This window comes from Peromyscus maniculatus, chromosome 9 (assembly GCF_049852395.1).
Source record: "Peromyscus maniculatus bairdii isolate BWxNUB_F1_BW_parent chromosome 9, HU_Pman_BW_mat_3.1, whole genome shotgun sequence".
Taxonomy (NCBI): Eukaryota; Metazoa; Chordata; class Mammalia; order Rodentia; family Cricetidae; genus Peromyscus; species Peromyscus maniculatus.
Window position 1 is genome coordinate 93,330,845 of NC_134860.1, and position 72,089 is coordinate 93,402,933.

Consider the following 72,089-nt stretch of genomic DNA (forward strand, 5'->3'; position numbering starts at 1 on the left):
TGTCTGTACAATTGGACTTACAAAGAAACAAACAAAAAACTTTGGAGAGTTAATCTCTCCAAATTGAATATCCAGTGATATTCATAAAATCAGAAAGAAAGGCAGGCTAGGGAATGAGCCTGATAGCAGCCCTTACTGTTCTAACATTTTTCACTTCTAAAAGTGATTCCATGCCCTCTATCCTTTCCCTGCTCCTAAAAAGCCAACTGTAAAATAACAAGCAAAAAAACAAAAACAAAAAAAGCCAAACAACAAACAAAAACAAAAATCAGAATCTCAATCCTCTTTCATAAGAAGGAAGAAATGCTGACATGTGTTGCTTACTTTTTTTCTGTTTTGTTTTGTGTTGTTCTACAGTAATGCTCTTGCATTTACATTGCTTGTATAATTTCTTAAAACCTTCTTACAGTTTCATGCTTTCCTATCTTATTTTCCCTGTCTCTCTTTTTTTCTCCAAACCTCTTCAGTGTATTATGTAATAGTTGGTCTTTAACCTTGAGTAACACTGTAGTAAGCTTTTTTTTTTTTTTTTTTTTTTTTTTTTGGTCAGACAATCTTTGGATTGCCAGCCCCCAAGTAAAAACACACACATTCAATTATGAAAGCCTAGCCTTAGCTTAGGCTTTTTCTAACCAGACCTTATAACTTAATTAACCTGTTTCCATTAATCTATTTTCTATCATGTGACTCAATTACCTTTCCTCCATCTTGGACCTCCTGATTCCTCTATATGTCTCACTGGTGACTTCACCCTCTCTTCTTCCCAGAGTTATCTCTCTGCCCAGAAGTACCACCTAGACTTCCTGCCTCACTATGGGCCATTCATCTTTTTATTACACCGATCACCACAGAACATCTTTACACAGTATGCAAGTATCCACCAACATTTCCCCCTTTTTGTCTAAATGAAAAGAAAAAGTTTTAAATATAACAGTAAAACTATATATAATAAGAACAATTTTCGGGCCCCCAGCTCCCAGCCTGCCCCCGACAACTTCCCTTCTGGACCAGAGGTGAGTGCCTGGGTCCAGCCCGGACCCCATCCCTGGCCACCAGCCACCCCGGGAGGACCTGCCCAGCTTGGCGCCAGGTTCTGGCCACCGGGCAGCTCCCCTTCTAGCCCCACCGGGAGGGATCCCCATTTCCAAGCCCCCGGCAGCCCCTGCAGTCTCCGCGCCCTGCCCCCACGCCCATCTGCCCAAGACCCCACCCACTTCCTGAGACTTAGAGACCGGCCCCCAGCTCCCAGCCTGTCCCCGACTGCCATTCTGGACCAGAGCTTGCCCCTGACTTCCCTTCTGGACCAAAGAGTTGGACAAGAGAACTCCCTTTTGGACAAGAGAGAGAGTCTTCCTGAGTCTGTCAGCTCTTTGTGAAACAAGTCCACTGATAAGACCAAGAAGGAATCACAAGGAGATGGGCAGACGTCAAAGCAGAAGTACATACAGCAAAATGAAGAGCAATACAGCATCACCAGAACCTAGCTCACCTCCAACATCTAGACCTGAACACCAAAAATTGGAAGAAGCAGGAGAAAGTAGCCTTATGAGTAACTTCATGAAGAAGGTAGAGGCTTGTGTAGAGGAAAAGACAAGAAAATTGGAAGAACGCTGTAAACAACTAGAGGAAAGGGCAAACAAATTAGAAGAAAACAATAAAGCCCTCCAAGAAATCAATAAAGTCCTGGAAGAAAACATTAAAATCCTGGAAGAAAACAATAAAGCACTGAAAGAAAATCATGAAAAAGCAATGAAACAAACAAAGGAAACAGTCCAAGATCTGAAAAGGGAAATTGAAAAAATGAAAAAGACACAAACAGAGGGAATGCTGGAAATAGAAAACCTGAGTAAAAGATCAGGAACTTCGGATGCAAGTATAACCAACAGAATGCAAGAGATGGAAGAGAGGATTTCTGGCATTGAAGATACAGTAGAAGAAATAGTTCCATCAGTCGAAGGAAACACTAAAGCCAACAAAGTCATGAACCAAAATGTCCAAGAAATCTGGGACACCATAAAAAGACCAAACTTACGAATTATAGGGATAGAAGAAGGTGAAGAATACCAACTCAAAGGCACAGAAAATATATTCAACAAAATTATAGAAGAAAACTTTCCCAACTTAAAGAAGGAAATGCCTATGAAGATACAAGAAGCCTATAGAACACCAAACAGACTAGACCCCCAAAAAAAGTCCCCTCGACACATAATAATTAAACAACTAAATGTACAGAATAAAGAAAGAATATTAATAGCAGCCAAGGAAAAAGGCCAAGTGACCTATAAAGGTAAACCCATCAGAATAACACCCGATTTCTCAATGGAGACTTTGAAAGCCAGAAGGACCTGGACAGATGTAATGCAGACACTAAGAGACCATGGATGTCAGCCCAGACTAATATACCCAGCAAAACTTTCAATCATCATAGATGGAAGGAACAAGACATTCGAAGACAAAGCCAGATTTAAACAATACCTATCCACAAACCCAGCCCTACAGAAAGCACTAGAAGGAAAATTCCAACCGAGGGAAGTCAGATACACACTTGAAAACACAGGCAATAGATAAAGCCACATCAGTAAACCCCAAAGAAGAGAAGTACACACACACTACCACCAAAAATAACAGAGATGAAGAATCACTGGTCATTAATATCCCTTAATATCAACGGACTTAATTCACCTATAAAAAGACATAGACTTACAGAATGGATACGAAAGCAGGACCCATCTTTCTGCTGCATACAAGAAACACATCTCAAATTCAAAGATAGACACTACCTAAGAATAAAAGGCTGGGAAAAGACTTTTCAATCAAATGGTCTTAAGAAACAAGCAGGGGTAGCCATCCTGATATCCAACAAAATAGACTTCAAACTAAAATCAATCAAAAGAGATCAAGAAGGACATTACATCCTCGTCACAGGAAAGATCGACCAAGATGAAGTTTCAATTCTGAACATATATGCCCCAAACACAAGGGCACCCACATATGTAAAAGAAACATTACTAAAGCTTAAACCACATATAAAACCCCACACATTAATAGTGGGAGATCTCAACACCCCACTTTCACCACTGGACAGATCTCCCAAATCGAAACTTAACAGAGAAATAAAGGACTTAACCGATGTCATGACCCAATTGGACCTAATAGATATCTACAGAACATTCCATCCTAACAAGAAAGAATATACTTTCTTCTCAGCACCCCATGGAACTTTCTCTAAAATCGACCACATACTTGGCCACAAAGCAAATCTCAACAGATACAAAACAATCAGAATAACCTCCTGTGTTCTATCAGATCACCATGGTTTAAAGCTAGATTTCAACAACAACAAAAACTACAGAAAACCTACAACCTCATGGAAACTGAATAATGCTCAACTGAATCACCAATGGGTTAAGGAAGAAATAAAGAAAGAAATTAAAGACTTCCTAGAGATCAATGAAAATGAAGACACCACATACCCAAACTTATGGGACACTATGAAAGCAGTGTTAAGAGGGGAATTCATAGCACTAAATGCCCACATAAAGAAGTTGGAGAAATCGCACACTAGTGAATTAACAGCACATCTGAAAGCTCTAGAACAAGAAGAAGCAAAGACTCCCAGGAAGAATAGACGCCAGGAAATTATCAAAGTGAGAGGTGAAATTAATAAATTAGAAACTAAGAGAATAATACAAAAAATTAATGAAACAAAGAGTTGGTTCTTTGAGAAAATCAACAAGATAGACAAGCCCTTATCCAAACTAACCAAAAGACAGAGAGAGAGAATCCAAATCAACAAAATCAGAAATGAAAAGGGGGACATAACAACAGACATTGAGGAAATCCAGAGAATTATAAGGTCATATTTCAAAAACCTCTACTCCACAAAACTGGAAAACCTAAAAGAAATGGACATTTTTCTGGATAGATACCACATACCTAAGTTTAATCAAGACCAGATAAACTATTTAAATAGTCCAATAACCCCTAAGGAAATAGAAACAGTCATTAAAGGTCTCCCAACCAAAAAAAGCCCAGGACCAGATGGTTTCAGCGCAGAATTCTACCAGATCTTCAAAGAAGAGTTAATACCAATACTCTCTAAATTGTTCCACATAATAGAAACAGAAGGAACATTACCAAACTCCTTCTATGAGGCTACAATTACCCTGATTCCTAAACCAAACAAGGATGCAACAAAGAAAGAGAACTACAGACCGATCTCCCTCATGAACATTGATGCAAAAATACTCAATAAAATACTGGCAAACAGACTCCAAGAACACATCAGAACAATTATCCACCATGATCAAGTAGGCTTCATCCCAGGGATGCAAGGGTGGTTCAACATACGAAAGTCCATCAATGTAATACACCATATAAACAAACTCAAAGAAAAAAACCACATGATCATCTCACTAGATGCAGAAAAGGAATTTGACAAAATCCAACACCCCTTCATGATAAAAGTCTTGGAGCGATCAGGAATACAGGGAACATACCTAAACATAATAAAGGCAATATATAGCAAACCAACAGCCAACATCAAATTAAATGGAGAGAAACTCAAAGCAATTCCACTAAAATCAGGAACGAGACAAGGCTGTCCACTCTCCCCATACTTATTCAATATAGTACTTGAAGTTCTAGCCAGAGCAATAAGACAACATAAGGAGATTAAGGGGATTCAAATTGGAAAGGAAGAAGTCAAGCTTTCCCTATTTGCAGACGACATGATAGTATACTTGAGTGACCCCAAAGATTCCACCCAGGAATTGATAAAGCTTATAAACACCTTCAGCAACATAGCAGGATACAAAATCAACTCAAAAAAATCAGTAGCCCTCCTATATACAATGGACAAAGAAGCTGAGAAGGCAATTAGAGATACATCACCCTTTACAATAGCCAAAAATGACATAAAATACCTTGGGGTAACACTAACCAAGCAAGTGAAGGACCTATATGACAAGAACTTTAAGTCCCTGAAAAAAGAAATTGAAGAAGATCTCAGAAAATGGAAAGATCTTCCATGCTCATGGATAGGCAGGGTTAACATAGTAAAAATGGCAATCTTACCAAAAGCAATTTACAGATTCAATGCAATCCCCATCAAAATACCAACACAATTCTTCACAGATCTGGAAAGAACAATACTCAACTTCATATGGAAAAACAAAAAACCCAGGATAGCTAAAAGAAACCTGTACAATAAAACAACTTCTGGAGGCATCACAATCCCCGACTTCAAGCTCTACTATAGAGCTACAGTAATAAAAACAGCCTGGTATTGGCATAAAAACCGACATGTGGACCAATGGAATCGAATTGAAGACCCTGACATTAACCCACACACCTATGGACATATAATTTTTGACAAAGAAGCCAAAAGTGTACAATGGAAAAAAGAAAGCATCTTCAACAAATGGTGCTGGCATAACTGGATATCAGCGTGTAGAAGGCTGCAAATAGATCCATATCTGTCACCGTGCACAAAACTTAAGTCCAAGTGGATCAAAGACCTCAACATAAATCCAGCTACTCTGAACCTGCTAGAAGAAAAAATAGGAAACAGTCTTGAACGCCTTGGCATAGGAGATCACTTCCTAAATATAACACCAGTAGCGCAGACACTGAGACAAACAATCAATCAATGGGACCTCTTGAAACTGAGAAGCTTTTGTAGAGCAAAGGATACGGTCAACAAGGCAAAGCGACAGCTTACAGAATGGGAAAAGATCTTCACCAACCCCACATCTGACAGAGGACTGATATCCAGAATATATAAGGAACTCAAGAAATTAGACATCAAAAGGACCAACAGTCCAATTGAGAAATGGGCTTTAGAACTAAACAGAGAATTCTCAACAGAGGAATCCCAAATGGCTGAAAGACATTTAAGGAATTGCTCAACTTCCCTAATCATCAGGGAAATGCAAATCAAGACAACTCTGAGATACCACCTTACGCCTGTCAGAGTGGCTAAGATCAAAAACACTGAAGACACTTTATGCTGGAGAGGATGTGGAACTAGGGGAACTCTCCTCCACTGCTGGTGGGAATGCAAGCTTGTACAACCACTTTGGAAATCAATATGGCGCTTTCTTAGAAAATTGGGAATCAATCTCCCCCAAGATCCAGCTATACCACTCCTGGGCATATACCCAAGAAATGCTCAATCATACCACAAGAGCACTTGCTCAGCTATGTTCATATCAGCATTGTTTGTAATAGCCAAAACCTGGAAACAACCTAGATGCCCTTCAACTGAAGAATGGATAAATAAATTGTGGCACATATACACAATGGAATACTACTCAGCAGAGAAAAACAACGACATCACACGGTTTGCAGGCAAATGGATGGATCTAGAAAAAATCATCCTGAGTGAGGTAACCCAGACTCAGAAAGACAAATATGGTATGTACTCACTCATAGGAAGATGCTAGATGTGGAACAAGGATGACTAGACTGCTACTCACATCACCAGTGAGGCTACCTGGAAAACGGGACCCCAAAAAAAGACACGGAGAAATGGACAAGATCTACATGAATAGCCTGGTCATGAGTGGGAACAATGAAGGGCGACAGTCGAGGGAAAGAGTGGGAGATCCTAGCTGGATCAAGAAAAGAGAGGGAGAACAAGGAATAGGAGACCATGGTAAATGAAGACCACATGAGAAGGTGAGAAGGGGAGGAAGCAGAGAGCTAGGGAGGCCCACGGAGATCCACAAAGATACCCCCTCAAAAGACTGCTGGCAATGGTCGCGAGACGGCAGGAACTGACCTACTCTGGTGATGGGATGGCCAGACACCCAAATAGTGGTGCCATAAACCCCATCCAAGGACTGAGGAATCTGAAGGCAGACATCCACGCCTGGTCCCCTGGTGGAGCACTGGGAGTCTAATTAGTGAGTAAGAAGAGGATTTATATGACCGAGAATTGTTGAAGCCAAGGTTGGATAAAGCACCGGGACAAATAACCAAATGAATGGAAGCACAGGATCTATGAACCAAAGGCTGAGGGGCCCCCAACTGGATCAGGCCACCTGAACGGGTGAGACAGTCATTTGGCTTGATCTGTTTGGGAGGCAGCTGTGCATCGGTGCCAGGTCCTGGGCTCGTTGCATGAGTTGGCTGTTTGAATCCTGGGACTTATGCAGGGACACTTGGCTCGGTCTGGGAGGGGGGAATGGACCTGCCTGGACTGAGTCTACCAGGTCAACCCCGGTCCTCGGGGGAGACCTTGATCTGGAGGAGGTGGGAATGGGGGGTGGGCTGGGGGGAGGGGTGGGCGAGAGGGGGAGAACAGGGGATTCTGTGGCTATTATGTTGAACTGAATGGTGTTATAAAATAATAATAATAATAATAAAAAAACCAAAAAAAAAAGAACAATTTTCAGGTAAATTTACATTTACAATGTCCAGTCTATTTGCATTTGGCAAATTCAGAGAACGTTCTGTCTTATCTATCCTATTTTTGTGAGTGCCATGTTTGTTTTTTTAACTAAATCACTTTTTATCATAACTTGTATTATCATCCTAAAATATCATTTTGACCTTAAAACTTTTTCTGGGTAAACAACTTAAACTTTTACATTTTTTAAACCTTATAAACGTTATATCTCTTTTGTGAGTTTTTTTTTTCTGAATTTGATAACAAGGAAATCTGTAACTATAACTATCTTAATTTTAACCCCAACAAAGACCCAAGAAGGAAAAGTAAAAATACTAATTATGTAAACAGGAAGAGCAGAGCAAATAATTTCCAGAACTATAGAAATGACAGAGACAGCTAGCTGACTGCCTGGACAGTCATCCATGGTTCATCATGAACATTTTGGAACATCCAGCTTTGTCTACAGGTCTAGAATATCTGACAGACTTTCTGTGAAGTAAGAATTTTGAAGGACTGACCTACCTTGTCTTGGCAAATTTCAGCACTTGCTTTCCTTTGTGTCTTGCTTGTCCAATTTAGACAGCATATTGTTTGCAATCTAGGCAAGAACAATTTTTTTTTCCAAATGGCTAGTTTTGCCACATTGAAAGCAAACTACCTATGGATGTTCTTAGATGCCTGTCATCCTATTTTGAAATAAATTCATGCTGCCAAGAGCAGACATGTCTCACTGTCATGGCAAGCCTTGTTATTAAAACATCTTAAATACCATATTCTGTAGGTATTTGAAGTGTTTGAAAATCATCTGACTATCTAAAATATTTATCTGTATGACTTTGAAAACATACCTTCATGACTACAAGTTTGATGGTTATATATGACTACTAACCTACATTTCTTAACCTAAATTGTTTGTAATAATAGCCTTTAAGGACTAGAATTTCACATTATATTTTTAAATGAGCTGCATAGGTACAATAACTTAAACAAGAGTAGAAACACATACACATGCACACACATACACATATATGAAATAAAAATAACCTTAAATTTTTATCAATACAAAAAATACTTTAGAAAAATATATACAGTATAACAAAAAAACCTTAAATTTATAACAATATACAAAACATCTTAAATAAGAGTAGAAACACATATACAGCATAACAAAAACAACCTTAAATTTGTATCATTATAGAAATCCATACCAAAGTAAAATATTTAAGACTAGTAGTTGCTCTTTTAGTTTAAAAGTACATCCAATAATCTACTTTTTTTTTTATCATTCTTATACCCACCCATTTTCTTTTCAGAAAGAGATCCCTAAATCTAACTCTTTTGCTTAATTTTTCCCTGACCAGTAACAACTTGCAACTAACCCCCTAAATGATGACAAAATTCCATAATCCACTGAACTACCAAAAGCCACCCAATGTGGGCATTGTGCTTTCTAGACTGCTTCCTCTTCTATGGGGGCAATGGCATCTTTAGGAGATCCTGAGATTGACTAAATTGGGAGGATGGTCAAGTCCTAGGACAGCTAGCTATATTATTTTTGTTTAGTCTTTATGTGATGTGAAAGTGTAGAGCTTATCTGAAGTCCCGTCTAAAGTAGTCTGTTAGATTGCACCATCTCGGCTAACTGTCTTGAAATTGTCCTGAGCAATTTGTAGTCCAAAGATGATCTTTGGTTGGAATTATCTTTGTGGGGACCCATCATCTTTTTGGAGAATTTAAAGGTCTTTGTTAGGAATGGTAAGGGTTCACTGCAGAACATTTAAACATTTTAATTATCAAATGCAGCAGATTTCAGAGAGGTTAAAGGACCACAATTTATTAAGTATATCCAGGATAGAGAAACTTAGTTTATATATACCTGCTATACCTGCTTCAGACTCAAGTCTAAATCATGTACAAGAAGCTAGATGAAGCCTATTTCTAGAGTTAGTTAGTACTCTATGACTATTAATATCATGGCACAAAGTTTATATATTTTATATATATATATTATATATATAATATATATATTATATATATATAATATATATATATATAAAATCCTATAAATTTAGAGATAATATTCATACCTTAAGAAAAGTTTTAGAGAGTCAAAATAAATGAAAATAATTATGAGATTAGTGGCAATAGAAGAGTCCCTTAATTTTGCTTTTCTACTGTCCTGTATGAAGTGGCTTTTATGACATGAAGCACAGATTTTAGATTTTCTTGCAGCAAACATGCTTATATTTAGAAAACGAAAGAGTCATGTTCTAACTCAAAAACTAGCTTTAATTTTTAATTGAATTGGGACTACAAAAGGATCATTTGCCTTATATATCTGTAGAGAAAAACAGAAACAAACATTTGGGAAAATTTATGAAATTTTATCCTGTTGGAACTGTGGTGTTAGGCTTGTAAAATTTTCTCTGGATGATTTGGCCTTCCTCTTCAGATATGTCATTTTTCCAGTGGTCTTCAGATTCCTTAGTTATCACTCTAAGGTCAATACATCCTTAAAATCCCCAAGCTGATTTAATTCAGCAGGTTTTGTTTTCCTACTATCCAATGTTTCTTTGCAGCTGCCATTCCTTTCTAATTAGCATTAAAATTTTTACAGTTCATAAAGCATTGTGTAATCCATCTCTGGGGGTCTTTTTTACTCCTTTTTGTTTAATAAACGTATTTTTAACAGTGTTATTAGATCTTTCTATAACTGCTTGTTCTATAGGATTTAGTGGTGTACTTGTAATATGCTTTATGTTGTAATATGTAAGAAACTTAAATTTTATTAGAGACAATATAAGCAAGAGCATCGTCAGTCCTGATTTGTACAGGTATCCCCATGACGGTCATAACCTCTAGCAAATGTGTCATTTCACAATCATCCTTTCAATAACTCAAAGCAGTTGCCCATTGCAGCCCCAAATATATGTCTGTGGTATGGTGCACATACTTTAATTTCTCAAACTGTGTAAAATAAAACACATCCATTTGATAAATTTCATTTTTTTGAGTACCCTTTGGATTACTTCCTGTAGGTAGTAGAGTTTAATTATACCAAGAACAAGTAGAATATTTCCTTATAATTTCTTCAACTTGTTGCCAAGTGATTAAAAAATCTTTCTTCCAAATTTTGCTATTAATATGGTATTTCTTAGGAAATTCTGGGGTGTCTAGGACATTTGCTTTAAATAGATAATCAGTTTCATCATCACCATGTGTTAGAGGGTCTCATAGGCCTGTATGAGATCTTGTATGTGTTATATACAAGGGATGATTTTTATTTCTGATTATTTATTGTAATTGAATAAATGACAATGTTAATTCTGAGTAATCTAGAATAAGTTCATCAGTTTCCATATGTAAAACAACTCTTTCTGCATATTGAGAATCAGTAACTATAGTAAGAGGGTCAGGAAAATCTAATAATACCATAAAAATAGCATATAATTGTGACTTTTGAACAGAATCATAAGGCCTTCATTCCACTTTACTTAAATTTCCTCACTTAAAACCTGCCTTTCCTGATTTATTGCAACTGTATGAAAGGTAGGAAATCCAGAAATTAGTGTTCCTCATACAAAGTGAGAAAAGATCCAATTTGTTCTTTCTGTAACCTGAAGTCTCTTTCTTTTGGGATATTGTTGCAAATCTCTCCCAAGAAATTACTGCAAGCTCTTTGGCAATGTTCATTTTCTGTGCATAATGTGGCATTTATGGAATTAGTAAAAAGGTACCACAGTTTTTATTGGGACTATTACTGCTAGTTGGTGGACTCTCAATCTTCCTTTCAAAATCAATTCGAAACACTTTTCTATATAAATATTTTATTTAATTTTTTAATTTTGTTTGTGTGGTAAAAACATCCACTCTAAGACATTATCTTCTCTCTGCATAAGATTCCCAATGGGAGAATGAATCAAAGGTAAAATTACCAAAATACAGTTAAACTCTGGATCTAAATAATACACATATCCATCATTTTCTCCTTAAGCTAATTCTTTCTTAGCCTCAGATGATAATTTTCTTGGACAATTTAAGACCTTATCACCTTGTAAGATTTTAAGTAAATTACTTAGTTCTTGAGTAGTTAATCTGATTGTGGACCGTCACCAGTTAATATCTCCCAGCAAATTTTGAAAATCATTATGAGTTTATAATTTATCTCTCCTGATTTGTACTTTCTGGGGTTGAATTTTCTATAAATCTATCTTGTATCCAAGGTTAATAATAGAATTTCCTCTTTGTATATTTTTCAGGAGCAATTTAAAATCGCAACAAGTTAAAATTTTCTTTACTTTGTCAAACATTGTTTCTAAGTTATCTGCATCTGAATTATCCAGGAAGACATGTAATAAGCTTTCTTGTCCTACTGTCTTTGGATCACCAGACCCTCAAATAACAACATGGAGACTTTTATTAATTGCAAAAGCTTGTCCTTTGCTTAGCCTTTTTTATAACTTGCTCTGATAACTTAATTACCCTGTTTCTATTAACATATGTTCTATTACATGACTTCATTATCTTTCTTCCATCTTGCACCTCCTGTTTCCTCTCTATTCCACAATGGCTACTCTGCCTTTCTTCTTCCCAGAGTTCTTTCTCTTTCTAGAAGTCCTGCCTATATGCCCTACCTAGCTATTGGCCATTCAGTTTTGTATTACAGCAATCACAGCAACACATCTTCACACTGTGTACACATATCACACAACATAATCTTTTTTAAAAAAATTCTGGTTTATTCCTTTAGTGTTTGAGCTCCCTTCCCTTCTTTTCAGGGTGTAGATACCATTTTTTCCAACATTTCAATGTAAGTATGAATGTAATATTATTTTCTTACTTACCTGCTCTGGGATGTTCTGTATGGCAAATGTGTTGCTCTGATTGGTCAATAAATAAAACACTGATTGTCCAGTGGCTAGGCAGGAAGTATAGGTGGGACTAACAGAGAGGAGAAAAAGAAAGAACAAGAAGGCAGAAGGAGTCACTGCCAGACGCCTCCAGGACAAGCAGCATGTGGAGATGCCGGTAAGCCACGAGTCATATGGTAAGGTATAGATTTATGGAAATGGATTAATTTAAGCTATAAGAACAGTTACCAAGAAGCCTGCCATGGCCATACAGTTTGTAAGCAATATAAATCTCTGTGTTTACTTGGTTGGGTCTGAGTGGCTGTGGGACTGGCGGGTGACAAAGATTTGTCCTGACTGTGGGCAAGACAGGAAAACTCTAGCTACACTTACATGTATACCTTTATAAATATTTACATATACATGAAAGTTATGTCACAGAATGACATGTTGCTTTTTGTCAATATTATGGAAAAGTGTAAAAGTATAAATCAAAAGCATAAGTACACTAATATGTTTTATTTATTTTATTTTCAATGCATAAACATAGATTCATCAGGTGATTTTTTTCACATAATTTTAAACACAAGTCAATAATGATTCAAAAACAGAGGAAGGTGAGTATGAGATATTCAACATATATTTTAATGAAAGCAAAAACCTAAACAATATTAAATTCTGAAGACAAAAATGGCTGAGAACAAGTATTTCAAGAAGGTTAATGGCAATACCAATGTCCATTTCTGTTTTCTTCACTGTTGATCATATACGTCTCTTTTAACTTCCAAGTGAAATAAATATCTTTGCCAATATCTGACTGAGGAAGAAGTCATTTAGTGGTCAAAACCAAAACAATATATAATTTGTATCTTCCCTTGTGCTGACAGTAACACGGAACTGCATACTCATTTCTTTACAACTCTGTCTCAAACTATTTTATTAAATTGTGTCATTGAAACTCCAAGAGTGACATTCCTCCTGCTTTCTACATTATAATCAAGAATTTCATCTGTAGCTATGGCTATATAATTTTTTTGGAATTTCTATGTCCAATTTACAAATAGAAGAAATCTGCTTGAGTGCTTTCTTGAAGTAGCTTCTGTCAGAATTGACAGCTTATTTTGCTAATTGTGGCTGCCAGCTTTCCTGCAGTACAAATGTTCACCTCCACATAACATTAAATGGACCATTAGTAAAATTCCCAAGAAGCAGAGTTTTGGTGAGTGTGCTGTATTCATTCTGTCACAAAAATGCAGTAGGATTAAACTGTCACAAAGATTATTTTTAGCTGAGTAATTTGGTAGAAAGAAAATAGTTTGCTTTAAAACACACACACACACACACACACACACACACACACGCACAAATGATGTACTGGGTGATATAAAAAGTATGAAAATGTCGTAAGGAAGAGTTACAGTATTCAAAGCTGTGATACATTGCCTGTCTAAAACACCGGATGGTCTCATTAAGAGCTGAATGGCCAATAGTGAGGCAGGAGAAAGGATAGGCAGAGCTGGCAGGCAGAGATAACATATAGAAGAAGAAATCTGAGAGAAAATTCTAGGAACAAGAAAAGGAGGATGACATCCGGGTCCAGCCACCATAAACTACCTGATTATCTACATTGGCTGTATTGTTGCTCCTTCACATATCATGTGCAACACTATCCAACAGGAAACTAACAGCATATAATCACAGACATATATACAATTTAACTTGAAAATTCAAATTAAATGTCAGGGTATATATTAAAATACAATTATTTAGAGTGTTAGTTGTTTAGTATACTGTTATTCAGTGAAAGAAAAATATGGATGTTTTGATTCAGTAGAATTATCACTAAATTTTCAGTCTCCATCACATAAGAAATCTGCAAAGTTGAACAAATTAATTCATCATTAGGATTTTATTTTGTCTAGAGATACTTGGATACTTTAAGCATACAAGTGGAAAAAAGGAAACAGACTTAAAAAAAAAAACCCTTGTACTTTAATACCCTTTGTTCACAATGATATGTATATATTAGAAAGTATAAATTTGTAACATGTCAGTTAATTTTTTTAAAGACAAATATGCTGTGGGAATATTGAAAAAGTAAGATAAATTATTCCAAAATGTTGGTTTATATTTGAAACACTATATCAGGTTTAGAAGAAATTAATATTATTTGTTGTGAATATTTTTAAAATTTACACGGTAAACTTTTAGGTGCCATAAAAAAAAGCTACAAGCCCTACAGTACTGGCACACGCCTTTAATCTCAATATTCCAGAGGCAGAGGCAGGAAGATCTCTGTGAGTTTGAAGCCAGTCTGGTAACAGAGTGAGTTCCAGGACAGCTGAAACTGTTACACAGAGAAACAGAGAAACCATATCTGGAAAAAAAAAACAAAAAGAGAGAGAGAGAGAGGGAGGGAGGAAGGGAGGGAGGGAGGGAGAGAGAAAGAGAGAGAGAGAGAGAGAGAGAGAGAGAGAGAGAGAGAGAGAGAGAGAGAGCGAGCGCTGCAGTTTGGGGATAATGTGTACCTACAGATTTTTTGCTTGTTTTTTTTAATTAACTAGTGAATTGTAATTAATTAATCTATTCAGATGTATTCAAATGACTGTAAGTTTGATAAAAAAAGTGAGCTCTTATTTTAAAAAGTTACTAAAACTAATAACTTATGTAACTAGTTAATTGTAGAATATTATTTTAAGCTTGTTACATTTGTTTATGCTGTAGAACATTTGTTTAATGATACATAGATGTATTGCATTCTTTTATGTTGCATTTGTTTACCTCTGTGAAGCTGTGATATTTTGCCTGTCTAAAACACCTGATGGTCTAATAAAGAGCTGAATGGCCAATAGTGAGGCAGGAGAAAGGATAGGCAGGCCACCTAGCTGTACAAAAAGCCACGGAGTAAGAAGTAAAGAAAAGGTATACAAGAATAGAGAAAGGAAAAAGGCCAGAGGCAAAAGATAGATGAGGATAATTTAAGTTAAGTTAAAATAAGTTGTTAAGAAGCAAGCCAAGCTAAGGCCAGGCATTCATAAGTAAGAATAAGACTTGGTGCATGATTTATTTGGGAGCTGAGTGGCACACACACACACACACACACACACACACACACACACACACACACACACAAGAACAAAGAGCCAAAGAGGAAAGAGAGAGAGAGAGAGAGAGAGAGAGAGAGAGAGAGAAGCAACAGTTATGATGATATTTTCTTTTCCATTGGTGTTTCTAATTTCACCAGTTTTCATAGACTGGAGTCTCAAGTGTTTCTATATGAGTGTATAAAATCAAAGATGAGTTTTAGTTACTATTAAAGAAATGAGGAAAGTTAAAACCACATGGAATTACACATGTTATTTTCTGCATTTCTTGGATTGACATACAAAATAATAATCCTTGTCTTAACTATAATTATAATTCTCTACAATTTTTCTGTATGATGAATTCTTAAAAATAAATTATTATTATGCAAAATGTCTCTGTGTAAATATAATTTCTATTACACTATACCTATGTCATTAGGTATTTATGCAGCAATTGTAAGAATCATACCAATTAAAACTGAAATAAATAAAAAGAATTGCGTTAAAAGTTTAAGTAGTTACAAATTGACTTTTGACTTGGCAAGTATATAAAACACAATATTTAACCACAATGACACATTGGTTTAACATTGGATTTATCATTTTCATATTCAAATGACTTCTCCTGTCTAACATAATAAGAAAGTATATAATTATTTTTTAACACTGTACAAATGTGTGCATGATTACAAGTAAGGTTGAGTTGTGCTGGTGTGTCTCTAAGTCTTGATTATTTAATCAAATCAAAATATATCTCAACCACACCACCTGAAACATTTAAAATATAAATGAAGGAATAATTTTAAAATATACAAAATCCAGAAAACTATGTTTATCCCTCTTAAAAATATAAATTATTAGGCTGAAAGAAAATTGCCTAAAACTAGAATTAAAGACATATGCAACAGAATAAAATAGTAGGATTTATAACCATAGACTTATTTGTTTTTTAATATGCAAAAATGCAATGAATGTTTGGATTCATGAAAGATATTATAAGGAAATTGTCTTGAAATGGAGATAGTTAAAATATAATGCATTGTGGAAAATAGACTTTATAATACACAATTTAAAGATCTGAAGTTTCAGATAGGATATAGAGACACACAATGCAAATACACATTTATAAACTTTGTGATATTAGGCATCTGATATTTATGACGTCATATTTATTGTAAAGAATGTATATAAGCTAATTATATAATGTAAATAAGCAAAAATATTTTAATATGGAAAAGTCTTAAGAATAATATTATGGAATATTAAAATATATTGTAAAATATTTTATTTTCATTTATTTCATGAATGTAATTTTTACCTAATAATTGTTCTTATATATGTAGTTTTACTGTGTTAGAATTAAACCCTTTCCTTTTTATTAAGACAAAAAGGGGAAATGTTGTAAATCTTTTTGTACATTGTGAAGATGTGTTTTTGACAAGGTGACTTCTCATTAGTTTAATCAAAAGCTAAATGACCATTATTAGCTAGGCAGGAAGTGTAGGGGGGAGAGCCAGCCACAGAATACACTGTGAAGAAGAAAGGCAGAGTTGCGAGCCATCTGAGGAGGGAGCAAGATATGGAGGAGGACAGGTTAATGCTACAAGTCACACTTGGCAACATGTAGATTAATAGAAATGGGTTAATTTAAGTTATAAGACCTCATTAGAAACAAGCCTAAGATGTTGGCTGAGCTTTTATAATTAATAATAACTGGATGGCAGAACAGAAAAGACTCACTATAGTGCCCACCAATAGACTCAGGAGTCAGATGTTGGGGAGAAAACCAGATAGCTCAGAGGGGCTAAGAATTGACCAGCTGATGTTCCTTTTGGTCTGAGACCAGCAAGAGAAGATATCTCCATTCATCCCAAACCAAGAAAAACTACAAATCTCTATGTCCCTCCATAATCTTTCCTGTGCATTTCTCTTCTTGGGTCCTCTGTATTCTCTATGGCTACTTCCTGTCAACCAGTCATGGATTCCACAGCCAATCCAAGGCTGATTTTACTAACACAATCTTGGGTTTCACCATGCTATCTAATATCCTGCACCATGTCTTTATCTGGTTTTTGTATCACAATGATGTTAGCTTAGTGGCTCAAGGATCTCATTTCTGTGAGTGTTTGGTAGTTCTCTGTTACATCTATTTGAGCCAAAATGTCAGGAAATAACAATGTTTATTCATTTCTTTTGTCTAATTAATGTAATTGGGAAAATGAAGGGCTAAAGTCACTCATTATTATAATTATCATGAGGAAGGCTCCATTATCATTTTTGACTAGATTGGACTTCATGTCTGTTTTGTGATATATTAATAATAACATTTGCTTGTTTCTTGGTTTTGTTTAATTGAGAATCCTTTTCCTATTCTTTGATGCTTGTCTTTGATGGAAATATGTTTTTCTTGGAGGCAGTAAAACTAAGGGTTTTGTTTGCTAATCCATTTTTCTAGTCTTCTATATTTACTTTTCTGAACTATATATATTGATACACTGAATTATTATTCATCAATATAAAATGTTGTGAATAAAGTAAATCAGTGATTAATAAATGGGGCCCAAACATATAAACCAAAATAACTTCTGTACCCAATAAGAGATAACACCATTTACATTATCTGGAAAAAATAAGGCTTTACAAACAGCTTGTTTAAAAATATATATATAAATGGCTGAAGAAGAGAGGGAGAAAAAAGAAGCTTCTTAGGAAAGCTAAGAGATGAAAGACAATGTGTAACTCAGCCATAAAAACCAATATACAGAAAGGATAATTATTAAGAAGTGGACTTGAAATAGAGGCCAGGAACCACAGAACTGATACATTCCCCTATAGTCAAGTGTGACTAAAATGAAGAATCTATTTATAAATTCTATCTTCCAATCTATTTACCTATATGTGTATGTGTTTGTAAGTTTTTCCTATGTGCATGAGTTTGCATGTGTGTTTGTTTGTATGTGCGGTGTGGGTGAATATGAATAGACAAATACTGATATGATTTTATATCAGAAAATAAAAACTATTGCATAAATTTAGAAAAAAACCTGTGACATGTTGGACAAAATAATACACTGTGTTATACACTCAACTTCTGGGCCCAAATAGGAGTAGTAGTAATAATGACCATGTGTATCTCAGGTCATAAAAAGGTATCAGTAAAAATGACCAAAATTTAGTTGCTAGCAGGGTGAGATTCTCCTTTTTTAAAGGAAGTGACCATTGACAGACAGTTCACATTCCAGAGCTGTCCCCAATCTCAAACTTAGTTAACAAAATCTAGACAAAGCAAGAAATGGGAAAAAGTGATCACAGTCTCTATAATGTTATTTGAGCATATTCAAATTATGTAATTAAGAAAATATATGTGTATGCATATAAATATATGTATGCAACAACAATTAATAAAAAGCAGGTCATGATTTTGAAAGAGAATAAGGAGTACATGGGAGGATTTGGAAGGCAAAAGTGAAAGAGAGAAATGGTATAATTATATTATAATCTCTAAAAATAAAAACAATAATTTAAAAATGCTAAAAATATTATCTCAACAATGGGTTGGGAGTAGAGAAAGACTTTAGAGAGGTATAAACAGAAGAGTTGGGATGATTATGTTTAAAATACTGTTTGTAATTCTCACATGATTAATAAAACTATTAAAAACAAGCAAATAATTGTAAAATTTATAAATATTGTCATCATGAAATACATTTTAAGTATAAAACATAGGATTTGGATATTAATAGCCAAATAAGCAGTAATATGTTACCAGTATACAGTGTGAAGTTTGAAATTAGCTTTAAGAAGAAACAGGAATGATCATCTTCATGATATTAATCATACTTACCCATGATAGGAAGATTATTTCATCTTCTGTTTTTTTCTTCAGTGTCTTCCATGTCTTAATGTTTTGTTATGTAAGTCTTTCACATTTTTTTAGGAGTTATTCCAAGATGTTTTACTTTTTACTCTTTGAGTTTGTTGTAAAGGCATTGTACCCATGGTTTCTTTCACAATATGTGTGTCATTTGTATTTTGGAAGGTTACTAGTTTTTTGTTTGCTTGTTTTTTTTTCTGTGTGTGTGTGTGTGTGTGTGTGTGTTATTTTGTATCTTGCTACTTTGTGAAAGGATTTATTAGCTGTAGCAGTTTTCTGATGGAATCCTTTGTGTTTTTTATGTGTACAATTATACCATATACAAATAAAGATACTTATATCAACCACAGTCCAGGCCCTGACCCATATTCAGGAATTGGATGCCAATATACAAAGGACTCTATGATTTTGTGCACTTTATTTGTGTTTTTGAAATTTGTATTTTTCTAGTTTTTGTCTTCTTGAGACACAGAGAGACAGAATATGAAGTTGTGTATGTAAGGAGAATCTAGGTGAGAATCTTGAGGGTAATGAAACTATATGATCAAAATCTATGAAAATAATTATAAATATTTAAAAAAAAAACAGGAAGAAAGAATTGGATGTTCAGAAGAGGAGGAGGGAGAAAAGGGAGTAAAAGAAGTTACAGGACAAAAAGAAAGAGAGAGGATACAGATGAAGAAGGTGTATGAGGAAGAGGAAGAGAGATGAAGGTGAAGGAAGAAGAAAGGGAAAGAGGATGGGGAGACAGTGAAGGAAATACAGGAGCAAGGTGGAAAAGGAGCTGAAAAAGAGAAGGAAAACAAGAAATAAAAACAAAGGTAGAGAGGAGACCCTGTGGGATGATCTTTCTGTATGCTATGAATATGTGTTGCTACCACTGGTTAATAAAGAAGTTTCTTTGGCCTGTGGCAAGAAAGGTTGTAGCTAGATGGGAAATCCAAGCAAAGACACAGGGAGAAGAAAGGCAAAGTCAAAGAGAGGTTTTGTGAGCCACAGGGGAGAAAGGTATAATAAAAAACAGGCAAATCCACAAGACATGTGGAGATACACAGATTAATAGAAATGGATTATTTTAAGATCTAATAGCTAGATAGCAACAAGCATGACCTTAGACCAAATAGTTTGCAGTTAATACTAAGCCTCTGAATGATTATTTTAGAAGTTTCTGTGGGGCTGGGTGGGACACAGAAAAGCTTCCAGTACAAGGAGAAGACAGAATTGGAAAACTATCTCTATTTTTAATTTTTTTTTTCATTTTTCTTTATTAAGAAATTTTCTACTCACTCCACATAGCACCCATATATCCCACTTCCTCTCTCCTCCAACCCCCAGCCTTCTTTCTCAAGCCACCCAGCATCCCCACATCCCCCAAATCAAGGTCTCCCACGGGGAGTCAGCAGAGCCCAGCTCACTGAGCCTAGGCAGGTCCAAGCCTTTTCCCACTGCACCAAGGCTGTGCAAGGCATCACACCATAGGCACCGGATTCCCAGAAGCCTGCCCATGCACCAGGGTCAGATCCCAATCCCCTTGCATGCCCCCCAAACAGTTTGAGGCAAACAACCATCCTCCGTGTCCAGAGGGCCTAGACCAGTCCCATGGGGGCTCCACAGCCACCAGTTCACAGTTCATGGGCGTCCACTAGTGTGGCCAGTCATCTCTGCATGTCCTCTCATCATGATCGGGACATCCCCCACCTGCAGAATCCCTCCTCTCTCTCATCAATTGGATTCCTGGAGCTCAGCCTGGTGCCTTGCTGTGGATCTCTGCATCAGCCTCCATCAGTCACTGGGCAAAGGCTCTATGATGACAGCTAGGTTATTTGCTAGACCAGTCATCAGAGTAGACAGGTCCAGGCACCCTCTGGACCACTGCCAGGAGACCAAAATTCAAGTCCAAGTGTATCAAAGACCTCAAGATAAATTCAGTTAAACTGAACTTGGAGGAGAAAGTAGGAAGTAGTCTGGAACACATTGGCACATGAGACCACTTCCTAAATGTAACACCAGTAGCACAGACACTGAGAGCAACAATTAATAAATAGGACCTCCTAAAACTGAGAAGCTTTTGTAGAGCAAAGGACACGATCAATAAGACAAAACGACAGCCTAGAGAATGTGAAAAGATCTTCACCAACCCCACATCTGACAGAGGACTGATCTCCAAAATATGCTAAGAACTCAAAAAGCTAGACTTCAAAATATTGAACAATCCAATTAAAAAATGGGCTACAGAGCTTAACAGAGAATTCTCAACAGAAGAATGTCAAATGGCTGAAAGACATTGATGAAATTGTTCAATATCCTTAGTCATCAGGAAAATGCAAATCAAAACAACTCTGAGATACCATCTTACACCTGTCAGAATGGCTAAGATAAAAAACACTGAAGATAGCTTATGTTGGAGAGGATATGGATCAAGGGGAACACTCCTACACTGTTGGTGGAAATGCAAACTTATGCAGCCACTCTGGAAATCAGTATGGCAGTTTCTCAGAAAATTAGGAATCAATCTTTCTCAAGACCCATCTATACCACTCTTGGGCATATACCCAAAGAATGCTCAATCATACCACAAGGATACATGCTCATCTATGTTCATAGCAGCATTATTCATAACAGCAAGGACCTGAAAACAACCTTGATGTCCCTCAACTGAAGACTGGATAAAGAAAATGTGGTACATATACACAATCAAGTACTATTCAACAGTAAAAATCAATGATATCATGAAATTTTCAGGCAAATGGATGGGACTAGAAAATATCATCCTAAGTGAGGTAACCCAGACTCAGAAGGACAAACATAGTATGTGCTCACTCATAAGTGGATAATAGATGTGAGGTAAGGGATGGCCATACTGCAACCCACAGCTCCAGAGAGGCTAGCTAACAGGGAAAAACCCTAGGAGGGACACATGGATGATCCTGCAAAGGAGAATTGGATGTGATCTACATGAGCAGACTGGGTGTGTGTGGGGGTGGGGGAGTGGGAGAGGGCGAGGAGTGGAGGATGAAAGCATAGGGAAATGGGAGGGTCGAGCTGGAACAGGGACAGAGTGGGAGGGCAGAGAGGGAGATACCATAATAGATGAGGACATCATGGCAATAGGAAGAGGCAGAAGAGGGGAAGCTCTCAGCAATCCACAAGAAATTTTTTTTTTATTCATTTTACATTCCAACCTCAGCTCCCCCTCCCATCCCTTCTCCCACTTACCTGGTGCCTCCCTGCTCCATCCCACCCCTATCCACTCACCCCAAATGGTAAGGCCTTCTATGCAGAGTCAACAAATCCTGGTACATTCACTTGAGGCAGGACCAAGCCCTTCCCTGCTGCATCAAGGCTGAGCAAGGCATCCCATCATAGGGAATTGGCTCCAAAAGCCAGCTCATGCACCAGGGATAGATCCTGATCCCTTCCAAGGGCTTCTCCAACAGGTCAACTTACACAACTGTCTCCCACATTCAAAGGGCCTAGTTTTGTCCCTTGCAGGCTCACAACTGTCAATCTAGAGCTAGTGAGTTCCCACAAGCTTGGTTCAGTTATCTCTATAGATTTCCCCATCATGATACTGACCCTCCTTGCTCATATAATCTCTCTTTCTTCTCTTCAACTGGACTCCCGGAGCTTGGCCTGGTGCTTGGCTGTGGATCTCTGCATCTGCTTCCATCATTTACTAGATCCTCAGAAGGGGAAATAGATGAGATTGCCTAGGTAAACTAGGGGCATTGCGGGGAGGAGATAGAGAATGAGAGTATGAGGGAACGGGATGGTGGTGTAGGGACAGAGCAGGAGATCAATAAAAGAGATATCTTGATAGAGGGAGCCATTATGGGGTTAGGAAGAAACCAGGTGCTAGGGAAATTCCCAGGAATGCACAAGGATGATCCCAGCTAGTACTCCTAGCAGTAGTGGTGAGAGTGCCTGAACTTGCCTTCCCCTGTAATCAGATTGGAAAATTACCTCTTACAGGATATCCCAAGAAAATGTCTTCCCTGGGTTGAGATGATAATTGAGGTGTTTATAAAATGTGGACATGCACATGTACCTCACAAATTATCCCTTTGCTAGAGGTTTAGTCAAACCTGATGTCTCCTTTATGATGCAAAGATCGGAGAGACAACAATAAAAGGAAAATCAGCAGGGGCTACCGAGTTCTTAAGTGAATCTCATCCTAGTTCTAATTCTCCTTAACAAATATGACAACTTTCAAAAGCACCCATTCAGAACAATAAATGGGAAACTGAAAGAGGTAAACCACAGAGGACATTTCGTTCATGTACCTTACAGTGTTACATATGTTCTCACTGTAGAAACATCACAACTGCTCAGTTTACTTTGCAGGTGTAGAAGAAAAACCACTTAGGAGAGCATTGCTGCTTGCTTGAAACCAAAGCTGGTTTCTAAGGAAAAATTTCCTTCCTCACATTTTTGGTTCTCTCTCTCTCTCTCTCTCTCTCTCTCTCTCTCTCTCTCTCTCTCTCTCTCTCTCTCTCTCTCCAATAATAACATTTTAGGTGTTTCATCATTGTACCACAATCAATAACTGTCCAAAACAAAGCTTTATGAAATAAGGTATCCACAGCTGAAATTTTGAAAACTGATGTTTTGCTGAGAGTTACACAGCTCTACTCCTGAGCAATGCTTAGATGTGCCAAAGAAATATCTGAATGGAGTCTGATTCCTTAGTTGTGGCTAACATTGAGTTGCTTCACAACCAAGAAAGGACCACTAAAGTAGAGTTGTTAAGTGCAAACAGCCCAAAACAGGGCGACATTTTCTCTAGAAAAGTAAATTCCCTGATTCTTTTCACTGCAATAGTCCATAATATAAAAAAGTGTTAAAACCCTAAGACATAAATACTGACACAGAGATCATGCACACTATGATACCTGATAAGGGCATGTAAGAGAGAATCAAATAATGCTTGCTTAATAGATGCCTACATACAAACAAATACTTAGAACAAATAATAAACTAAGGATGAAATACTCATAATTATCCTCATCTCTCACTATTGATAGGGTCATGGCCTGTATTAGAATGGTCATCCACTACTACTCTATTTTCTTGTGTTTCAGTTAACACCTTAGTGTGCTTCTTTGTGTGAAAAGATGATGCAAATCTTCATTCTAAAAGAACTGCACTACTCTAATCATGACTTAATTGGGCTTTTTCATTTTCTTTTTTGCACTGTGGCCTCAATCACAGGATCACATTGATAAAACTTGCCGTTACAGAACCACACTTACCCAAATATACTATTCCTTAACTCCACTATCGACTTCCCTTTGGTTATCTGGACTGGAGAATCCTGGTATTTCAAGGATTAAAATTTACTAAACTCAGATTACATGTTGCCTCCTGATTAACTTTCTTCAATCCTGATAGTGCAGTGTATCTAGTGTAGTAACTGATTTTAAAGAGGAGTATTATGGATAATGGAAGACATTGTCAGACCAATGAATTCCATGAATATGATCCCATTGTGGTACTGATTGGACTTGCAATGTCTTGTCTAAACAATTCTGCCTGTATTGTCATAACTATAGAAATATGACTCATTTTCTGGATTCCAGTAGCTTCTTCCAAGATGATCTCATCTTTAGTCAGTGAACAAAGTACTCATAATTAAATTTATCTTGGTTATTAATATGAAGTTTATTCTTAAGGCTCAGTAACATGCTGTGGGATGGTCTGTATGTCAAATCTGTTGCTCTGATTGGTCAATAAATAAAACACTGATTGGCCAGTGGCCAGGAAGGAAGTAGGTAGGACAAGGAGAGAGGAGAATACTGGGAAGCAGAAGGCTAAGGCAGAGACACTGCCAGCTGCAGCCATGACCAGCAGCATGTGAAGACGCCAGTAAGCCACCAGCCACGTGGCAAGGTATAGATTTATGGAAATGAATTAATTTAAGCTATAAGAACAGTTAGCAAGAAGCCTGCCACGGCCATACAGTTTGTATGCAATATAAGTCTCTGTGTTTACTTGGTTGGGTCTGAGTGGCTGTGGGACTGGCGGGTGACAAAGATTTGTCCTGACTGTGGGCCAGGCAGGAAAACTCTAGCTACAGTAACATGCACTTTCACTCTCAAATGCTTAGTATACAATCTAAAAGTATCAACAACTACAATTTAGCACACAATTTTGCTTTTTGGTGATCAGGAATCTATATGATGACAGGGTAATTTCTTTCTTGAAGAAGCACCTAATATTTCTGTGGTTGCAAATCTTTAATGAATGCATTAAAACCTCAGACAAAACCACTATTTATGGGTTTAAATTGAATATGTGGATCAGTGAGCGAGCATTAAAAAAAGTAACTTAAAGATTATGCATATACATATTAGAATGTGAATTAGCTGTAGAACAGCAACCATAGTATATTGTGGTGAATTAATTGTCCTGTTATCTTTATAACTATCATAAAAATAATTAGTCAAACATCATTTATAATGCAATTTTTAGGAGTATATGATAAGGTTCCATGTACATGATACTGGTTTGGTGCATAAAATAAACATATGTTTTCATTCTCTCACATTCATTTCATGAAGATTTCCCAAAATAAATACTCAAGATACAGAAATATACAAATACCATTGTGTTCCAAACAAGTGCTTCTGTGTAAAATAATGAATACAACCAAAAGTGTTTGCTTCTGTGGTTTAGAACACTTGAATGAGAAGAAACTGCTACATTTGTAGTTAAATAGCTATGAAGAGATTTTTGTCTTTAATGATTTTAATAGATATATTAGATGAAATGATTAATCATATGGACAATAAGTATCTATAACCAAAGGTCCACCTCATTTGATAAAGAGAAATTGTTTATAATTATATATGATTATTTATTTAAATATTCAATATTTTAAAAATTGGCAACATTATCAGGAAATCTTTTAATATATTGATTCTTTTTTCAGGTGTATTTAGAAATTATCAGATTAATTTTATTATACATAAAATAAAGCTTTATATTTCCTCTTCTGTAATTTGTGTAACTTTGAAAATCATTTGAGCTTTTGATCTCACTTTAAATCTTTATTCCAAATTTAACTTACCATTTTTTAGACAAGTAGGTTATTTCTAACATGAGATGTAGTTAAATAACAAAACTATGCTCTCCTTTTCTGTTAAGTTACACACATGCCATGTGTGTCTAAATCCACATACAATCACTACATGTATTTTTTTAACTTATATACAAGGCAGGAACAAATACACTGTTTTGAACCTAAGATCAAATAATGTTAGATAGGGTTTTAGATGTCCTTTTGTGTTCTAATGAACCCACTTTACTGGGAGCCATTCTCCTTAGCATGTGGGGGATCATTTTATTAGTTATTTCTTTTTCAGATATCTGAAATAACAATGAACCCTAAATATAAATTATTTCATATTACCGATCTGTAGAGCAATTTCATTATAATTATAAGCAAATAATTATATCAATAAAAAATGAATTTTGACATCCATAGAAGTTGAGAGCAGAGTTTAGTTTCATGCCCTATGGATATTTTTAGTTAGAACTTTGAATTTTCCCCCAAAGTCTATCAAAAAAAAAAAAAAAAAAAAGACTGAAAGTATCCTATAGTTTCTTTCTTACATTTACTGGCAACAAATAAGTCAAAATAAACTTCAAATAGGCTGCTTCCCCTTCATGTGTACAGCACAAAAATACATCCTTTTGTACTTTACCTATTTTGTAGAATCAGCCAAAATGTTTTATTGTACTTGTTTGTAAAAGTCTCACAATAAAAAAGAAAAATACAGCACTTGATTTTTCTCTTTACTGGAGAAAAAAATCAATCATTAAAAAGAAAAGCCTTTATTAAGTTATGTTAGCAATAAGACAAGACCTTTAATCTCCATATCAATAAACTTTCTAGGTTTACATTGGCTACCTTTCTTCTAATTACTCAAGTATATCATACAGAACCACTCTTCCTGACTGCAGAAAATACATTGCCTCCTTGTAAGTAAGACAATAGAGAATGTCTCAGTGAGTGAATCTCAGGCCAAAGAAAATAAAACAAAATAAAAGGCAAATTGATTTTTAAACGATTTAACTGAATGCAAAGCAGGTGAGGACACAGCCTCCACATTTTCTTCTCCTATTTGTCAGTGTGGCATTGATTATAATGTCCTTGGCAATAGAGGTCATGTTAATTTTATCACATCCAAGGATGCTAGGTGAAATCTGTGGCATGTGTGCAGGCGGCAAGCTCGTTTGTCACATCGTTACTTTCTGTCACTGTTGAAGGTAGGTGTCTTTTTGAAGAATATGCCACAGCTAGAGGGTCATGTCATTTGCATAACACTTTGAAAGCTGTCTTTCCAGAGAGAATGAGTGGGATGCTGCTTCATTTTCTGTTTACAGACAGCGTGTAGGGGACAGCTGTCAGGAGCGGATGCTGTCTCTCTTCTACATGGGTAGCAGTGGGGAAAAATGGGCTTAAAAACATATTAATAAATTGTAACTGAAAATTTTATTTACTGGACTGCATGTTAATTCCACCATTCAGAATTAACCTCTCTGGTCTGCGGTTAGCAGATTTTTTCCCTTTAGAATGTCAAACGATGCCTATAAATGGAAGTGATTTACAGAAACTTCCATTGCACTTGGTTGATAACCAAATAATTTCCTTCCTGAAAAAAATTAGAGGAAGTAGGATACAGCTATATTTTTTAAGCTAGTACAAATAATTTTACTAAGTATCCTAGGAATGTTTCAGAAATAATGTAAGGATAATCATCTTCATTGAGCCCCCAAATTATGTCATGAATATTCTAATATGCTTCAAAATTTAAATGCATTAAATAATGTGCACACAGTTAGTTTGAATAGAATTACATGAAATAGACTAAATTAGTAGTTTGCATAATTAAATATTTCTCCTAAATAAAATGCAGTTGATAAATATAAGTAAATTCATATCTTAAATAATATAACAATAAAACAATGAAATAAAGTCAGATCTACAGTGACAAATCTCTCTTTTTTTCTTCTATTATCTTTATTTTAAGGTAAATAATATGAAATAATTGATGTACAACTGTATAAAATTTATATACTCAAATTCTTTTGATTAGTGAGAAGGGAGAAATAAGTGATAAGGAATCAAAACATGTAATCAAATCAGATCTTACTGAAAAGGCATTCCTTTTATACTTGTTTGATTTAGTGGATAAAATGAAGCCTTCAATTTTTTCTTAATAAATGTTAGGAATATACCTTCTGCATCTGGATAAATCTAAAAATATCCTGGTATCTTTTTTTCCCATTACTAGGTAGCAAAGAAATACTTGTATACTACCATTCAGAACAAATGAATCTTCAGATTCCCCTCTTATGGACCATGTCCTTCCAGCATGAACTCTAACAAAGAAAGCTAGATAACACCATAAAAGAGACTGTACAGAGAAATCATGTTGGGGGAAATTGAGATGGGGATCAGCCTGTGATCCTATCCTTCCAGCCACTGACACCAATGAACCAGATGTGAGCAAAGCTACTTTGGAACTTCTAGCCAAGCCAATCTGTCAGAGAAATAACATCAAGTCAACTCAGTGAAACAAGAGCATATGAAACAGAACACCCACCAAGCTGTACAGGAATCCCAGATGCAAAAATCACATAGAGAATAAATATTCTTTTAAGAATAAAATTTTGAGTTTGTACCCTATCAGTAATATATAACTGAAATAACGTTTTTATGGTGTGTGTGTGTGTGTGTGTGTGTGTGTGTGTGTGTGTGCGTGTGTGTGCGTTTTTGTGCGTGCATGTGTTGTTTCTGTTATTTATCAGTGTGGAACCCAGGGCCATGTGAATGTTAGGGAGGATTCTACCAGTTAGGTATATCCCAGGCTTTTTAATTTATTCTAAATCAAATGCATTGATAATCGTAGTTTATCCTTATAAACAAGACCTGAAACATATAAATATTAATTCCTCATCATATTTTCTACAATCCCTAGTAAAAATTTGAGTGTTATATACAAATATAAGTACAAGACAAAATAGGTATGTGCATTTCAAAGACATGGATTTATTAAAAAACAGTTCAATTGACATTGTTGATTATCAGCCTATGTGCACAAAACAACTAAAGTTTGCAACTAGAGTTTTTTGCCTGGTCCACAGTCAGGACAAATCTTTGTCACCCGCCAGTCCCACAGCCACTCAGACCCAACAAAGTAAACACAGAGTCTTATGTTGCTTACAAACTGTATGGCCATAGCAGGCTTCTTGATAACTGTTCTTATAGCTTAAATTAATCCATTTCCATAAATCTATACTTTGCCACATGGCTCGTGGCTTACTGGCATCTTCACATGTTGCTTGTCATGGCAGCGGCTGGCAAAGACTCCTTCTGCCTTTCTGTTCTCTCTTTTCTCCTCTCTGTTAGTCCCGCCTATACTTCCTGCCTAGCCACAGGCCAATCAGTATTTTATTTATTGACCAATCAGAGCAATTTGACATACAGACCATCCCACAGCAAAAGGTAGTTAAACAGTGTAATTATATGAATTCCATCACAATGATCTAATTTTGATCTTTTTTGATCTTTTTTTTTTCTTTTGAGCTTGGTTTTATTTTTTTGATTTCTGATTATAAATCATTTATTTTTAATGGAAGATAGACTTATTTGTACAATACATTCTAATTGCTACTTCCTCTTCACAACTCCCCAAGAGCCTCTCTACCCACCCAAATCCATGCCATTTCTTTCTCTCTTTTATTAGAACACAGAAAGGAATATAAAAATGATAACGATTAAATTTTTATAAAATAAAAAGAAGATAACAGAATAGGATAAAAAGGAAAAGAAAAGCTCGAGAAACACATACAAATGCAGAGATACATTCATTTACCTACAGAGAAATCCAAAAAGACAAAAATTCAGAAACCATAGTATATATGAAAAATAGTTGTAATATGAAAAGAATGCCCAGACAAAGCATTATGAGAAAAACAGACTCCAAAAACAAAATACCATTAAGTTAATTTTCTGTTGGCCTTCTACTGCTGAGTATGTGTTCATACTAGTATTCATGGTTTCTGCACATAGTATTCAGCACACTACTAGAGGAGAAACTAAAAATCAACCCTGAAAGATATACTTGCCCTGGTGCAATAATCTTATGGGACTAATCAACAAATACCTGTTCAGATTCTACTTCCACTCTGTGATATGGAACCCATAACTGACTGCTTGGGTGGCAAGGAACCTGAGATTGAATAGGCCTGCCCTTAAGTGCGGTTTGACTACATATTGAAACTTATTGGAAAAAAAACTAATTTTTCCCTTACTAGCAGTTGTAAATTACAGAGAGCTTCCAGGTTAGGTATGAGGGTTTGTGTCCACGTTCTCTTTAAGAGCTGGGAATCCATCTGGTTTAGACTCTTGCATAACCTGTGCATCCTGCCACAGTCTCTCTGAGTTCACCTGTATGCCAGTCTTGTATCTAGAAGGCCTTGTATCCTTAGGGTCTTGCATCCCAAGTGACTCTTATAATCTTTCCACTTCTTTCTCTACAGAGTTACCCTGTCCACTGAATGGAAGGATTTGATGGAGACATTGCATTTAGGACTGGGTGGTCCAAGGCCTCCCACTCTGCACATTGTCCAGTTGTGTCTCCCTGCCTTTGTTCCCAAATACTTCAAGTGGGAACTTCTCTGATGATGGCTATGCAAGACCCTGATAAATGAGTATAGCAGAATATCATTCAGTGTTATTTTGCTGTATCTTCCTTGAGCAGAACAGTAGTATTTGGTTTTCCCCTAGATCCATGACATATCTAGTCTCAGGTTCTTAGTGGAGCATTGTCTTGGACTGGTTTCTGTCTCATGGAGTGGACCTTAAATCTAGTCAGGTATTTACTTCTTACTCCTACGAGTTTTGTGACACCATTTTACCAGCATACCTTCCATGGAAGATCACCTTTTAAAATCAGAGAGTTTGTAAGTGGGTTGATGTTTTACCGTTCTTCTCTGCTAGTATGCAGAGTACCTTCCAGCACCATAGACACTAGTCAATATTAATAAAGGCTCTAGGTGCGCATAGCTCAACTTCTCTTGTTCAATGACTTGTGTAAGTGTTGTCTTCAGCAATAGAGCATTAAAGGTCAGTTTGTGGAGAGCAATTAATGGTGGTGGCAATAGCCCAGTTTGTTCAGGAGTTAAGATGGTACCTTATTGGCCAGGAACTCAATTAGATGGAGCCCATGGCCAGCACTGAAAGTTTAATTTGGAAATAAGAGATGTTTTGTTGCTGCTTTGCATCCCCCTTTATTTGGAGATTCCATTTAGATTACTTATGTGTGTGGTGTATGTATTATGTGTGTGTATATATATATACACACACATTGTGGCATTTAGCCAACCTATCAAGGTCACATCTTTAAAAAGACCTGATTCTCCCTCACTATCATTACAGTATCTATCAAATATACTTATTAAGTCAATATTGTGATATGTTTCATTATTTTAGGTCTCTTCTGATTTGTTTTTATTCCATTAAGAAACTCAGTGTTGAGAACAAGAGATCTTGGGAAGACTAGTCACAGTGGATAAATTTGGAGCACATCTCCTGCACTTAAGCCTCAGGGAAATAGCTACAGAGAGAGAGGATAGAAAGACTGTGAGAGCCAGAAGAACGAGTAGTTGGCAATAATATTGAACTTCCTAGCAAAACTGCATAGTAAGAACCGAATAACAACAACATAAATAAACCTGCTAGGATTGAAAGTAGAAAATCTCACAGGGCCAAAACTCTAGACAAAGTATAGGTAACTATAGGTAACTAGTGACTACCAAGAAAAGAAACTGACTTCTTTAAGGACGAGAATATAATAATACAAGAGAAAGTGGTCAGCTATGAAGTTTTATACACAAAAGCAACAAAATGTACTCATTGGGTTGTGTTTACATATTTGTGCAACTATCTACATGAATATATACACACATATGTAGCAGTAATAAGTAATTGCATTCTAACTTCTCTTCTTTTGATATTCATAAGTGCAAGAACTGGCATGATTTTTTTTAAAAAAAGGAGTCATTATGTAATTCTGTGCAGCAGTACAGACTGTCTTACTGAAACAATCTTCCTATACTGACAGAATAATAGCTATAGCATCAGCTTACTTTGAAGCAGAAAATATTCAATTCCAAGTTCCCTTTTTCTCTGTCTGCTCTCCAAACCTCCTCTACAACTTAGAAATAAGCTTTCTAAAGAGCATATTTTGTTCAGTTTTGGAATGTCAGATTTTGTGCTTGGATGTCTCCTTTTCATTCATCTGATTAATAAACTGCTAGTCATTTTTTCATGAGTCATATAATTCATTCTGTTGAAAACACTTCTGAATGGTGTCTTTCTTACATTTTGTAATATTTTTTTTTAGTCAGTGTCAGAGGACAATGTTTTTGCATGTTATTTAACATTATAACAATACACTATTTGGCCTAAGACAAATCTGCAATTTTAAATAGTCACAAAAACAAACAGTAGACAGTTGGCATTTCCATGTGTGAACCAGAAAAAAAAATCTTGTTAGATGATTCTACTTTCTAATTTTCAATAAAGTATCTACTTGTTGAGTTTTGGATTAGTGTTTCTTTGGAAATGTGTGTGTGTGTGTGTGTGTGTGTGTGTATTTTGATATGAAGGGGAGCACAGTAAGCAGGATTTTGAAAATAGAAAATGTGTATTTAAATTATATGAATAGTATTACTTTTACACACACAAGATGGGTGCATTGTTTGAGATTTGTGCCTAAGAAATTGAAATAGACTTGTTACCAGTGTTCGCAGTGTGGTATTTCTTAAAAATATAAAAATGAGTAATGCTAAAACAGATACATAAAACGTAAATCACTGAGATATATCAGTATGCATCTAGTGAAATATGATGCATCAAATCCAGATTAAAGAAAAAATTAGGTGTGATATATTTTTTGATGGTCAGAAAGTGGTGAAGGTTCAAAGAGAAAGAATCTACAATAACAGAGAGTATTGATTAATACAAACACTGAAAATAGTTGGAAAAATGAGTCTCTATGGCAATAAGACAGGGTAATTGGAAGGATATAAGCAAGTGAATTCAGGCTGAGGAAGAATAAATTTAACCCTGATAGCCAGAGGGTAAACCCATGAGGCCTGAATGGACAGTGGAATACGTCTGTATGGGCTTTTGAAATGGTGTTGTTTGTACAGACCCTTAGTACCATCAAATATAGGAAAGAAGATATTGTGTCATCATCAAAGAAGAAATAAATGGAGAGACAGAGGTCGCAAGTCTTTTGAAATGAAGCTCATCATGGAATTGACATACCTGACTTCAGGTTCTTACTCTCAACAGTTAGAGGCATCAGGAGAACCAATAAGAATTTGGCACTGAAGCATCTGATTTTACAAATATTGTTAATTAAGAGTGCTGCCTGGCACCAAAATTGGCTCAAATTAAACAAAATAAAGTAGTATGTTGTAAGGTTATGCTTGACGCAGAATTATTTTGAGAACCTAACTTCAGGAAATAGTTGAGATGATTGGTAAGGGGCAGGATAGAAAAAGAGGCCCCAAACTGAACATTTTAGCTTCCCAATATGTTGGCCAAGGTTTGTGGGAAACAACTTCTGAAGATTCCAGTGTTCAAAGATTTACTCAAGGGCAAGTGTTACAGCATCAGTAAATAATAGGTGAACCTCTCCGAAGTAAACAAGCATCTAAATATACTGCTTTCTTCCTACTTAAACACTACTCTTCCTTCAGAAATAAGGTAACTTACTCAGTGGAAGTTCTTTTTTGGGGGTGGAGGTTCATATGGTAGATTTATTTTTAGCTTTCTGAGAATTGTCTACACTGATTTCCACAGTGGCTTGACCAGTTTGCAATCTATTTTTTAATATATATTTTTATTTTATAATTAACTCAATTTCACATATCAGCCCCCGATTCCCTCATCCTCCCTCCTCCCACCTGCAGCCCTCACCCCAATCCAACCCCCAATCCCACCTCCTCCAAGGCAAGGTCTCCCCTGGGGAGTCAGCCCAGCCTGGTAGTCTCAGCCGAGACAGGTCTTATATTTCATAAAAATTGAAACAACAGAGTTGAAAATTTTGAGGTTTTGTTTTCCTAAAACTCAAAAATTATGTTTTGAAGAGTTACTCTTGAAAAATAAATGTATTTTCACCAGTTAGTATGTTGTACCCTATTGACAACCCAAAAGGATGAGTTCCTTATACACAAAGACAAGTAGTTGATGTCCGAGATAGAATTAGAAGTAGATTTAGATACAGCCATGTGTTAGGCTGGACACACAAGTTTACTGGACACAAATTAAATACATAGATAAACTCCTGGCACTAAGAAACTCTAAAGTGGAGGGGACTGGACCTGCCTGGACTGAGTCTGGTCGATTTCAGACCAGGGGGAGGCTTTGCCCTGGAGGTGGTGGGAATGGCAGGTGGGCTGGGGGGAAGGAGAGAGGGCCAGGAAGGGAGAGAACAAGGGAATCTGTGGCTGTTATGTAGAACTGAATGGTATTGTAAAATAAAATAAAAGGAAAAAAAAGAAACTCTAAAGTACCATTTTATATTGCTATTTAGTTTTGTGACTACATTTGCTTTATTATTTACTGAATTCATTTGTATATGTTAAGTGGAATTTATATGAATATCTTTTGATAAACTTCTGTTATCACTTAAAAAAAAGAAACTGGTAATTATTAGATGCCAAATATCAGTACATGTACCCAGTTTAATTATTATATTCAACTCATATAAAGGATTCTCTGGATAAAATTTCAAATACAAAAATCTTGGAATTAGAAAACAACTTTGACATGGTGTTATTGTATTGTGTTTGTGGTGGTTTGAATAGATATGGCCCCCATAGCTCATGTGTTTGAATGTTTGGCCCTTAGGGAGTAGCCTTAGAAGGAGTTGTGGCCTTGATGGAGTACGTGTGGTCTTGTGGGAGGAAGTGTGTCACTGAGGGGCCAGGCACTGAGGTTTATATACTCAAGTTTTGTTTAGTGAGTGTGGCACCCAGTATCTCTCTGTTGCCTGCAGATCAAGATATAGAACTCTCAGCTCCTACTCCAGCACCATGTCTGACTGTACCCTGCCATATATCCTATATGTCTATAATGGACTTGTCTTCTGAACTGTAAGCTAGCCCCAATTACATATATTTCCTTTATAAGAGTTGTCATGGCCATGTTTTCTCTTCACAGCAAAAGAATCCATAACTAAGAAAATATTTTAATTGGCTTAAGCCAATGAAATAAAGGAAAATTAAGTAAAAAAATCTAACTTAAGAATCAAAATGTATTATCTTTATGTTTTGAGAAGGTAAATAGTATCATTCTACTGCTTAAGTGTAAAGAACTTATAGTAGCTTTAAAACTCAGTTGATAGATTTTGTAATATGAACTTTATTGAAATAACTGCGCAAGATTTCAAATGTCTGTTCTCTTAGGAAATAGCAGTTTAATTAAGGACAAGGTAGGACAGTTTAGGCATTGAAAGCACTTTAACATAAGGCACATATAACATGGAAAAAATTAAAATTCTTAATTATAATGTATGAACATCCTTGTGTTTGTCCAAAAAGTCAAGTAGCAGATTGTGTATCATCAAACTGACCACCTGGCAGCCTGAAACACGTCTTTTCTATAGTTATTTCAGCAAAACAGATGCTTAGAAGTAGACAACATTTCGAGGGCAGGGATAGGATAAGAAGTATTTAGGAAAATTGTCTAGAACTTGTTTTTGCATTGCATTCAAGTTAAATCAGAGAAACAGGGAATTATTCCTATGAAAGGATGGAGGACCATTCATAGACATATTTTTCATGTTGCTGTCATATCTCTGGGCCTGTCCCTTCTGAAAAAGAAAATAGAATGTAAGCAAAACAACCCAAAACCTCTCACAATGTCACTGATTATGAATGTATGTGGTAGGATATTTCTGTACTTGGGGTTTGTGTTTTGTATGTTTAAATACCCAGATCTTTCAATGTGCAGCCAACCTTGTTTCACACTTCAGGGACCTATATATGGCAGATAAAAAGAAAGAAGTATTTCTTAATTCCTTATATTTTAAATATACATATAGATGTAATTCATAATTTATTTATAAAATTTATTAGTATTTATATCAATTGAAGACTGAGAGATCTTGAAATGGTAACACATGACAATGTTTTAAAATACTTGAATATTTGATCTTAACAATGAAGAAAAAAATTTAGGTAGAGTATTGTCTTTTCTGTTTAGGCAAATACATAATTACAGTACCTATGAACATTCTGAAACATTGGGAAAATATGAAGAAGGGGACCAGGGTAGGTTATTCTCAAGATAAAGGCCTATATAGCATCAAGCCTTATGGGATACTAAATGATGTCACAAAGGGCAACTGTGCACAGAGGATTGAATTCTATTTAAATGAACCATTGAACATTTACCATAAGAAAATTTCCAATTGTATACCATGAGTTCTCAAAACTTGTTGAAATTGTAGCTATTCATAGAAGGAATTCTGAAATAAGGTAATAAATATATTTATTTCAACCCCTACTGACAGTGAACTTCTACTTCATTGGAAAGTATAATTCTCCTAGTAAAATTTAACAATATAATTATGAGTTTTCTTAATAATTCCTTGTGGAACTATGATTCAATTATAACCCTCAAAATCATATATTGAAAAATTATGTGTTTTCTATTATGAACAATAATAGATTATAAGTATATGCTTCATATCATAATAGTGGGTGATATAATTACTAGAATGAAATCTAAATGGTGTTCTACTTTTAACTTTTTGCCAAATAAAGGATAATGAAATTATTATGTAAAGGAGAAGTGTCATTTCTAACTATCTGTCTTCACCTTGGCCAAATGGACCTAGGAAATATCACCTCTCATCTGTATCATTTTAAACTGCCTCCCCATTTTACATTCTCTCTTATGCCTCTACTGTCTCAATTTTTCATTCAGAAATCATTATGTCTTTGCTAAATTCTCAATACTTTCATATCAGAACAAAAATCTAGTATTTTAATATAGATTTATAATAATAGTGGAACCAACTGAGGGAGGACTTGTTTCACTTAGCTACCCCTCCACTTTGTTCAACTGTTGTGGTATGTTCCTCATGGTTTCATTGAAAGACCAATCATAGACTTCTATTATTATTTTAATACCTGAAGTCACAGGAACTTCTCCGTGAAAATTCTTCCTCTGGCACTTTTGCACATACTTTTACTCAGATATCTGCCCAGAGATTCTTTACCTCATCGGAATTAATGAGATAAGAGGTGGGTCACATTCATACAACGAAATGTAGGTAACTTCCATATAAAGATCACAGATACTTTAGTAAGCAGTTATCCTAATTAAATGACTCTAATTTTCCTCAAAACTTTCTTCTCCAGCTTCCCAATTCGGGGGGGAAAGAGATTAGAAACAATCGTTAAAACAAAAAGATGCAGCCTCATTTAGTTTGTAGGGATAATTAATTGTACGGGCCAAGTAGGTAAATGTCAATGATGTCTCCAGAGAAATGGAAAGCAAAGCCTTTCAGAGAATCGTGTCAGACTCTTATTCAGAATAACACCATTGTCAATGTTAATTGGGAAGAACTGTATTTTTCAGATGTGGACAATACATTTTTGTCTTCTTTGAAAGGTTTTAAATAGTGATGCTGTGTGTCTTTAATAAAAACCCTCCAGAGCCTGCTAAAACTACACCCGATGGAACAGCTGTCCAATCCCTTGTACTTCCTTTCATTCTCTTCACCAGTTCAGGTGCAATCTTTACTCATTAATACTCATTAATCCAGCCGAAGTATTTCTTCTCCAGCAACAAGCATTCAATATTTTTTTTTTATTATTTTTGTTTGTCTCATGTAGCACCAGCTGGAATTTAACTAGTATTTCTTCCTGAAAGTCCTTGAATTGTCTTTTGTCTCTGGAGCAGTGGGATCATGAACTGTACCAGCATGCTGAGCTTCAATGTTTCAGTTTTAATGACATTTTGCATGCCTGCTAAGGCTACAGACATATTCATTTATCTTTCTTGTAATTACAACATGTAGTGAACTGAATTGATATTAGTTCTTTGGTGTGTTTAGGACTTGCCATTTACTAGAGATTATTTTCTTTCTATATGAGGAAAAGGAAAATAAAGAAATCACTGAATCTTCCTGAAGTTGCAAGATTCCTTCATTTGCTTCATCTGCAAATAATTTCTACTAAGAGGAGAATTGTGATTCCACCTTTAAGATGTTAGATGATTATTGTGGTGATATTTTATTTGTGCTATGACAAAAAAAAAAAAAACCTTGCCTGGAGATCATAGTGTGGAGCTAGCCATTAGAGGCCAGGCAGTGGTGGCCCACACCTTTAATCCCAGAATTTAGGATCTCATGCCATTGATCTCAGTACTTGGAAGGTATATGCCTTTAATTTCAGCACTTGGGAGGAAGGAACAGGAAGTGATAAGGCTGGCTGAAGAGAGCAAGTGATAAGGCTGGGTGGAGATAGCCCTTTCAGTCTGAGGATTTGGCAGAGGTAAGAAGTCTCTCTAGTGTCTGCCTCCTTTACTTCTCTGATGTTTCAGCATTTACCCCAACATCTGACTCAGAATTAAGACCAATTAGAATCTGTGCTATAGATAATCTCAGAATCAAAAAACAAAAACAAACAAATAACCAATAACAACACCAAAGTAAAACTCAAAATCTAATTGCATATATATATAATGAATATTTAAATACTGATTCATTTAATTATTCATATACAACAGAAAATTTTCTTTTCCTAGGGAAAGAAATAAGAATTTGAATTCATAACACTTTTGATATGTTGCTACAGGTTCAGAAATAATTTTAAAAAATCAGCATCAAATGAAACAATAGTCAAGGGATGTCACGTGAAACAAGGGAACTGATTAGAAGTTAAATTTACACTTACTGGGTTCAGGAGGAATCACTAAAATTCTCTTGGAGCTATCCATCTAGAGATATGCCAATCTACTTTTCTAGAATAATAAAAGATATACTCCGTGTGTGCCAGACTTTCTAAATTTTTCATAACAAGATATTAATTTGAGTATTTGGCCACTGACAATGAAGAGGTGGTACAGAAAGAGCAGTATCTGAGGGTCCTTTGGGCCTAAAGGACCACTTGAGTGGATACATTTCCTCACCTGTCTGACTGCTTTATAGCTTGTGCTAATATTTTTAATAGAGTATAATGTATAGAAGTTGTGTTTTCATTAATTTACTCCAGATTTTGCTCTTACAAAAATGATATTTATGGCTGAAAGGAATAAAATTGTCATTCTTATTTTCTATCACAATTTAATGCTGTTGAGAAAGTTCACATGAAAGAACTCCTCTGATTGTTCACCCAGGAATTTGTATCCATCCATCTTGACACAGCCACATTAAAGACCAGGTGAAGGAATGCCTGAGAAAAGAATGAGGTGTTTTATAGCCCATATCTGAAAGTGGCTGACATCAGTTATAATCACATTACAGTGAACTGAGCCAGGTTTCAAGGCCCTGACATAAATGAAGTTGTTGCAGTCTAGGAGACTTTATCCGGTGCATTTTTTCTGCCAGTTAAAGAATTAAAAGCAGGAAAAAAACTCAAGCTCTTGACAGGTATCAGCAGAGAAATCTGGAACACAGCGAACAGGAGCAGACAGAATCAGCAGTTGAAAGGCTTTTGTTGGGAGAGAGAAAACATACATTCAGTAGGCAAAGAGAGGAACAAGAAACTGCAAAGCAGAGAAGAAATCCAGGAAGCAAAAATTCAGGTCCCTTCTATGGTTGGTAGGTGATTGGTGCACAACTGTTGTGTAAACCACAACTGTTTTGTAAACCTGTTCTGATGGCCTTCAACAAATTGATCAGGTCCATCATCAGGGGTCCCTAATGTCAGGAGAAAAAAAACCTGTATGTCTTTGTTTTAAACTAATATGCTTATGTCTCCATTCAGGAGTGTGAGGAAGAAGCCAGTCATCCTGGAATTGCTCCACTTTTATTGCCTAACCATGGGCTTTCTTCCCATCTCTCCCCTTAGCAGGGGAGCTGTACTATTCCTAGTCCCTCAAAGTGGTGCAGAGAAATGTTTGTATTCTGTTTGCTTGGGAAAAGACAAAAACAAAAACAAAAAACTGAAAGAGTAATTTAGCTATGATTTCACAAGGGAAGATAAATGGGCCATGCTATCTTTATTATATTCATAAATACATCCAAAGTATTTTGCTACAGAAAGGAACATTTTATGTTGCTATTATAGTCTAGGTGAGAGTGTAAGATACTGAACTGAAGAATAAGAACTAGAGCAAAATTAGAAGAAGATTCAATGAAAGTAAAATACCGTTGTTATTTGTTTAAAATAGTAACTTTAGTAGTCATAGAGGGATTCTAGACTTACTGAGTATTAAAGTAAAGAAATGCTGTATTTTTGTTTTATTTGCTTCCCTCTTATTATGCTTATATTTTAGAGGAATTTTATTCTAAACATAGGGAAAAGAAAAATGTAATAAAAACCTTGATGGTGTAATATTGACTATTTTCTAGTTGCAGACAATGAGTTAAAACTTGGGAATTCAGAACATATGCCTAAATGATGAATAACACCCCTGTGAGCCAGTTTGTATGGGTTCAGTGACATTTCTACAATTTTTCATCTCTGTGAGACAAGATCCTAGCAGGAAATGGAATGAGAAAAACACTGAAGTTTGAACAGTATATTAGAAAAAATCTCCATGATTACTACCCTATAAAATAGTGATGCTCTCTGATAAGGAATAATTAAATGACAATAGTGCTTTAGGAATTAAAGTCCCTGTCATTCCAAAAATATTTGCATACCTGTCTTTTCCTCATAGTACTGCTTTCCTGTTTTCTTTTCCTTTTTAATGTAGAGATCCACATTTCCAACCAACACACTATCAGATTTTCTTAATGAGAAAAAAAAAACTCTCTCCTAAGAAGAGTTTAGCCTATACATAAGCTACTGATATACATACATACATATATACATATCCATATCTATATCTATATCTGTATCTGTATCTATATCTATATCTATAAGCTCTGAGTTTCTTAATTTCAGTTTCTCTTTTGTGGTATAACTGCACTGTGTAGATGGGTATTATTCTCACTGCATGGGAAACTGGAAACTAGAAACTGATTTTACATGCCCTTTGGTCAATCAACAGTACGAAAGAGAAAGATTTTCTATTTCCTGTTAGTAAACATACAGAAGGAACAGGCTGACAGTGGCTTACAGCATGATTGACAGTTACAAGAAACTAACACCAAGGCTCTGGAATCTGAAAGAAGCAATGATCCCTGAAAGACATAGTAACTGGCATTATGATTCGGAGCAGTTTAAATGGGGACTTTTTATTGACTCAGTTTCTCTTCCTCTGTTATGCTCTTTTTCTTGTCTTTCCTTTGCTGAATTCTAGTGAAAATCAATAGGAAGCCAGTCCACTGATGCTAGTGCATGAGTTAACTTTATCCACAGAATACAGTGTGTGCAGGTGGAGGACCATTTTTGGAAATCAAATAGAATGCAGTATTGTTTCAATTTCTAAAGATTTCATGTTTTGTCTTCCAAATACTATTTTTAAATCACAAAATTCTAACTATGGATTAAGTATGAGATACAGTTCTTAGAAGATTTGGCTGAAACACAGCAAATTATATTATCTGATCTGACACACTTCTGAACTAAAATCTCATTCATATTCTTAGTAAGAATGAACTATCACTGTGTATTTTATATTTTTCAATTCTGAATTGCAGTCATATCCAACAAAATAAGACTTCATCATGAATAACATAAAACACACAGTCTGCACGTTTTCCCATGATGGAATAATGAGAAAGCATGTGAATTGCTTTTAAGGAATAAAATATAGTGAAGGTGATGGCATTCTAATCTTTGGATAAGATAAAATATGCAGGACTCAATAATACAAAACTGAAGTGAAGAAAACTTCATTAGCTTTGGGGCAGTATGCTGCCACTTGTAAGGAGCTCTTGAGAGGACAACATGACCAGGACCCTTGGGTTGCCTCTCAGAGGTTACAGTGACCTCCAGCATATGGCCAACAAAAATATGCTCCTGCCATTTCCTGGGAACAAATTCTCGCAACTACCTGAATGATAGTGGAGTGAGCTACTTTCCAGGAAAGCTTCCAGATACGAATGGGTGCTACATAACATCTAGATTGCTGTCTAGTTAGATGGAGCCTCACTGTCAAACCACAACAGAAAAGCTAGCTAAGTTACATCGAGGCTCCTGTTCCACAGGTGTTAATAAGTGATGTATGTGAGGTGCATAAGCTTCTCAGGGTCCCATGATATGCAACAAAGCATAAGGAACAAATACTATAATAGTCTTTAGTACTATTTAATGTCTACTTTATATAAAATATGGAACTGAAGATTAACAACTGCTTATCTTATATGCATTTTGAGATAACAAAGAGCAATACTTTGTGATTTAAGGGATAATACTTTTCATATTTTTATATTCTGAAAATAATTCCTTCTCTGAAGGACACTGGTCAAATAGATATGCTTTAGAGAGCACAGTGCACACTGGCCTGGATTGATGAAAAGAAATGATTCATTATCAAGTATGAAAGGAAGATTTAAGCTAATTGAGATTATTATTTACTTATGGTATATAAGACTACACACATTATCATGCAGGGGTTTTACTCATGTCTACCAAAAGGCATTTACTGCTTCTATTCATAATGCAATAATCAGATTCCATGATTTACCAATTTAATATTGCAAATTTCTAAAAATTCAGATGTATTTTCCACTTAGATATAATTGGGAAGATGTGTCTTTTAGAAGCCTGGAATGATTGCTCTGCTAAGGCAGTTGCATCAGGGTGAGTTCTCTACTATCTTTCTAAGCTTGGCTGCTGCTGTGATAGTCAGTATTGGCTCTAATCTTATTGTTAATGTCAAAGACCAAGCACGACAGCCACAGACACGATAGGCCCTGGTGAATGACAGTGTAATCAGTCTGGAAACAAACTGCCTTATCCATAAAGGCCCAGGAGTCACTATCAGCGTGTTCACATGCTGCCTCTTTTCTCCCTGAACGACACCTAGATCATTTAACATTGTGCATTTATGTCAAAGATTTCTTGAATCCCATGTTGTTCTAATATGCTAAACCAAATTGGATATAAATGTTGTATATGTCAGCAGTGTCAACACATAAAATTCAAAATATCACAGGACATACTTTAAGAACAATATTACAATATGCTGTTTTTGCAAACTGTTCAAACAATATGTCTATCTCATCTGAGCCTTTACTTTCTAAAATGTAATATTTAAGTTTCTATTAAGTTTATGAAGATGTGAAGCCTCTTTAGGCCTTTATGTTATCTATTTTGTTTGAAGAATGTCGATTTAAAATGATTAATTTACATATTATGCTACAAAGGACAGGTACATGTGTCAGATTAAAGCTTTATAAATGCAATCATTTTTAAGGATAAATAAAGGCTTGAGGTAATTATTCATTACAGTGAAATATTTTTGATACAGTTTTCCCAAAGGTAACAATTATAATTTCCTTATTAAGGAAGGATATATAATATAGAAGTGTCAGTATTAGTGTCTCTATATTTCTTATATAATTTTGAGAAGTAAGTTCACTGTGGGCAAGTGTGTGTATATGTGTGTGTGTGTGTGTGTGTGTGTGTGTGTGTGTGTGTGTTTTAAAATCAATAAATCAATTCTGTGTCAGACACTTTGTAATATTTAGCTTTACACAAAGTTACAAAGTTACTAGGGTAAAATTATGTACTGTTTCCTAATACTGAAGAGTTTGAATCAAAATAGTAGGTAATGTAATTATATTACCAAAGGTTCTCATAATTCATATCAGATGTTGTATGGGAAACATGGTTTTCTTTTTGACACTGTTATGAGATTCCTGCTAAATAGAGGGCTGTTTCCAGTATTTGAAAATATGTGCCAAATAAAACACACACACACAACTATAAATAGGGAAAAATGACAATCATCCCAATATTGGCTGATTTATATTTTATTGCTGTTTAGTTATAAGAAATAGAATTTTAACTATAAACTTCTCGTGATTTCATGAAGAGTCAGTTAATCACAAATACATTTTCATATAAAAATATTTATATTCAGTATAATACTGATGATTATAATTACACAGAAAAAGTTTGAGTGATAAAAATATTTTTTGAATTTTACTTTATATAAATAAATTGGTTCAAATAAATAGAAAAAAATATTCCAGTAGAAAATTTCAGGAAAAAATGTTAGCTTCCAACAAAACTTACTTTCTTGTTCTTAGAATACCTCTTTGTTCCAAGTTGGTATTTCACTGTGTACTGTGACTGCAGTATACAACATGCCTACTTGCCCTATAGCTGTAGTTCTCCTTCTCCATTTTTGTCCATATGAATCTTTCATGGCCTTCTAAGTTCTTTTGCTTTCTAATTCTTGTATAACTCACCTCCAGACAACATAGGAACAGGAATGACTTTTTAGTTCAAACTCTATAGCCCTCTACCCAAGCAAATAATATTTTCTAAAACTAACAACTAAATACTCTGTGGTGGTTTGAATGAGAACAGTCCCCATAGGCTCTCGGATGGCTATTCTTGTGTTGGGTCTGGAGTTGCACAATAATGGGACACAGACCACCAAAGTCTGTTAAACCAGAAGCAAACAGTATTCTAGAAAAAAAATGAAGAAAAATATCACTGAGGGTCACAAAAGATTATCCACTAGTTGAGACCACAGCCAGCCAAGTTGGATTTTGAGGTTGAAACTTTGGTATCTTCACAGTAGAGTTTGAGGAACTGGTGTGTATCTATAAAATACATTTCATGTCATAGTTTGTTTCTAGTATATAAAAGATAGCCCTGATATGTGCAATAGAGCAGATTTTCTTTTTTAATAAAAATAATTGTCTTTATGGGGCATATTGTACATTAAGTGGAATCTGTGGGAGAAAATAAAATATTTGAAATTACAAAACATAATTATACTAGCAAATAGACTTCCATATTAGCAAAATTAAATTAAATACTCAGATGTTTGCATATTCCGTATATTTTGAACCTCAGCATATGTTGAAATAAACTCAGATCTTCACCATCAAAACAAAAAAGTTTCCTTCATTGTTAAGGAAAGCCACTTAGTTCAGATATGTGGCCGGAGAGTCCATGCACAGAGGCCTGGAAAGGTCATTGTGTGAAACTATTGTATTGGATCCCTCAAGATGTTGGAGATGCTACAACTATGAAATATTTGCCAAGAAAAGCTGCAGAAGGAGTGGGAAATCAGCCCAGGAGAGAGAAATGTGCTGTAGTCAGCAACAGTGGGAGGAGTAAAAAGTATGAAATCCATCAAATAAGTCTCATAAAATAGACACTGAGACACAGAACTTAAGGATTTGGCATGCTGGATTTTATTCTTGCTTAACTCCAGTATTTTCCAACTGTCTTCCCTTTTTCACCTTTTGGAAAGGTAATATATATTCTTTATGTTGGAGGTATGTATTTATACTTATTTTATCTAAGGTGTTCTATTAAAAATAAAGACTGAGGAGTTAGATATTGGGGTGAAAACCTGGTAGGTCAAAGTAGCAGCAGAGGAGCTGACTTTCAACACTTCCTAGACCAAAACCAAAGTCCAAAAAGCACATACGTCTTCAGGTCCCTCTGAAGGGACCTCTCTATCCTTATCCTGGGTCTTCCATCTAGTCTATGACTGATTCTTGTCAACTAGTCACTGGCTCTGCCCCCTGATTCAAGGTTCATTTTATTAACATAATCTTGGGTTCACAATGTGGCCAAATATCCTGCAACATATAGTATTTGCTTTGCCTTTACATGTTTTTATAGTCAAGATGTTGCCTTCAGTCTCAGAAGAGACTTGGAATTTTATATAGTGTTGAGACTGTGAATGTCCATGTAGACTATTGGTGTTGGATGGAATGAATTTGCATTATAATAAAGTTGTAAGACTGTGGGTGCCAGAAAGTAGTATGAGGTGATTTGAATGAGAATGACTCCCATAGGCTCATATATGCTAATGTTTATTTCCATTTGTGGAGCTATTTATGAAGAATTAGGACAAAACATGTGGTCTTGCTGGAGTAGGTAGAGACTTCTTGGAGGGGGTATGCCACTGGGAATGGGTACACATTGAGGTCTCAAAGGCCAACACCAGGCCCTGTCTCTCTCTGTCTATTTCTCTCTCTCTCTCTCTCTCTCTCTCTCTCTCTCTCTCTCTCTCTCTCTCTCTCTCTCTCTCTCTCTCCTTCCCTCCCTCCCCCTCCCACACACACTTTATTTGTCTGCTGCCTGTGAATCAGGATGTTAAACTGTCAAGTACCGCTAAAGCATCATGCCTTACTGCTTCTCCCCATGATGATCATAGACTAACCCTCTAAAACTATAAGCAAGTCCTCAGCTAAATCCGTACTTATGTGCAGATTGCCTTGGTCAAGGTATCTCTTTACAGCAATAAAACAGTAAGCAAGCACATAAACTATCAACAAATCTTTACAATAAACCGTATTCATAGCCAATAATGTAGCTCATTTAACACAATGTGTTCACATAATGTTAAATAATAATTATATAAATAGCTCAATGATCAGCGTTACTATTGCTTAATTTCAATGGAATTTTAATTCGGGATAATTAAATCACTAAACACTTTGACAAAGCTTTGTTTCATTCTTCAAATGCAATTACTGACAGAAGGTTACTTAAAAAAAAACTTATATTTTTTTCTAAAATTTCACAAACATAATAAGTGAAATTTTGGAAATGTTAAGGACATCTTTTTCATTCTAGTAAAACCATTAATAATAACCAAGGAGCAAATGAAGAGGGATAGGATGGGAACTCCACCAGTTGTACACTTGCAAAGCATGTATGAATCGTTGGGTTTGATCCCCAGCGCTAAATTGCCGAGTGGGGCAATGCTCTAGTCCTCACACTCAGGAGATCAAAATAGGTGGATAACAAGTTCCAGGCTATGATTCACTACTTAAAGAGGTGTGGGCCAGCCTGGACTACAGGAGATATCCCATCAAAAAGTGGCTTAGGACACCATCTTCTAAAATAATCTTTTCTATGTTATCAATCTCCTTGATATCATAACACAATTACTATCATATGTGGTTTGATATACTGGAGAGAAGAACTATAATGAGGAGAAATAATTGCAACCCTTCCTGAGATCCGTATTTTATGTTAAAATTAAAAAAGGAATCTTCCTTATTAAGTAAGACATTCAAAATTATCCAAATACTATTAGAAAAAGTAATTTCCTACACTATGATTTCTGGTTTAATTGATTTTTTTTTAAAAAGTAAAGAATATTTTTTGTTTGTTTTAAATTCCTTGAGAACCTGGCCAGGGAGACTTTTGCTTATTCTGTTTTTTTATTTATTTATTTTTTCATACAAAATATTTTAATCATGTTTTTCTCCTCCCCCAACCACTCCAAGGTCCTCCCCACCTCCCTAACACCCTACCCATCCAACTTCATGTTCTGTTTCTCTCTTTCTCATTTGTGTGTGTGTGTGTGTGTGTGTGTGTGTGTGTGTGTGTGTGTGTGTGTTTATTTCTCTTCCCAAACAAACACAAACCAAGACAAAAAAATGGCAATCCCTCCACAAACACACAAACAAATAAATAATATGTTTTATTTTGTTTTGGACAGTTGTTCCTAGGAGCAGGACCTATCCTAGTGTGTGATTGCTATATCCACTGACATTGTCCTGAAGTAAATTACTATTTTCTTTCCCAGCAGGTATCAACTGAAAATCACTTCTTGATTAGTAGTAAGACTTTGTCTCTGCCTCCCATTTTTAGTACTGGGATTTTCTCTGGTTTGAACTGGTTTTGTTTGTGCTGTGATAGTCTCTGTGAGCACATATGTGCATCAATCCTATGTGTCTGGAAGACTATGCTTCTTTTGAGTCATTCATTACCTCTGGCTTTTATAATATTCTCAGCTCCTCTTCTGCAAAGCTACCTGAACCCTGAGAGAAGGGGTTTGATGGATACATGATATTTAGGATTGAGTCTCTGAACATTGACTAATTGGTAATTGGTGTACTGATTCTCATCTACTGCCTGAAGAATCTTCTCTAATGAGGGCTGAGTGATGCACTGATCTGCCAATTTCCATGAAATTAAATAAACAAACACGCATGAAATTATTAAAATTTGCTGCTTCCTTAAAAGTTGGTGAATGAATCATGGAAGTCTGAGATCTTAATATTTGGAAATGATTGGTCTTAAAATTAACATTAAAATGAAATATTCACAGCTAAGAAAAATTGCAATATAATTAATTCTGAGAACATTATTATATTATAGATCAATGTACATAAATAAGTTAAATTTGTATGCTGCTATGAAGTTGCTAAAATGTCTAGGTTGGATATTTACCTTCAAAATTCATTACCTTTCTGAATTATAATTTCTCACATTATAAATAAGTAATATTAGCTAACGAAAATGTTTAATGAAAGAACTCAATGGGTCAGAACATTTCTACACTAACAGAAAAAAATCAATAAATGTAATTTTACTAAAATTGCACTCACTTGTTATAGCTATTGAGAAAGTAGGAAAATAGTAACATTAGTTATCTGGCCATTTTTCAATGAGTATATTCCAAGTATAGGTTTTCAACAAAATGCAAAATAATGATCCTTTCATTTGAATCAGATGTCAAAACTGTCTCAATAATTCCATCTACAGGCTTCCCATTTGTGAAACTGATGGCATTCCCTACAATCACTGTAGGAAATATCAAAATAGCAGCTAAGTAAATCATGACATGCACAATTCCATAAATTACATCCAGAAAGATACTTTAAATTTTGGCCTTTAAATGGGTTCTTTAAATAATTCTTATATGCATATAAACTTAATAAAAATTTAGTAAAAATGCATCTATTTGGTTTTAGTTCCAGCTAACCTTATTGCATATTTCTGTAGAATGGAAAAAAAGTACTACTGATATATAAAGTATAAATAAAATTTATTTTAAAATCTTATTGACTGATAACATTCAACATTATCAATACCAAAGAAAAACATTTGTCATTTCAGTAAGTTTCTGTGACATTTATTCCCAAAATTTTAATCACTGTAAAGTGTCTGAATTAACTAACTAGACTTTTTTTTGAAATTTTGTAATTTTGTAAATTACAAACATGGTGATATTATGAGAAACATGCCTAATCTTTAAATATTGTGTATCAAAGGAAAAAAATGTTTTCAAATAATAGTTTTCTAAATACTACTTTTTTGTATTAATTTTGTGTGCAAATAGTGATATGAAATCTTATTTTGTGTGTAAAATCTTAAAAAATATGTAGGTTAAGCTTCATTTTTAGCTTCACTAAGTTTTATTGATTTTTTTTTTTGCTGTATTCCGAGTTAGAGGAATATTAACCAGTATTAAGTACCAGTATTAAGCAATAAAATATGAACATACACTTCATTTGTATTAGGCCCAGATTTCTAGAAGAAAAGAAAGTGTACAATAAATATGTGTATGTACTAATATACATTTAATCCATGTACATTATTAAAAAGTATTTAGCTAGAATGGCTTCCAGTTGCTAGGACATGGGTAGTCTAAAAATGTTCATTTACATTCTGAAGAAGTCAAGTATCCAGGAGTTGCTTAGTCCATCAATCGGGAAGCTTCAGCAGTCCAAATCTGGAATGTTAAAATCCTAGACAATTCTAGGATAGTCATTGGCTTTCAGTCCACATTAGCAGATGGAGAATGATATTAGTAGATGAATACAGTAGCAGCAAAGTGCACATTCACTGAGCTGCAGGGAGTGAAGGCCGGACACTATTCGGCCTTTTTCTGTGTAGCCCTTCATGTCTGTGTTGATTGCTGGGAGTATCCTCCATTCTGAGGGAAGGTCGCTCCCATTTCAGTGAATATTTCTTGGAGATCAACTCATGGACACTCCCAGAGATGTGTCTCTCAGTTAATGCCAGGTCAAATGTACCTTCCTTGTGTTTATGGGTTCAACTGTGTGTGTTTATGTTTATGCATAATTATATTAATCCAGAGGATGATGCCAGATGTCTTCAATCATATTCTACAGTAATTACTAACATATTGAGTTTCTCACTGATTCTCCTAGACTGGATGGCCAGCAAGCCCAAGAATCCTTATGTCTCCAGCTTCCCAATTCTGGAATACCCCTCTGTTAACTTGTCTAGTGCATATCCCAACTCAGGTCCTTTAACTTACACAATTAATTTCTAACGGACTAAGGTATCCCTTGAACCCCTGAAATTATATTTGTATTGCAAATATTAAAAGTAAAGTTGATTTGGAAAGCAATGAACTAATAGTAAAAGATGAGTAAAATACTGGGAGTGTATTATGTATGTTTTAATCATAATTATAAATTTTTCATTTTATATCAAACTGTGGTAGCAATGAAATGAACAATTTATTCTAAATGGTTATTAGCTTTATTAATGTTTGTTATAGACATATATCTCCTGACATTTTAATTTTGATTTAATGTAAATTTTCTGAACACTTCCATAATTTTGGTATTATTAAGGATGTCATGCCTACCACTATTGACAGATAAGGCAGGCTTCATTATGTCATATATTTGACAGTTTTATTAAAAGAAGTGGAAAACAAGTAATTCAGCAAATGAGGACGATGGTTCTTGAACACAATAAAAGATGGCATAGCCACTAGACTATGAAAGTAGACGATGGAGAAAAACATTGTGGGTTAACCTGACTTCATAAAGAGCCAGAGATGAGGTTCTGCAAAGGTGATACATCATTGCCAATGGAATGCTGAGAAGCAAAAGATCATAGCCTCGTATTGGTAATGTGACATGATTGGGTAGGATGATTTAAAAAGTAGCACTCAAAGCAATGAACCCCGCCCACATTCTAATTCCAAAATTAGTATTCAAATATTTTAAATAAAAAATCTGAGAGATTAATAAAGTCCTATAAATTTTTAGCTTATATATATCGAATATATATATATATATATATATATATATATATATATATATATATATCTCGAATGAACAGGACAGAAGAAAGAAGACACAAGAAAGGGAAGAAGAAAAGGGAAGGAATGATGGTAACAAGGCACCATGGTGTACTGAGTAGCCTTCTGCTCCCTCTGTACATTACCTCATCTGAATTTACATGGAATTTGAGATACAATTCTGTTTAAGGTTTTCTGAAGACTTCTCAGTCAATATTTTCCAAAATGAGATGAAACATACAAAATCTTTGGCTCAGATTCAATTATTCTTATTATTTATGTGAGTAGCTTTTTAAAATGCTTCCTTGAAAATTGTTAGAGAATTTAATATTTTAATAGTTTAATTTGTAGTGTTTTTATATAAATATGCTAAGTGAAAGTGTATCTTTTACTTTATACTTCATTATGATTTTATTAAGTCAAGAAAATGTGTTGTTTGCTTTGACAGAGAACTGGGAAAGGCAGAGAGGTGCTAACACTTGGAGAATTTAAGGACGCCATCTGTTTGGCTGAGGACGCAAATAATCACAAACATTAGGGGCTTTAACACTCCAGGCAAAACTGGATTCATATTTGTTTTCTTCAAGAAGAAATAATGCATTATTTTCGCTCATATTCTTTGATAATTAGTTCAGTTAATAACATTTTTTCAAAGGAATTATGTTATTCTGTACTGACAAAGGGTGTGTATCTGTAGTCTATGTATAAACACAGATAAAGCAAAGAAATACTTTCTGAAAAAAATGACAGTTTGCTCAGCTCTATCTGAAAAATTAAAAGTAACAAAATGATAAACTGCCAAGTTGAGAGACTTAATTAAGGAAAATTTATACTATTTTAATTGCTTCTGATCTCATATTATTTTTATCTTAATTAATTACCTTTGCTTTGGGCAAAATAAAGATAACTGAAGTAGATGAGAAATTCATCAAATTCTAGTCCTGTTACTCACTTGTTATTTTTGTAAATTATATATGGGAGAAGTAAATGAGGCCTTTGGCTACCCTCCAGTTTGAAGTTGTATATCAGCAACTCATGCTATTCTTTGAACCATGGTTATAAATGGACACATTTAAGTCATTTTAAAATGAAGAATAGTAAGGTTCCAGATCGTGTCAGATTTCCTAATTATGGCAAAGGGGATTTGTGGAAAATATGGTCCAATTTTGGATGTCAATCCTCATTAAACCAAGATGATTTGTTTAAGAGGAGCTACTTTTCCTTTTATTCTTGATGAATGATATAATCAGAACATAAGGAACTTACCGAAATAGTTGACAAGTAACTTCCAAATTCAAGATTATGTCACACAATCTACTCTAATGAATTATAGTTAATAGTTTTATATGAGGTGAATAAAATTATGAGATGAGTTTTGTATTATTGATTATACAGTTGCTATGAAAATATTATAAAAGTCTATACATCTAGAAACATAACAAACTCCCATGGACAGATACTAACAATAAGATAATATGAAGCTAAATGTACTATTTCATTGATACTGAATAAATCATCAACTGATTTTACAACTCAGAATATCATTCCCAAAAGAAAATTTAAATCAATGTGTTTAATCAACAATCCTAAAGAACTGCATATTGCTGGGTGTGAAGCAGATGGTTTTCCCGCTGCCAGCTCTGATGCTCCTGCTTGCCACCTTTTCTACCAGCAACTGTGATTACTAGACAAAAGAGAGAGAGAGAGAGAGAGAGAGAGAGAGAGAGAGAGAGAGAGAGAGAGAGAGAGAGAGAGAACGGATTCCATGATATGTCCCCAGCTGCAGGCAAAAAATTAAAGGGTAAAGAGTAACTTCTTGTATCATCTAAAGTAAGCAACAAATACAAGTATTTTCCCATTTGTATTAATTTATTGATTATTTCATGTGATATATTTTAATAATTTCATCATACTCTCCAACTCTTCAAGATCCGTTACTCTTTCTCTCTCCACCCAACTTTTTAAATCCATAAAATCTAATTTGTGCTTCCTGTATAATTTTGGATGTGTGGCCCTCCATTGGAACATGTTTGACTTACCCAGAACAAAATTCTTAAAGAAAACCTGCTGCTTCTTCTCCCCACAGTGATGAATTATCAATAGCTACTCAGGTAGAGTTAGGACTTTGTTCCCACCTCCCTTTCTCTGTGCTGAGAGTGTGGCTAGTTGGACCCTGCCATGTTCTGTATGTGCTGTAATAAACACTTTAAGTTCATATATGCAACTGTCCTAGTAAGCTGGTTTGTTCAGAAAACATTATTTCCTTGTAGTCATTTACTGAATCTGTCCTTTACAACATTTCATCCCCTCTTCCACAATGACTGTGTAGCCTTGGAAGAAGGGGTGTGATATACATGTCCCACTAAAGGTATGTTTATAATCTTTCAAGGGCAGTACTTAAAATGGGAAGCAAATTAGTGGTTTTGCTCACTCACTCATTTAAAAATAATTATTATTTATTATAAGAGAGAAAAGGAGAGGGAGATGGAGAGAAGGGGGAGATAGATGGATGATAGATAGATAGGTAGATAGATAGATAGATAGATAGATAGATAGATAGATAGATAGATAGATAGATAGATGAAGATAGATAGATAGATAGATAGATAGATAGATAGATAGATAGATAGATAGATAGATAGAACCATGATACCACTCAGTTTGTGTGTGAAGGTGAGAGGAGGAATTTGGGGATTCTTTTCTTTCCTTTTACCATTGTTGTTACTAGCTTCTAGCAAGAATTTTTTTTTTTTTTTTTTTTTGGTTTTTCAAGACAGGGTTTCTCTTGTGTAGCTTTGCGCCTTTCCTGGAACTCACTTGGTAGCCCAGGCTGGCCTCGAACTCACAGAGATCCACCTGGCTCTGCCTCCCGAGTGCTGGGATTAAAGGCGTGTGCCACCACCGCCCGGCTAAGAATTTTTAACTTGTAGGACATCTCCTGGCCTCATTCTTCTCTCACTGTTCTCTTTCTAATTCGCCTTTCCAGATAGTTTGTGATATAAGTATAAGTAATATTTGCTGTTTTCACAGAAAATTTAGTAGAATAGAGATTGTTGTCAGTTGTAATACTACATGATAAAAGGAATCGTTGAGAGGAGAATCACAGTACAGCTCGAAATACATCTGAAGCTGGAAAGATTCCGTAAGGTGGAAAAGCACACATTCTGTTTTGTCAGAGAATCCAGTTTTAGTTTAGACACACAAGTTAAACTACTCACAACTGTCTGTGCCTCCAGTTGCAGGGGATATTATACCTTTTTTATGACCTATACAAATACTACATGTGCTCATTTGTGCACAGGTGTACACACACACACACACACACACACACACACACACACACGCATACATTTTAGTTATTAAAATCTTGATAATATAGAATGAAAAAAGTTTGGAATCATGTTAATCTAGGTGTACATGTATCCCTCTAATCTTATTTTTTACGACAAATAAAGAATTGTATGTTAGCTAAATATTTTGGACTTCAGAATGTAGAAAATCCTCAATGTTTCTCAGATTTTTTATTTATACTTGTCAGTTCTGAGAATGCCTCTTTACATAAATAAATAGTATAACATGGCACAAGTTCTTTTAAGACATTTTAGGTATCATTCACCATTTTGTTCTAATCACAAGCCAAAATTCATTTAGTAGATATGGTATGGAACTCAGATCCACCCAAACATCAAAACTCTATAGGCTCAATCGGAGCCATTTACTTCTGGTAGTTTTTCTTGATGCTGTGTGGCATGGCTTAATAGTTTGTACACTGAAGTGTGCATAACGTGTATGCACACCAAAGCTACAGTGAAGTCATGTGATGAAATACATTCAAACACTGCCAGAAACATCTAAGTATCATTACATGGTTGATTCTGCATTAACTTTTTCAGAATTCCAAAAGAGCAGCAAGTGCTTTTAATCACTGAGCCAACTCTCCAACTCCTAAACCAAGCAAATATTTAAAAAAAAATTATGGTTTTGGTCTTGGGAATTTGTTGAGAGAGAGGGCAAACCCTTGAATTTGTGTGGTAAAAGGAAAGAATGATACCTGACGATGTCTACTGACCTGCAAATAGGAACATGTGCCATATACAATAAATAAAAACACAAATAGGAAAAAAAAGACAAATAGATATAAATTATTTCTAATTAGTTAAGGCTCATTCAAATTAAAGATCACATGAAAGAAATAGTATGTGATTGATTGATATCTGAAACATAACTTATGTAATATATATAGACATATATAAAGATGTATCATAGATGTCTAAATATTATACATATGTTATGTATGTTTGTATGTATATATTTCTTATGTAGTAATCATAATGTTCAGTGAATAAAAAAGACTGTTTAATTTATATATATAATTTATTAGTATAATAGATAATCATGGCTAACAACCTGAATTGTAAAATGAATTCCATATACTTTATATTTTATAATAGTACCAACCTAAGAGAAAAAAATGGGAATTAACACATAAAAACAAACAGTTCTATGTAGGAAAAATATAAAGAATATCATCACATTAGAAAATCATCTACAGTAATCTAGTAGGCTTCATCCCAGAGATTCAGAGATGGTTCAACATACGAAATTCTGTAAATGTAATCCACCATATAAATAAACTGAAAGAAAAAAAATGATCATCTCATTAGATGCTGAAAAGCCTTCAACAAAATCCAACACCCCTTCATGATAAAGGTCTTAGAGATGAGGAATACAAAGAACATACCAAGACATAATAAAAGCAATATACAGCAAACCAACAGCAAATATCAAACTAAATGGTGGGAAACTCAAAGTGAATCCACTAAACTCAGGAACAAGAAAAGGATGCCCACTCTCTCCATACCTATTCAATATAGTACTCAAAGCTCTAGCTAGCCAATAAGACAACTAAAGGAGATCATGGGATACAATTTGGAAAGGAAGAAGTCAAACTTTTACTATTTGCAGATGATATGATAATATATATAAGTGACCCCAAGAATTCTTCCAGGGAACTCCTATAGCTGATAAACACCTTCAGTAATGTGGTGGGATACAAGATTAACGCAACAAAATCAGTAGCCCTCCTATATACAAATGATAAATGGGGTGAGAAAGAACAGAAAAACATCACTCTTTACAATAGCCACAAACAACATAAAGTATCTTGGGGTGACTCTAACGAAACAAGTGAAAGACCTATATGACAAGAATGTTCAGTCTCTAAAGAAAGAAATTGAAGAAGATATCAGAAGATAGAAAGATCTGCCATGCTCTTGGATAGTTAGGATCAATAGAGTAAAAATGGTAGCCTTATCAAAGTAATCTACAGATTCAATGCACTTCCCATCAAAATTCTAACAAAATTCTTCACAGATTTTGAAAGAACAATACTCATCTTCATATGGAAAAAAAAAGCCCAGGATAGCCAAAAAAATCATGGACAATAAAGGAACTTCTGGAGGCATCACCATCTCTGACTTTAAGCTCTAGTATAGAGCTATAGTAATATTGATATTGGCATAAAAACAGACATGTAGATCAATGGAATCAAATCAAAGACCCTGACATTAATCTAAACACACCTGAATTTTTTTACAATGAAACTAAAATTATACCATGGAAAAAAGAAAACATCCTCAATAAATGATGCTGGCATAACTGAATGGTGACATGTTGAAGATTGCAAATAGTTCCATACCTATCACCATGCACAAAACTCAAGTCCAAGTAGATCAAAGACCTGAACATAAATCCAGCTAACCTGAACCTGATAGAAGAGAGTGTGAGAAGTAGCCTGAACACATTAACACAGAAGACCACTTCCTAAATATAATAACAGAAGCACAGACACTGGGAGAGCAGCAATTAATAAGTGGAACCTCCTGAAACTGAGAAGCTTCTGTAAGGCAAAGGATACGGTCAGTAAAACAAAATAGCAGCCAAGAGAACTGGAAAATGTCTTCACCAACCCCACATATGACAGAGGGCTGATCTCCAAAATATATAAAGAACTCAAGAAACTATACATCAAAATGGTAAATAATACAATTTAAAAATGGTTAGGGAGTTCAACAGAAGAATCTCAAAGGGTAAAAAGATATTTAAGGAATTGCTCAACATCCTTAGCTATCAGGGAAATGCAAATCAAAAGCACTGAGATATTATACATGTCAGAATGACTAAGATCAAAACCACTGATGACAGCTTATGTTGGGGAGGATGTAGAAAAAGGGAAACACTCCTACAGTGCTAGTGGAAGTGCAAACTTTTATAGCCACTCTAGAAATAAGTATGGCAGTTTATCAGAATATTGGGAGTCAACCTACCTCAAGACCCAGCAGTACCACTTTTAGGCATATATCCAAAAGATGCTCAATCATACCACAAGGTCACTTGCTCAGCCATGTTCATAGAAGTGTTATTTGTAATAGCCAGAACCTAGAAATAACCTAGATGCCCCTCAACAGAAGAATGGATAAGGAAAATGTGGTAAATATACACAATGGAGTATTACTCAGTGGTAAAAAAAAAAAACAATAACATCATGGAATTTGTAGTCAAATGAATGGAACTAGAAAGAATCATCCCGAGTGATGTAATGCAGACTCAGAAAGACAAACACAGTATGTACTCACTCTTAAATGAATATTAGATGCAAAGCCAATGATAACCAGGCTAAAATCTACAAACTCAGAGAAACTAGGTGAAAAGGAGGACCCTGAGAGGGACACATATGAAAGGACCCACAAAGGGAAAATCGTTAAGATCTCCTTGGTAAACTGGGAGGGGGGATAGAAGGGAAGGGATGGGGAATGGAAACAGGAAGGACTGAGATCGCTGAGTGGAAGGAGGGACAGAAAGGGAGAGCAATGAAAGAGAGATCTTGGTAGAGGGAACTAGTAAGGGACTAGGGAGAAATCTGGTGCTAGGGAGAGCCCCAGGAATTTCCAAGGATGATACCAGCTAAGACTCCTAGCTAATGGAGAGAGTGCCTGAACTTACATTCCCCTGTAATCAGATTAGTGACTACCCTAATTGTCATCACGGCACCTATATCCATTAACTGATGGAAGCTGATGCAGTGATCTACAACCAAGCACTGGGCTGAGCTCCTAGACTACAGTTGAAGAGAGGGAGGAAAAATCACAAGAGAAAAATGAGACCAAGATCATGGTGGGGAAAACCACAGAGACAGCTGACCCAAGCTAGTGGGAGATCCTGGACTCTGGACTGTCAACTGGGGAACATACGTGGGATGGAAGAAGGCCCTCTGAATGTGGGACCAGGACTATCCTGGGTGCATAAAATGTTTTTTAGAACACATTCCTTATGGTGAGATACCTTGCTCAGTCTTGACAGTGGGAGAGTGGCTCAATTCTGCCTCAACTTAGTATGCCAGACTTTGTTGACTCTCCAAAGGAGGCCTTACCCTATCTGAGGAGTGGATGGGGAGGGTGGGATGGGGAAGGTGGGGAGGTCAGGAGAAGGGAATGGAGGTGGAACAAGGTTTGGTATGTAAAATGGAAAAAAAAAGATTTTTTAAAAATAAATAAATAAATAAAAGAATATCATCTGTGGGAAAATATAAAGTCAGCAAGAGTCTTCTGATCACTGCAGCAGTCAACAGGAAGCACCAGGGCACTGAGTAGAAATATTTGTCTAACTAGAATATTTTTATCCAGGTAATCTTATTGAAGAGGCTTCATAAAGTGACAAATACATGTAAGAAGTAAAAAACTAATTTTAAATTTATAAGAAAATGATTATCTTAAGAAGCAGAAACTGTAAATAAGACTAAATGAAGTCTATACCATATTTGAATAAAACTAAGTAACAATCCTTTAAAATATTGCAGATTTATGATTAAATTCAAGTAAAGTTTAAAGTCTTTAAACATAAAATTATGACAAAGAATCATCACAGATGTTTATGCAGCCAAGTAGCATTAAGATTTAGAGAAAGGATGAACCTGAACTGGAGAGGTAACAGTGTTAAATTCAGCTTGATGAATAATGTTTGTATTTTCTGATTGAAACTGGTGCTACTTCCATGTCTACACTTAGATTTATGGACCCTAGAATCCTGACAATTAGAGAAATTATGTCATAAATCAAATGCTTGTTATAGATTGTGGAACTTTCTGAAGGACAAAGTTTCAAGATTTCGAATTATTAGCACTTAGCTGCCAAGTATTATTCTCTTGCTATTAGTTTCTCATGCAACCTATTGCATAAAATGAGACCAGTTTGTTCTATAATAATGAACTATTTCCAAAGTAGATATCATATAAATAGGAAGGTAATAAGTATGATAGAAGCATTTTAGGAGAGGATGGCAAATCCTTTCTAGAATAATGTTTAAAGCATTAAGAACAAAAGAGTCTTCCTTCCATAATAGAAAAAATACAGTGGAATGAACCCGCCATCTGGTAGTGGAAAGGCCATATCACAAACTGAGGAAAACCACAGGATTGTTATTGACCACAATGCGTTTAGATTAGATATTATGCTGTAGCCCTGATGGTAAAGTTAATATTACAGAATCAGTAAGTATAATCATATAGTGACTATGATGGTCACATTTTTATGCAAGTTCTGAGTAGTGATAAAGATTTTATTTTTATACACAAAATGGGTTTAATTTGTTATCAGACTCCTCTACTGATGCAATATTTGGGGGAACATTTACTAGGCATATTAACATCATCCTTTTTTTTCTGTAAATACAGCTTTTTGAGCTAAATCAACATAAGAAAATGGTGAACTTTATTTGGTAGATCCTAATCTGCTCAAAAGAACTGTGCTAAAATGGAGTAAGATAAACCAATAAAGACATAATATCAATAACAGTGATTGCAATTTCTCAGTTCCATGTCAATCAATTTCAAGGATTTTCTATAATCTGCAGAAGACAAAGTAAGCCAAGGAAAGGTCATTCCTAGAGGTACTGGGCAGAAATTACCAACGACAGCAGCATGATTTTATTTTTTCAACTTATATAATTTTGAAGAACTATCTTTCTGTTTTTTTTTTTAAACACATACTATTTATCCATGTCAGTCACTTGCGCTTCCTGCAGGAAACGAATAGACCTAGAGTTTTCTGTACAGAATTAAAAATCTGTATTTATTTACTAGGTATATTTGTATATATGTTCATATGCACATCTCCCACATTGTGTGTGTCTAGACTGCACAAAATTTGAGTCAGTTCTCACATTTTACAGTGTGGTTCCCAGGAATTAAACTCAGGTTATCAATTTTGCAGCAAGTGTCTTTACCCATTGAGCATCTCACAGGTACAAGAATTTTCATCATCTGTTATCTTGAAATAAGACTTCAATTTCCATTAATATTATTAATTCATCTTATTTATTAAAGCTCATAGGAATGATTTCATAACTTGAATCCTGTGTGTGTGGGTGGGGGGGGATGTTTACATGCATATGTGTGTGGATAAGTAACAAATAATGCAAATTTAATGGTGTGCTTGAGTATGTATCTTAGTCTTAATTTTCAGTTTGACATATCCTAGGATAAACTGGGTGGCTCAATCTCAATTGAGGAATTGCCTGTACCAGATTGGCCTATGGTGACTTGTATTGGTTGTTAACTGATATAGTAGGGCTCCATCCACTGTGTACTGCACTACCCGTAGGCAGTTAGCCCTGGTCTATATGTGGAAGCTAGCTAAGTGTGAGCTTGTAAGTCAGCAGGTGTTATTGTCCATGGCTTCTACTTTAGTTTTCTGTTTGATTTCCTGCCCTGACTTCTTTCAGCAATGTACAGTAATCCTATAAACCAAAATAAAACCCATCCTTGACAAAACTGTTATTTGTCATGATCTTTATTACTCTAATAAAGATGAAACCAGTGCAGACATTGGTACCAGAGAAGTGGTCATGTTGTCATGAAGTTCTGACCATGTGGCTTCTGTGACTTGGACTGATTTATAGAACATAGAAGCATATTGAGATTTGTGCTGAAAAATCCACTGAGTGTTCCCCAAACTAATTTTACATTTTGTGTGATCTTGGAAGATAAGAATGCTGAGAGAAATTCAGAAAAGGGAGGACTGATGTGTGCAGTTTAGAATGAATCAAAATATTTCTCAGCGATTTATGTGATAATTTGGATTAAGAATCCATGTGTGCTGTTTGGGTTGTGATTAATAAAAATTCAGCATCACTCGGATTAAATTTTCTTTTATTTATTGCCACAGTATGAAAGTATTTATTCAGGGTGGGCCACAAAAGTTGTGGTCTAAGAGAGAAAAGAATACATCTCAGATTCCCTGAATGGTACTCATTCTGAAGGAATAAAAAATATAAATTGGAAGGAGTCATGGAGAACAATTTATGGCTGGCAGGTTGGGGAAGGGTAGAATCCCTGAAGAGAGTCCAGGAAAGGTTATTGGTGAAAACACAATCTGATATGAGGTGGGATTCTCAGAATGTCATAGATGCTAAGGTCATGGAATATCTGTCCAGTGTAGTGGGTAGCTGTTTGAGCTTTGAACTGGAAGTACTGCCCCCAGTGAGGTTTCTGATAACTGTCACACCTATATATGACCTGCCCTGAGGCAGGGATAAGACAGGGAACCCTTAAGATCTGAGATCCAGATGTACCAGGTCTCTTGGTTCCTGGTGTTCCTGGATGCTGGATGGTAGACCAAGTGGGGTTATCTAGAGAACCTAGCTGGACTGTACCTCACCTCCCCCAGATCCTGTAACCTGCCCCTTTATTAGCTGTAAGTTAACCCCCAAAATAAATCTCCTTTTTAACTACATGGAGTTACCTTAATAAATCCACGAATAGTCCAGGACAGCAGAATGTCTCTTGCTACTGCTGTGGCTTCTTATGTTTGCAGCTGCCATTTTCTCTGGTATCTGATCAAGGGTTTTAAATAAATATTGTAAGGGATTATGATAGAAATGAGTTTAGTGGAAAAAATAGTAGGATAAAATGTTGCTCCTGCATTGATAAAGCAGAGGCTGCAGAGGTTAAAGGGAAAAAGAAAAGCAAAACAAACAAACAAAAAACAAAGAAATGTCACACAACCAGAACACGTGAGTTTCTCTTGAGGAGCCCTATAGACTGTGGCTTAGGTTAATGGTTAAGAAAAACAGTTGAGTCCCAGAAGCCCAACTACCTCATATTCTTTTAATCTTAATGTTGAGAGGTTTGTTCACTGGCTTTGATGTGCACCACAGCTGAAACAAAGCTTTTTAAAAATGACTTAGATTAGATTAAGATGCTTTTGTTAATAGCTTTGAGGTGAAAAACCCAAAGAAATAATATTAAAGTTTTATAAAAGCACATAGTTGAGTGAGGGACTCCTTAAGGTCAGGGAACAGGAACAAAGCAGCCCAATTATTATTAGCTGACATATCGTTCTTGCTAGAATGGGTTGGTGATCGAGGGTGATGATTAATTCCTTGTATTCATTTTTGCCTTCAGATTCCTGAAAAAAAAAAAAAAACTGTTGATGAATAGTTATACACCCTGAAGATTTAAAGTAGAAACGATGGATTGTTTTTCATATAAAAAAGTTTAAGATTTCTTATAAGATTACTTTTTGAGATAAATAATAAAGTGATTGGTTCTTTCTTTGTAACTCTAAAATGCAGCCTGCTAGTAAAGGAACTGGCTGAGAAAAATACCTTGCTTGCTTACACTTTGTTAATCTATAAGAAGTTGCCTGGACATGAATGCATGTGTGTTCTTGGGACAACTTGTTTTTCACCTGTAATATGTAAAATGTTTAATAATGTAAAGGATATGGAAAACACGTTTTTACCTGCATTCATTATAAACATTCACTTGAAAAATATAATGTAACCACATTATAATTTTTACATTGTTTAGAAGATTTTTCTGGGGTATGTAAGCTGTAAGAGGAAAAAAAGTTAGGAGAAGGAATGATGGAGAAAGAAAATTACAAGAATCACATGAATATAGACAGAAGGAAAACATCAGAAGAAAAGAGTAGAACAAGCAACAAAAAGAATAGGAAAATGAAGAACTAAGTTTTGGCCCTCAGAAATGTCCTTGTGTGTTTGTTTGTTTTCCAGGTCCACTGACTCTGTATGCTTCCCCCCAAACCCTGAGCTGCAGGAAGCTGGTCCTCATGGCAGCAATAATTAATCTAATAATATATGGACACATAACCTGAACATATATATTCCAAGTAGAGTGGTACAAATGTGCATAGATGTATTTTTAAATTATTTAATATCTTTAACCATGAGGGAAAAAATCAACATGCATTTAATTTTGATCTCACTTTATTCTGAATGGCTATCATGGAGCAAGTAAACAAGAATAGCACATGTGGGTTATGATGTTTAGGAAAATGGTTACCTAATTCACTCTTGATAAGAATTTAAAGTAATGCAACCACTGTAGAAATCAGTGTGCAGGAGCTTCAAAAATCTAGATTCTTATGTACCTTGTAATCAATCTAGGGAAAAGAATCCAAATGAGTCCATGGCAACATAGAATCCTGATACTTGCATACTCATGATTATTTTGCCACTGTTAATGATGTGAAGTGACTGAATTATCTTAAGAATACTTAAAAGGATGAGTGAGTGAATGAAATACGACATATATGGGCAGGGTATATTATTCATTCATTAAAAAGTACAGGATCATGTTGTTTTAAAGAAAATGTATATGAATGAAGATCATTGTGTTAAGAAGTATCAGCCGTACTTTGTTAATCAAGTGTTACATTGTCTTTCACATGTGAATATTAAAAGGAACAAGAATTGAAACTAGAAATAGACTATTATGGACGAAGAAGAGGATGAATAAGAGGGGGTATAATTATTTAAAAATGAGATATAAAGGAAAATAAATTCCATTATAAACACATTATCATCTCACTATTATATTCATTATATTGTATAGTTAATGTATGGTAATTAATAAGCATCATATATTTGTCATACACATACCTCATATACATACTGCATAGATATGTGTTACTTAAATGATGATGATTTGAATTACTATTTTTGTTTTAACTTTACTCTGGTTGAAAACATCATACATTCTATATAAAATTCTTGAATTTGTGGAGATGGAGAGATACCTCAGAGATTAAAAGCATTTGTTCCTCTGGAGAGCACAGGGCTTTGGGTCCATGTACCATATCAGACAGGTCACTATTACCTCTTACTGAAGCTCCAGGAACCAAAAATACCATCTTCTGCCTGTGCATATGGTACACAACCAGACAAGTAAGTAGACAGAGATAGACATAAATACAAACTGAACCAAAAATTTGAGGAACATGACAAAATAATCTTGCATTTCAATTGACTAGATCCAAGCAGTATTATACTGTCATTTGAGCAGCATTATAGGGATTACAAAAGTCAACAACTCTTCAGAATCCTTTATCAAGAAACCATAGACCTATGGAATTTTACTGGTGAAGTTTATTAAAAATCATTAGCAATGAGATTTTTTTTAGCTTTCATTCTCATCCTAAATTAAGAAACATCTGGAGAAGGTTAATTAAAAGAGAGCATAAAAATATAATTTCTGTAACTGCCAACATCAAAGAACAGCATGCATCACCCTTAGTGACAGAATGTTTTAAGTTACATAATGCAGGCACCAGTAAATCTAGTAATAAATTGAGCAGTTCTCTTAAAGACATAACCACACAGCTTAAGAGATGCATTGATAACAAAATAAGAGAAAAATACATTCCTAACAGAAAACATTTCGTTCTTAAAAAATGATGAAAAGATATGAAGCATAACTTTTCCCCACATCAAAGTTCATTTTAACAGAGACCACAGAGAAAAGATGAATGCTTTTATTACTGAATAAATATGAAGCTGGAATGTGGTGTACACTCTGGACAGTTTTCTAAGATAGAACCAGAGCAAGAACCTCCCTCAGATAGCCAAGAAGAGATAACTCAATATAAACAAATTTTAGTGGCAAATGCTCATGAGAAAAGTCTAAATATCATTTGTGGAAACTGTAGCAAGCTACTTGGTAAGCTGCAGCACTTTATACTTGTCAGTGAAGGGCACTGAAGTGTCTTTTCTTTATGACATGAAGTAGTTTTGCAACATGAAGCAAAACTTACCAAAGATATTTGTCCAGAGATAAATTAGGCATATGAATAATAGTCATGTTTTAAGATATAAATTTTTCTTATGTATATATAAGGCATCTATTTGGTGTATTTGTGTGTGTGTGTGTGTGTGTGTGTGTGTGTGTGTGTGTGTGCGCGCGCGTGCACGTATGCATGTATGTTATACTCACATATGTATTGTGGTTAGCCTGTGTTTGTGTGTGTAAGGATTGGTTGTGTTTTTGTGTGTATTTGTGTATACATGATATTTGTTTGTGTATGTTTGGGGTATGTGGTGTGGGGTTAGTTGTTTACATATATGTATATGTGTGTGTGTCTATGTGTGTGTATAGATGTGTATGTATTGGCATGTGTATGTATGTGTACTTGTGTGCATTTGTGTATGTGATGCATGTTGAGTGTGGCACAACATTCTGAATCTGTTTTGAATTTTTCTGTTTTCACTTTGGAATCAGGCTGCTAGGCTAGCACAAGACATTTCCCACAGAGCCCGATCACTAGTCAGGATTACTATTCTCATAATGTTTTTATCTTCTTAAGGAAATGTCTCCCAGATTTTGAAAAAAAAAATTATGAGTGATAAGCCTGATAAAAACCCCTACTGTGGGGATTTTTAGACATTATATTTTAGTTAGCATACCAAATAGTGATTCCAATTTGAAATTTATTTCCAGAAATATACTTTGTTATATATTCACTGTCATTCATTTGATTTTCATAATAGATGTTTTATATATAAATAATGTAATATATATTTTAAATCTAGATTTTCTAATCTAAAAGAAAAAATGGAACATTGGCCACCCTTTTTAGCTTGTTTCACTTTATACGATGTTCTTCTGTTGTACTAAGAAGAATGAATGTGTACATATATGACAAGATGGAGTATTGAAGAGTGTATTATGTAAAACTCTGGAAGTATAGGAGAAGGAATGACATTTTCCTTGTTTGTTTGTTTTTGTTTACTTGTTTTTGAGACAGGGTTTCTCTGTGCAGTTTTGGTGCCTGTCCTGGATCTCACTCTGTAGACCAGGCTAGCCTGGAACTCACAGAGATCCACCTGCCTCTACCTCCCAAGTGCTGGGATTAAAGGCGTGGCCGCTGCCGCCTGGCAACATTTTTCTTCATTATCCACAGGCACAAATAGCCTTCTTGTTGTTAACTATGACTTTTTTAGAAGGCTTTGAAATTACTTTAAGATAAGTTGAACATAAAGATCATATTATACCATTCTCATATGAAAGTAGTCAGAAAATCCTTTAATAATGTTATTTACACTTAGTTATATCAGAGCAATAAATTATAGTAACATAATTAGAACAATGTTACAACCAGATATTTCACATGGAGCTACTTAATAATGAGCTAAAGTTGAGAATGTCATGTAATTAAAAATAATTTTTAAAAGTTTAAGGTTGGTTAATAATGGGTAATATACTTGAAAATATTTTTATATTCAGTTAATGAAAAATCATAACACATACTTCAACATGTGTATTAAGAAAATAGATGGGTAAAATACTCAGGATTTAACTCTAAAAATTCAATAAAACAAGAGAGGAATCCACAAAACAAAGGTGAATTCAGGCATTGCATGTGAAAAAAAAATATGAGCCAACAAAATAAAAGACAATAATGGTTAGTTTACTTCTGTCTGTTCAAAAAGCAGAATTAAGAGCACACTGTGAAGCAGGTGCAAAGACAATCTGTCTCTTTTAAAGCTGGGACAGAGGCAGACTATCTGTTCTGTGTCCCCTGTGGACAACAATGGGACTCCTCTCCCTGGACAGATGGGCACCAGCTTCATGGTCCCAGGGCCAGTGTACAACTCATCTGGGGACACACTGGGATTTTATAGGCACCTCAAACTTACTCAGAATGGCATATACTGCTTGGCGTTGGGCAAACACTTTGGAAAAGGCAAAAGTGGATTTTCTATGTGAATTCATAATGTCACTGAACTAGAATATATATATATATATATATATATATATATATATATATATATATATATATATATATGTATAAATTTACAAAAGTAATTTTTAAATTAGGAGAATCACCAAGGCTTTGCTCTGTCCCTTTGGAGACACTTGTTTGGACTCAGAATGACATCATGTACCACAGGAGCAAATATGTCTTTGAATCCAGCAGTTTTAAAGTATCCTTGAGAAAATTTTTTTCTTCCCTTCCTCTCCACTCTCCTCCCCTCCACTCCCGTCCTCTCCCCTCCTCTCTTTTTCTTCTTATTTTTCTTTTTATGGTCATAGAGAAAAAATGTTAAGTTCAGGCAGAACACTTGAGGTGTGAACAGAACCAAAACCATTTCAGTAGGTAGCAGAGAGAAACTGCAGATGTTTAATGTGAATGTATAGGCAGGTTTTACGCCTCCATTAAGTTATTCACTGGGGAGTCAGCTGTATGCAGCATTTTTGAATCTTCTCAGATAACCCAAACTAGTCTCCAAAGCAAACCCAGAAGGGGCACTCTGTGGAGGTGTGGCCAGCCTAGAGCAGATTCTTGTTAGCTGGCAGGGTGGAAAAGGAGACTTTCAAAATCTACCATGTTGGCATTCCTAAGTGTGCATGAGAGACAAGGTTTACTCAGTATGAAGTTTTTTGTTCCACTTGACTACTGTAGATGATGTGTGTTTCCAAAGAAAGGTTGTTTATTTTCTTTTCAAGCATCTCAATGAGACCTCACACATATCTTCTCATTTTCCACTTTTCCTGATTTGAGCTTAGAAAATGTTTGACTCACCCTAAAATTTAAAAGAAAAAAATCTATTTTAAAATTGTCTTTGACTTCTGTTCTACTCCATTTTTGCATTTTGATTTCTCCATTTTATAAAAAATTATCCAAACCACAAAGTAAATAAAAATAAAATACTAAGAATTCTGAAAACCCCAATGGTATCACATCACAAACATTGACATACTTATGTAGTTATTACATAGCAAATTACTAAAGTATTATATATAGAATAGTAAAGATACAAAAATTAGAAATTAAATATATATATATATAAAATGTTAATTTTTTTATTAAAATCCTAGATGTTATTAATTATAATATCAAAAGGCAGAATGGACATCACACCAAAATAATAAACACAGAAATTGAGGGTGATTATTTAAATTCATAGATCCAGACTTTAAAATGACTACAGTAAAGAGAATGACAGAGTCTCTGTCTCTCACCATGCTGAAAAAAGGAACTGAAGACTTTGAAAGAAGGAATCATACTTAAAGCAAACAAAGATGAAGGCAAGAATTTTATGAACAGAAACCATAGCACAGGAGCTATTGCTCAGGTTTCTTGAATTTATTGCAGTCTTAAACTGAGATGGCCTTTTTTTTTATTATTATTATTTGAAAAATAGGAGCCTGTCAGGCTAATGAGTTAATGGACTGCTGTAGCACACTCTAGTGATAAATTTGTTCTCTCGAAAAATAATATACATCTACTGAGTCTTGTGCTTCTTTCCTGTATGTAGAAAGGGACATGAGCAATAATGTATTTTTCATCTTTGAAAGGGATAAGCCAATATGGTCCATAGCTATGTAGCCCAATATATCACCTTGAGATAGAAAGATCCTAACCTTTGTTAAAATTTGTTTCCTCCTCTCTTTCACAAATGTTTATCAAAAAGTACAGAACAGTTGTTACATTATTTTCCCTCCTTTCAACAAGCATATTATTGATGGAACAGGCAGATATATTATTATGGGATATGGAATGGAGATTATAAGTACTGCAATTTAAATTATGACATTATGTTAGTAACTATACAGCTAAGAGTATGCAAATTGCTAGTCACTAACAATAGTTATAGATGAAGTTGCAACATGATGTTTGTCATGTTAACTCACTCTCCTTTTCCAAGATTCACCTGTTTTGGTACATGTCAAATAGATATTTAATTGACAATAGAATGGAAATCATGACCCCCTTCATCATTTAATTTTCCCTTTATCTATGAAATTATAATATAATTGCACCATTTCTCCCTAACTTTTCTGTCCTTCAATCACCCCACACACCCTCTCTTTTTTCTCTTTCAAATCCATGTTCTCTATTTTCACTAATAATTATTGCATGCATATATGCATATATAAATACATATACATTCCTAAGTATAGCCTGCTCAGTCCACATATTATTTTATGTGTGGTTTTAGGGCTGATCATTTGGCAATGAACGAACTGGTGACACTAATCTTTGAAATTCCTCTAGAGATATGGTGCTGCTTTTGATTCACTCTAATCCCAGAAGGAGACTTTTCTAATATTTTCTAAATGGGATTAGCTAGCAAAATATTCATCACTCCATAATACCGAAGACTGTAGTAGGACAGGCCCATAGGGTTGAGGAAATTGGCTCAGACCTGTTGCCAAGGCATGCACATAACATAATTCCTTATGAGCCAACCTGGAGTCTGCCTGAGGGCCTAGCAACAGGTGCTGTCAGAGTTCCTGGTCACTGTCAGAGTTCCTGATCATGCCCAGCCAATGAGGGATGACCATGCAATGCCAGCAGATTGCAGCAAACACTGGGTGCTGGGAAGTGGGTATATAAGGCCTTCCCCATTTTAAAATAAATGAGTTTGTTGTTTGCCTTCCACTGACTACCGGTGTTGATGCTGCACCTTCTTACCCTGTCCCCCAAGGGAGTCATTAGGATCCGGCAACATCTGGCACTTTAATGTGAGGCTTTGTTACCTTCTCTCTCCCAATGCAAGTTCTGATCATCTTCCTCCCTTCACTCTTGGTGCTTGACAGCACCCCCAATATGGTGTGTTTCAGTGAGAAGGCCCTTCAGTGTTATGTTCTTTTGGTCCCTTTGGCAGGTAAGAATTGGGACCTCCATTTCCTTCCTTTTTTTGTGTTGTCTGTCATATTTCTCTGCCTGTTATGTTAGGAAGGAACTTTTTTTTCCTTCTGTTTCAGTTCATCAGGTGCCTCCACATAAGAATTGACCCCTATTGGTGAAATTATTAAGGTAACTCCATGTAGTTAAAAGGGAGGTTTATTTTGTGAGGTAACTTACAAGTTTATTAAGGTACACAATATTTTGGGGAACACAATACCACCACATTTATGCATACCTGACTTTCTGAAATTCAAAAGGTTACTGCCTGACCTTCCTGACCCAGGGTGACTCCCCAGGGATGAACACTATTTGCGGGTTGATAGTCAATGATGGGTAAGAGTTTGTTTGGCAAGCCAACCTAAGTCAGGTACAGTCCTTTGGCTGAGCACCCTTGAGGCAGGGTCAAGAAGGCTGGAGCAAAGAACTGTGACTTCTGCTGAGTGCCCACATTACAAAATAAAAGGGTGAATATGTCCTAAGACAGGCCTGGAGGGTCAAGGAATTTGGCTCAGACCAGTTGCCAAGGCATGCACATAACATATTTCTTTATGAGCCAACCTGGAGTCTGCCTGGTGGCCTAGCAACCTTTGCTGTCAGAGTTCATAATCATGCCCAGCCAATGAGGAATGACCATGCAATGCCACCAGACTGTGACACAGACTGGGAGCTGGCAGGAGGGCATATAAAGCTTTCCCCATTATTAAATAAACAAGTTTGTTATTTGCCTTCGACTGATTCCCGGTGTCTGTGCCATTGATACCTCACCTTCTCATCCCCTTCCCTGAGGGAGCCATTAGAATTCAGCAACAGAAGACCAATTGGGAGAATACAGGACATGAAAAATCTGACTATTCCAAGTGTCCATTCTTGAACTGAGAAACAATCACAGGATGGCATTGGCAATGCCTTGGACTCACTCTGAATTGAACCTGAGCTAAGGCTTTGATGATTATTTGACTTCATTAACACTCTGACAAGAGAGTCAAGGGGACATTTCAGTCCTGCTAGAACTGATGCCAATTGAGAGTGACTATGTTGTAGTCCCTCAATGTCTATCATCCATTCATCTGTCTGAAACTCTTCATACATTCATCCTCCAGTGTGTGCTGTTATGGTTTGGTATGCTTGTCTGTGTCCTTGAACACACAGATACTCTGCCTGCCATGTAATTGGATTAAGGGTGTGTGTTAGTGCTACCACTGGTTAACTTTTGTTTATGGAGGGCTATGTCCTCTGATCTCCAAGCAAACTTTATTTATTAACGTACAAATAAAATATCACTACACAGCATAAACAAAAATAACACACCTTTACACAGCTAAAGTAATATTCTGCATCATAACCAAATGTAGCACATCTTTGCCTGGTTAAAATAATTCCACAACATATCATTCTATCAGTTCTATTTCTGTAGAGAACACTAAGTTAAAAAAAAACTGAAAATTAGAATTAAAATAAAAATTTCTATTAAATATTTTCTCTATTCAACACATTTTATTTAAGCACTTTTGGGTTATTATTTTTTAAGAAAATTATAAAAGGGTCAGTATCTGGCATATAGGTAAAATGTACTAAGAAGAAACTTTAACTGAGTATGAAAGAATAAATAAATCTTAATCTTATACATTTTCATTGTGTATGTAGCAGCCATTTTTGTCTAAATATTTAAGTAAAACTAAGAGTTCTGCATTTTACTGGAGAGACAATAGGTTAGTGGACAGCAGTGATCTTTTCCAGGATTCATG